The sequence below is a fragment of the Odontesthes bonariensis genome, chromosome 10 (assembly GCF_027942865.1).
Source record: "Odontesthes bonariensis isolate fOdoBon6 chromosome 10, fOdoBon6.hap1, whole genome shotgun sequence".
Taxonomy (NCBI): domain Eukaryota; kingdom Metazoa; phylum Chordata; class Actinopteri; order Atheriniformes; family Atherinopsidae; genus Odontesthes; species Odontesthes bonariensis.
Genome location: NC_134515.1, coordinates 5,098,541 through 5,170,629, shown reverse-complemented (window position 1 = coordinate 5,170,629; position 72,089 = coordinate 5,098,541).

Here is a 72,089-nt window from a genome sequence, read left to right as displayed (position 1 = left end):
GTGCTCCTCAAAGGCAAACATGTCCCAAGAATAGAGACAAGGATAGAAATATTGTGTCATGGCTGTTTAATTAAGGCAGTCAAGTATGAAAAGAACTCGGTTAAAAACAACCTGTAAACCCAGGCTTAATGTATTAGATGTTATCATCCAACAATCTAAATTTCTGACATGTAAATTCCTGACCTCAGTCAGAAATGTAAAGTAAGAAAGCTTATGTAAAAGCAATGTTGAGGTAGCATCCCGCCAGCCTTCACTCAGACATTACAGCCGTGTACCGCTGTGCACACATGCAGGGATTGAACTTTCACACTCTTCTGCATGTATTGTCCAAACAGAGCCCATGGCCTGCGGGTGCCTCCAGCTTTCTAAATCAATATTTCTGCGCGCCGAGGCGTCGCTCAACCTCCATCCACCTGGAGCACTGCCAACATCCAGTTTCAGTACAACCATCAGCCTGCAGTGGATGGCTTCTGCCCACACACACACATCCATAGCAGCAAAACACAGCTACTGTATGCTGCTCTTTCTTTTGTCTTGCCAGGTGGAGCCATGTTAAATACAGCTCTTTAGGTTTGAAAAATTGTTTACACAAGGTTTCTACTAATTTATATTCCTCTAAAATGAAGAACAACACTTGACCTCTGCCTTGTGGAACAGCAGTCAGTTTTTGCCGATGGGGAAGCAAGGTAAATACATGCATTAAAAGTCCAGTAGAGTCCTGAGCCAGTGTGCGATGTGGTAACTTGGTGTATTCAAATCATTATGTTCCTGAGCTGCATTTGCGATCTTTAACCTTCAAAATAGAAAAGAATCCTTCCTCGGGAGACACAACTAACTTAGCTGTCAGCGCTTGCTTGAAAATTTAAAACCAAGTCTATCAAATGATTGAGATATGCAAAAGCAACAGCTAATGCTAACACAAGAGCAACAGCTAATGCTAACACAAAAGCAACAGTTAATGCTAACACAAGAGCAACCACTAATTCTAACACAAAAGCAACAGCTAATGCTAAAACAAAAGCAACAGTTAATGCTAACACAAGAGCAACAGCTAATGCTAACACAAAAGCAACAGTTAATGCTAACACAAGAGCAACAATTAATGCTAAAACAAAAGCAACAGTTAATGCTAACACAAGAGCAACCGCTAATGCTAACACAAGAGCAACAGCTAATGCTAACACAAGCGCAACTGCTAATGCTAACAAAAAAGCAACAGTTAATGCTAAAACAAGAGCAACAGCTAATGCTAACACTTGTAACAAAGAGAACTGAAGAACAAACACACGATTAAATTTTACAGTTCTTAAAATCAAATGTACATCAGATGAATATTTCAAGTGCCAAAACGATGTAGAGAATGATCTAACATCAGAGAAAAATCTATAAAAATCAAATATCACCCTCTTTAATGTACTGAAGTCATCTCCCATGCCACAGATTTGTTCAAATTTTAACAAGGAATTTATTTAACAGGGGTGTTTTTGTATTTCATATATCTTTTAAGAGGAAAATAAACTGTTTTTATCAAAGAATTTGGCATTTTTTTCTTGTAATTTAAGTCCCTTTCTGCTTAAAATGAATCAGTTAACCTTGTTAATGTGTCCACATGAGGCTTTTTATGTGTTACACAAGGTATCATGAGCAAAGGGTTACCCAAGTGTAAGTTAACATAAGCTAGCCTTCACGGTACTAAATTTTGATGGAAGTAAATTCAGTTTATTTGGAGACTTAGCAAAGCAAAACTGATAATAAACAGCTGGGTTTTTCCACTAAACAAGTTCCGAACACGGACCCTGTTCCAACCATTAATCACGGAAACACTGCAGGACTGGTAGGCAGACATGGGGACAGGACCATTTTAACATATTCATACGTCCACGTTCACTCAACGAGGAATAAGTATGAGAAAAATCTAGTGTAAAATGTTACCAGTTCACAATTTCTGCATCACTACATGTTGTTCTTGGACTGAGCATAAAGGCAACAAACACAGCTGTGCAGTTTGGTTACAGATGTGCACTTAAACAACAACCGATGGCTTAAATATTCGAAAAAAAAAGGGCTTATTGGATCCGATTTAAACCATATTGATCGTGTTTTTATCTGCAAATTGAATAAAATTCAGTCAGGATGAGGCTTATCAGCCTTGACCACCCTGTTAAATACCTGACAATGATTTTTCTGGAGAGATTTTACAATTGCACCCAATCACACACCCTCTTGGAAAAGGCTGGCCTCCAGCTTCTGCGCCTGGATTGAAGGAGAGTGGAGCTTTGACCAGTTTAATGACCAGATTTATAACAATTCCATCCACCCAGTGCAGAATAAAGGAGTGACAGCTATTCGACGTAAGACCCAACTGTTCTATTCTAATCTTTTCAGATTAAATCTATAAAATATAGGCCTATGAAGGATTAAAAATGATGATGCAAATGGGTGTCGTGTCCCGTTACTTTTTATTTGAGGACATGAGCTTGTAGATGTAGATGCTGTGGAATACAAAGTGCAGGAAGGCAGAAAGGCACTCCAGGCTCTGCAGCAGTTACACATTTCATCTTAAAAGATCAGTCCTTTGGGAGAAGCCTGGTGAAAGCCTGTTCAAGCCTGTTGCTTCTGCAACAAAAGCCAATAGTTCTTCATAAACACTTGCTCACCTGGGTCTGATCATGTGTGCAGCACATGTTGTGGCTGAGAAACCGTGAACCTTCCAGGTGAACTGATGCGTTTCCTTCTGCCTCGGCTGGATGTGTTGAAAAGGAGGAGCCCTTTGATGGACGGAAACTTGTCCGGTGTGTCCACCTCCTGATCGGTATCAGCTGGGATAGGATGGTACTTTCACTGTGGTTTCCAACACGAGGTTCCCAAAGTTGTGATGGTGTCAAATTTAGATTTGCACATCAAGAATACAACCGAGTTTATAAAAGTCTGTGTGAGGATGAAGCGCTTTCAACTCTGCTGTTACAGACAGAGGCTTACCGGTGGTCACATGAACAAGTCGCTGCAGGACAACGTTACATAAATCTGTGCAAACAGCTGATTGCAAAAGTTTTTTTTATCAAATTGAAACGACGCATTCCTTCTTTACAATGAGACCAAGAACCAAAGGCAGAGTCCTGAATCAACAGAGGTGGGTAGTAACGAGTTACATTTACTTGAGTAAGTTTTTGAAAAAATTATACTTCTAGGAGTAGTTTTAAATCTCTAAACTTTTTTCTTTTACTTGAGTAGATTTGTGCAGCAGAAACTGTCCTCTTACTACATTAGGCTACAATGAGCTGGTTACTTTTCTTCTTACCTCTTTGGTATTCTACGCCTCATTATTTTTATCCCCCGCGTACGCCTCATTTTAATGTTTTATTCTGAAAGAGAAAGAGACTGTGTTCGAAACCGCTTACTACTCCCATTACTCCTACTAACTTTAACTGTATTTAAGTTCCCGGATGCATACTAGATTCGCCGAAATGTTGGGTATGCATCATGAGGTTACTACTCATACTCAAACTACCCAAGATGCAACGTAACGTGACGTCGCCGATCGTCATTTCCTGTCAAAACGGCAGTTTCAAGCTAGCTACAACGAGGGTAGGTTCACTTCCTGTTTTCAAAACAAAAGCACCAATTGTATCGTAAAGGCTTTCCCTATGATAAAAGGCAACGGGTATTTTATTTTGTGAAAATAACAGGAAGTGCGTTAGCTCACTGCGGCTAGCTTTAGTAGCGCCGAATTCGTGGGAACAAAATTGTAAATAGCCGGTATTTTGTCAGGTTTTCAACACGTTGGGGATCTAAACGACTACTTTCTCACCTGAAAATGTTTCAAATGTTGCTAAAGTTTACAGAGTTTAGAGCTTAAGCGAAATCAGCTTCAGGCCGGCTGATTTCGGCTCGAGCGAAATGCATTGTTGGTAAACACTCTGCATACTGTCTGATCGATCAGTATGCAGTATGTAGTAGGCGGCTTCGAACACAGCCAGAGACTTCCGCCAAAGGCTCTACCACCTGACTGTGTTCCACCATTCAAACGTAGCCGTGCAGTCTGGTCACGTGACCATACTCAATCTCAGCGGCGGGACGGGTTAGCTTTAGCATTAGCAGTCGTAGCAAACAAAAAAAGAAACAGATGAAAAATGTCAGAATCAACGGTGGGAAATGAAGACGCAGACGAGGCCTCATACTGAAAGCATGTTTACCTTACAAAGAGTGAGAAACAGCAGCTACATTATGTGTCTTCTGTGTCAACCAAAACAAACGCACATTTCAGCAGAAACTCAACATCTAACTTGAGGAAACATGTAGCGCTAAGTTTCCTAAACTCGTTTTTCCCCCCATGGATAGGTGAATGTTTGTTTATTAGGTTACATATGGGTTACATATGTTTTAAACATTTCCTAAGTCTCTTTTATTTTTTTATTGAAGTACTTGAATTTACCTGGATTATTTTAATTTAAGCTATTTTGTAATTAATTAATTCATTTTAATCTATTTTATCAATTGGATGAACTCTAATTTGCCTAAAGATGATTATTTAGTATTTTTGTCTGTCTGATTGAATGCTTGTGTTAACAAATAAATCAGACGTTACTCAACAGTTACTCAGTACTTGAGTAGTTTTTTTTCACCAAGCACTTTTTTACTCTTACTCAAGTTATAATTTGGATGACTACTTTTTACTTTTACTTGAGTCATATTTTTCTAAAGTAACAGTACTTTTACTTGAGTACAAGTTTTGGCTGCTCTACCCACCTCTGTTACTGTAATCAAAGATTCTACACCTGTGATACGTCACACTAAATGACTGATTAGGGTGAGAGTCAGAGTGCAGTACAGAGTGTAGAGGATGACGTACAAACACACTGAATGTGTAGTGATGGCACTGGTCAGGTTCTGTACATCTCAAATCTGTGTGGACTTGATTTATGGTGAATAAGATATGCATCCTCCATGTGGACTCAAAGAAAGTATGTTCTCTTAAGATGCTCCAGTGGTATCTGCAGACTACTGTGTAGATCTGAAATTGTGAGCATATCAGAAGTTAACCAGCCTGACTGATTGCATTGACAGCGGTGCTGCACTGGAAAAAATGCCCCTCCAAAAATAAGTAAAAAAACAACAAATAAAAGACATTTTTGCTTGAAATAAGCACAAAAAATCTGCCAATGGAACTAGTGAAAATCGGCTTGTCAAGATTTCTTGAAATAAGATGTGATATTTAGGACTTTTGAGATAAAAGTGATCTTGAAATTAGCTTAAAAATCTCTTCAAATGTAAAAAAAAAAAAAACTTGTTTCATATGATATGTGACTCAAAACAATTTGTTTTCAAGACTTTTTCATTTAACAAGATATTCCAGATGTATTGTCTTCAAACAAGTCCCTATATCTGGCTGAAATAGTACTTGTTAGGCAGTTGTGTCTTATATTAAGTGTAATGAGATATTTTGACTAGAAATTAGACAAATATACTTGGTAAGGCTTTGATTTTTTCCAGTTTGCTCCTGTGTTTGTGTGTTTTTTTTTCCGTGCAGTGCTCTGACTTTAAACCGCGGACACACACTCAGACGGAATGAGTCACTGAGTGAATGGCTGCATAATTAAAGCGACAGGAGAGTTCGACAGATAGTCCCCGGGCATCGGCTCTGAAAGCTGGGCCTCTCAGGGCTGCAGCACGGCCCGGGCCCTCTGTGGAGCATTTAAAAGATGGGGACCAGCAGCCTCTGGGACAGAGTGGGAGAAATCGATGAGACTCAATGAGGCAGCCATTATCTGGAGAATGGAGTCACATAGCTGGACTCTGGTCTGGCAGGAAGTGCATGGCACCATCAGAACATCTTCTTGTCGAATAGTCTCAGAGATATCCAACATACTGGAATAAATCCCCCTCCAAAAATAAGTAAAAAAACAACAAATAAAAGACGTTCTTGCTTGAAATAAGCAAAAAAATCTGCCAATGGAACTAGTGAAAATCGTCTTGTCAAGATTTCTTGAAATAAGATGTGATATTTGGGACTTTTGAGATAAAAGTGATCTTGAAATTAGCTTAAAAACCTCTTCAAATGTAAAAAAAAAAGCTTGTTTCATGTGATATGTGACTCAAAACAATTTGTTTTCAAGACTTTTTCATTTAACAAGATATTCCAGATGTATTGTCTTCAAACAAGTCCCTATATCTGGCTGAAATGGTACTTGTTAGGCAGTTGTGTCTTATATTAAGTGTAATGAGATATTTTGACTAGAAATGAGACAAATATACTTGGTAAGACTTTGATTTTTTTCCAGTGCATCCAAAGTGCTATGTTTTCTTTACATTCAGTTAAATAATTGGTATATATCAATTTTTGGTAGTTGTGATTTGCCAAATCATTACGCTTCTCCACATTTACACAACTTTATGCGTCTAGTTCACCATGGAGACTGCAGCCCAGCAGACGGACTGTGTCAGTGTCTAACCCGGACTAAGAGATCTGAACACATCACAGCAGCTTTAAGATCTTTACTCTGTCTTCCAGTCAGTCACAGAATAGATTTTAAAAGCCTGCTGATGGTTTACAATCTGTGATATGTTCAGAGAATATAAAGCCAGCAGAGCTCTTAGATCCAAGGACTCAGGTCAGCTGGTCCAGTCCAGAGTCCAGACTAAACATGGAGAAGCAGCATTTAGCTGTTATGCTGCAAACAAGTGGAACAAACTGCCAGTGGAGATTAAACTTTCACCAAATGGAGACATTTTTAAATCCAGGTTAAAGACATTTCTGTTCTCATGTGTCTATGCATGAAATCTGCACGATATCTTTGAACTTATCCAGACTGTTGCTTGTTTTTAAATTTATTTAAATGATTTCATTTGTTTCTCTTTGTGTTCTTTTATGTATTTTAATGCTTCTTCCACTCCCCGCTGCAATGCTTTTATTTTATGTAAAGCACTTTGAACTGTTTTGTAGATGAAATGTGCTACAAATAAATTTGATTTGATTTGATTTATGTATTCAACTGCTTCAATGTCCCAGATGCAACTTACTGTCAGCATATAGCTCCATGCAACATTTCATAAGACAGAATAAATACACTGATAAAAAGTTACAACCGCAAATCAAAACAATTTTCTGCCCAAAAGTCAGCCTTGAAAGCTCATTTTTTGCAATTATTTGTCTATGAAAATAATCCAGTGATCATAAAGGCTAAACTTCTTGGGCTAAAATGGTCTAAATTCATCCAGAGAGACTAAACGCAAGGTTGAAATCCCTCCGGGAGCATTTAATGTTAGTTTGTTTGTTTCTTTGCATAACATGATCATTCACTTTAAGATCAAAACAGACTTTCAAACAGCAGCTGAATGACAGAGGGACATATCGGGGCCAAATCATTTGAAATAAACGTCTGCCATCAGGTTTGTGTTTATTTAGATGAGTGAGCTGCAGCCATGTCCATGTGAAGCCGTGTTAGACACTACATGTGCAGTAATGGTCTCGTCTCATAAATAAGACAAATTCACCTGCTTAGTGTGAATCACGAGTTATTTCCCTGATTTCCACACGCCGTGTTAAATAAGTCCTCTCAGGATCAGTAACAGGTCATACGCCTCACTGACTAATTGATTCGATAATTCAGAGACGCACATGCAATCAGACTCTCATCACGCAAGCTCCTGCAGATGGTGGTGAGAGGCGAACTCACGGGTCTCAGTCCATTAAGGTAAACTGAGCTTATATTCTAACGTTCTTCCTGCTGTATTTTTCGCTCTGATGATTCATGCTTAAGCGAATGGGATTGAGTTGAAATTGTAGATCTGTGCCCTTGGTCTGCTCGTATGAGCTCCCCTCTCATTATGTACACAATTGCTTTTAAAGCACACAGGATGAGGCTAATTTGAAGATTGCATTGATCTGGCTTTCTGTTTGGCTTCTCCTGGAGAGCAGCAGCCTCGGTCCACCTGCACGGCACTCTGCAACAGTGATTCCTGCGTTGTGATCAACGACAGATGCAATGTGTTAACAGCTCAGCAAATGAGTGGCACGAATGGGAGACTGGCACGATGGGAATCATGGCCTATGAAAAGTTAAAAGTGTGAGATGTAACCACAAAGATTTTTATGAAACTCTAACCCATCCATCCATCCATTTACTATACCCGCTGAATCCGTCAGTCGGGTCGCGGGGGGGCTGGAGCCTATCCCAGCGGTCTTCAGGCGAGAGGCGGGGTACACCCTGGACAGGCCGCCAGTCCATCACAGGAAACTCTAAGCATGTAACCTTAATCAAGTACTTTATATAATATAAGGTATAAAACATAAGAACAATGTAAAAACAATAATAAACAATAACAATATTAAAACAATAAAAACAATCAAAGAATAACAGAAACAGAATCTCATGCTGGATTAAAAACCAGGGAGTAAAAATGGGTTTTAAGACGGGTTTTAAAAATAGGCAGTGAAGGGGCTTGTGGGAGGTTGTTCCACAGTTTAGGACCGGCAGCGGACAAAGTCTCCATCTCCTCTGAGCTTCCGTTTAGCAGCCAAATTAAGATGTCAGAACACATGGAAGGTCGACATGCTGACGAATCTAAACTAAAGCTGCATCTGTGTTGGGAACAGAGAGAGGAAAACTGTGTAGTAATCGTGTCATTTTAAAGTAAAATCCAACGGTCGAGGTTCACTGAGAAGGCGAAGGTCAAGCTGTTATCGAGCAATCTTTCCAGACAAGGGTTTGGTAGGGTTATGGTCCAAGAACACAGCGATGGTAAAAGTTTCAGGAGCAAACAGTGGTGTCAAGGGTGAGGTCATACACAAAGTAGTGGTAACACAACAAAATAATGCGTGTTACCAATACAACCTGGGAAAGGATGACTGAAACCAGAGCAGTACAAGGTGAGTAGTGAAGAAAGTGCATGAAAACCACGACAGGGTCGGTCGTCCTTCTACGGTGTTAATTAGTGGAGACAATCAGTGGGTCTACATGATGAGATTACAGCTATAGTTGGGTTATGCTCCTTATGTGAGCAAGGGTAATTCTCCTTGGATATGTGGCGGTGAATGAATGGGATCAGAGGCACAAAGCGTGTCATACCCCGGTGTGATAGGTGGCGCTGTACCCATTCCAGCTGTTGCTAATAGAGCCACTTCCTGTTGACCTCTTCACCACCAACAACAACAACAACAAACTCAGGCATTGGAGAAAGATGGAGAACGCAGAGCCAGATGAAGCTACGTCCCTCTACATTTGGTCTGTGATGAGCTGCTTGTTGCACAAACTCGATGCCCAACGGAGCATTCTCCATCGCGTTGTTTGTTTCTTTCTGACGGCGACAACAACAGGAATATCGTCTCCTTTGACTTCCGTGTCACGACCCCGGGAAAACATCTGGAGCATGCGCAGAACGCAAAGTCTGATTCACCACGAGCTTCACCGTCTACAAGCAGGTTTAGAGTGACTTTCAACCCAGTTATCTCGGGGTCTGAATCCGATCGCGAGTAACTCGATTTGATCCAATTTCCTGTCAGATTAATGTGTCTACATGAACTTAAAAACTCAGTCTTATTGTAATTTAGCAGAGATGGGACCAAGTCGCACAAGTGCAAGTCTCAAGTCTTAGCTTTCAAGTCTCAAGTAAGTCCCAAGTAATTTTTTCTTGGGCAAGTCAAGTCCAGTCAAAGTCAAACTCACCTTATTATTGCAATTTTACCTGCAGAATCTGATCTTAATATTTGGCAGAAATTTTAACCTACTACCGACAACTATGTTTTCATTCGCATAAAAATCCCGAGCAACAACGAGTTACATCACAAAAATGCTGCGGGTTTGTCCTCTTTCTCCATTCCCTCTTCATGCTGCACAGCCAGGATCTACAGAAGCCTGGGAGGGACAAGCCAAACACCCTTTTGCATTCTTCTCCTACGCTCTAGATTTTCACAGCTTTCTTGATGATCACATGCAAACACCATCTAATCAAACAGCTCTAATGCTACATTTAATGATGAATAACAATTTCTACATTTACTCAAAAGAGCAAACATATCTCTGGATCCTTGATTATTTAAACGTCTAATTTAATATCATTTGCACAATCTAAAAAAAAAAAACCCCGTTGTGCTGATTTTGTTGACACTCGTGCTTTTCATTAAAAAGAGGAATACATATTCCGACGGATCACTGAAATACACGGTGAAATAAATGCGCGACACCATACGAGTGGCTTATTTTGTTTAAATGAGAGTGAATAATTTGCTTCAGAGGGACTGGAAACTGGCGGTTTTTGTGAGTCTCGGTCAAAGTGCTGCAGATGCACACCAACACACTTATAAAGGCCCTTTTTTCTTTGTAGCGTGGAGAATTATTTATGTTTCCTTCTTGTTTGTCGTCCTGTTCTGACGCTTTTTGGGACCACGTCTGTGTGTTGAAGCCTGTCCAGAATACTGTAAAAACTGTTTTCTGCTTGTTGAAGGCACAGGCTGAAACCCGCAGGTTTCTCTGCGTGTAGGCGATGCAGCGTAGTGTCGGTGTTTGAGAGTGTGAGCAAAAAGTAGGCTGAGCCACTCGGCTGTGGTAGGTTGACTGGTTTTAACAGCGGCGGACACGTGTCGGCTCACCCACTCACTGCTGCTCTGAACCCTTTCAACAGACACTCGACAAGTGAATGAGGAAAGTTATGAACAGGAGAATAGTCTCAATACACCCACATAGAGACACTGAGGCTAACTCAAGGGTGTTGGAATCAAATGCTCTCCACACCATCAGGGACACGAGGACACTCGAAGCACACAGTAAAATTTTCTGTTTTAAATGATGCTGTAAGCAAAAAAACCACAACTGAAAAATCAAATCTATTAAAGGGGAAGTTCGTTATTATTTTTTAAACCTGGACCTTATTTCTGTCATAAAATACGTTCATCTACTCACCGATAACAGTTTGGTGAAAGTCGGCGTCCTTCGGAAGATATTTAGATCACTGGAGATCGGCGTATATCCATATAACGGGAGAGAACAGGGCAGAGACAATACAGCCTCTAAGTAAGGCATTATCTGTCTTTATTTCACCAATACTTTAAGACCAATGAATGAATGAACGCGTACTATTGCTCTGTTAGCTCAGAGCTGCCGTGTTGTTGTTTTCGGGGGCTGTTATTGTGTAAGCTTGGCCTCCATTCAGATATCAATGATACCCCAATGATATGTTGGTCAGCACTGCTCACTGATCTCTATAGTATAGGGAATTATTCACTGAGTCTGGTCCATTTTTTTTTTCTCCTTTAGCACAAGTTTCTTGTGTTTACCTTGAATATAGAGATTAATAAAGTATCAAATGGTTAATGAACATACATGTGATACCTTAAGATTTCCCAGCCCTAATGACACTGGGAGGACCTTCCCAAACAGACATAAAATCCCTTTTACAGTGTTTATGTGTTGTGCTCCATCCAGTTTCTTTATCCACGTCAGGGCTCTGTGTGGCCCGGCGCCTATCCCAGCTGCCTTAAGCTTTTAAACTGGATTTATAGTTGATGCGTCGCTCACGGCGCAGCAAGCGCGTGACGTCAAAATGACGTTTCTGGCCTGGAAAAGGCGACGCAGCGCGTTGTCGTGCACCAGTCGAAATTTGTAACTTGGCGCGCGCGGAGACGACAAACCGGGCTGACCAACTGGAAAACAGGCTCGAGCCTGTTTTAAAAGTCCTGTAGTAATATTCTAAGTACTATATCAGACTATAATGGTGAGAACAATTATTGAAATTTCAGCTATTATCAGCTATTATGTAAGGAATCTTTCACTTTCATCGCCTTTTCGCCGGCAGGGTTCCAAGCAGCAGTATCATTGATGACAGTGCTGCGGGGGCATTGTTTTCTTCTCCACTTTCGTGGTTGTAGAGTAGTTAGCGGTAACCTTCACGTAGCAGCAACACCTCTGTGATGGAGAAAAATTGCAACTACTGGCGCATCGACTTGCGCCACCATAAATGGCCGGCACGAAACCGTGACGTCATCAACACCGCTTGCGCGAGCCAACGCAGCAACCATGCTAGAGCCAGTGAGAATCTTTATTAGTAAGTCAGTTTTACTCGTACTGCCATGTAAAAACAGTTCAAATTAAATGAAGAAAAGTTAGGCATTTGGTTACTGGGTACGCAAATATGTTTGGTCTCTTGTTTTATTTGAGAGTTTTCTTTGAAGTAATTATACTTTCTAATTGTCGAAGAAAGAAAGAAATTTTTTGGTTTTGTTTTTTTGAAAAAATAGGAAAGAAACGTTTAAGTCAAGTCTGATGTTGCCCAGTCTTTTCCACTCACCGTTTGTTACTATAATTCCGCGCTGTTTTTTTGTATCGTATCGGTCGATACTAAACCTCAGATGTCGGTATCGGAGGCGAAAAAAGCAGATCGGTGCATCCCTACTTTGTAGTAACCGTACTTTCTAATTGTCAAAGAAAGAAGAAACAAAACTAAAGATGAAGAAGAAATGTCTTCACTCCAGTTCCAGTGCCATATGAATGCCCCTAGCCTTTTACTCATTCATTCATGATCTTGGAAGGTCATCAGGCTAGTTAGTGCTAGCATAGCTGCAGGCTAGTGCGACCGATTTGAACTTGGAAGGTCAGATGGGCTGACTAGCAGACAAGCCACCGGCTAGACACCCAACTCACTGCATATTTCAGTCAGTGTTACTGTTAGAACATCACAGCGTTATCTCTGCTTGTTTTTCTCCCTCGGCTATTCACTGTGAGCTCGAACCGCTTTCCACCTGCAGCAGTACAGGTGTGCTGTATCTGCTTGGAAGAGAGTCCCCACCATCACAGTCTGTTTTTCAGGGGCCAAAATGCAGGGGGGGGAGGAGGGGAACTATCATATTGCACATGATTAATGCAGGACCCCTGTCTGGAAGAAGGAGTGGTGAAGGAGACTGTATGCCTCAAGGCATCAACAGACCGGCTTCCCAACCGGGGACTTGGCCCGTCTCTGCATGCTTGACCGGAGGAGTCGTGGGTGTTTGGAAAATCATGAAAACCTGCCGCAATGGTTCAATACAAACATGAAAGGAGCTGACCTTGAAAAGTTCAAAGACGGAGCTCCCCTCCCTGTCGACCCCCATCTTTTTTTCCTTATCTTTCACTTTATTTCCCCGTTCCTTCTCCGTGCTCCTCTTTTTCGTCACCCATCTTTCCCGCCGCCCCTCGTTGAAAACGTGTTTGGTTTTTCTTCGTTTCTCCGTGCCTTGCTTTTTTTTCCCGCTGCAGGTCGGTTCCAGGTCAACTTAACTTAACAGCATTGAAGGATAAGAATCTCAAACTCCGTCACAAGGCCGGCTCTTTCCTTTACACGCTTCAACTGTGTGGAGAGTTTTTTTTTAATGAAAGGTTGTGTAAGAGAAAACCATGTTGCATGTATCTCCCCCCTGTTGATTCTCTGGGTTTTTGTAAGACGACACAAAGAAGAAAAACGTTTGATTCAAATTTTGTAGAAATGGTATATCTCCACGATATTGAAGCCCTCATTTGAAGTCGGCCTCGGTTTAGTCAGAGAAAAAGAAAGACGCATGTATTTAGTTATAGGTGACTGGGGTAGCTGCAGCACTGTGCAGCCACGCTATAGAAACTCGGCACCTTTACAAAACCTCACGCCCACTCCATGATGTATAGGTCAGCACAGGGGCATGTTCAGCAAGAGATCAATCCCACCACAATGCACCGTCAACCGTCAACAGGAAATATTTCTTGCCTGTGGCCATAGAATTGTACAACTGACTTGTTACAGTGTAGTAATTAATTAATACATTTTACGAGCTGTATCATTATGTACAGCGAGCATTCCTGTGCAGAGTATTTACAGGGTGGCCGCGGGTCCTTAAAAAGTATTAAATCAATTTTCCTGAAAATAAGACCTTAAAAAGTATTAAATTGTCTTAAATTTAGATTGCATGGGTCTTAAATATTTGTGTATTTTTCTTTTTGCTCTAAAGGAACAGTATTTTTTTTTTAAATATATTTACTTGATTTTATAAGCATTTGTTCATGGGACTTAAATGTTCTGAAAATATTGTAATAAATTTAATTTAGGACAGTGATGACACTTTTGTGATCTTTTCGCATGACACACATTTAGCCGATGTTCTTAAACTCAACCGTCATTTGTCATTTTACCATACTGTCAGTGTGTTTACTTGGAAATACTTGGTATTTCCATCGTACGTTTGGTCTTAAATTTCATTTAGAAGTGGTATTAAAAGGTCTTAAAAAGTCTTAAATTTAACCTGTATACACCCTGTTTTATTGGCCAGTTCAAATCTGGCTCAAAATATCTGATTATAGTGTCATTCTGCCCTTTGTGTTCTATAAAAGTCGAGTGAGGGGGTCAACTGAGCTATAACTGATGGGATCATAGAGTAGAGTAGAGTAGCCACTTTATTGTCATCAGATAAACACCCAACACAATCCCTACATGCAAAGTTCAATAACCGTACACAGAAAAACATCAACAAATGCCTGTTGAGCAGAATTAGGCAGATACCCAAGACCTTCGTAGCAGAGCCCTCTAAATGCAGGAGATGAGCCCAAAAAAAAGAGTCCCCTACAGGCGCATTCCCACTGTAGGAACCTTTTGCAGTTCCTATTACCTTTTCAGGAACGGGGACGTTTTTTTTGTGCATTCGCACATACAGGAACTAGGGACCACGGCCCTCAGAACCTGTAACCATTTTAGCTCCTTCTCCGAGGCTGGGTCTTTTCTGGGTATGACATAGGTGACGTTTGGTGGTTGTTAGATACGCCCCTTGTCAGATTTCCGCTTCTTCATGTTCCTGATCTGCTCAATGCAAACAGTAGAATAACGTCTGAAATGTTTACTCATACGACACGGACAACTTCTCTGAAACGAGATTGTTAGACATCGATCCCGATGTGATCGTCCATGCAAAATTTAACAGTTCCCCTGGGGAAGGGCAGTTCATAGAACGGAATTCGAGAAATTCGAGGTGGACCGTGCTTAGAACTTCTCTATCCGAATGCGGCTCATGTTAGCTGGTGCTGAGACCAAGTACCCCCTCTACACCATGACACTCAATGCAGTCTCACAACAACACTGCTTTGCAAACACTATTATAAGTCAAATATAATGCAAAGAAACACTGAAAAGGACAAACTAAAGGCCAAAGTAGATTGAAATGCTATCTTGTGCCGAAACAGAAATTTTGAAATAGCAAAATATCTCATAACTGTCAGAGATGAAAAAAAACAGCAAAGACAATTCCTAACGAAATACAGACTTAGTGACCGAAAACTCATAAATAACTACAAAAATAATCAGAAAAATCAGAAGAAAACAGAATCGGTGGTCACTGTTTGACATTTATACTGCTGTATATCGGGAAAAGTCTTTCTATTTCCGTGTTTTAGTATCCTATTTCAATTATCAGTTATCATTTTAAAATTTCAATATGTGTATTTGTACCATGGGCGCAGACGGTACTGGGGACGGGGGGGACATGACCCCCACAGATTCATACTGACCCTGATCCGCTTCTCCCCATCCCGTCCGTACTTAAAGGGATAGTTCGCCACTTTTGACATGAAGCTGTATGACATCCCATATTGGTGATATCATAAATGAACATTTTCTTACCCCCTGCTGCGTCCTGTGAGCCGAGTTTTGGTGTTGATGAAGGTAGTCCGGTTAGTTGGCTGGGGTTTAAAAAATAAAGCGTTTTGCTTCTCAAAACAACATGCATTCAAAAGAGTAATACATTTGCATCACAAAATCGTTCTCCAGGAAAAAGTCAAACCTCAGAAATGCTTGGCGCTATTTTCTCTCCCTTCATATCACTGCCTGCTGTGTAGACTGTGCAGGCCGAAGCACGCAGTGATACGAAGGGAGAGAAAATAGCGCCAAGCAATTGCTTTATGTCAAAAGAGGCGAGCTATCCCTTTAAGGCGGCAAACATCACCGATAAAACCGGTGATTAATGTCCTGTTACTTTGACTAATTCACGTTGCAGCGTGCATTGAGAACCCGGCGTTTGTGTGCTACAACTAATGATGCGTTCCAGTTGTACACGGATGTGGGAATTTCCTAGATCCAAGTCAGATTTTTAATCTGAACCCCATGTGAAGTCGGATCCGGCTCGGAAAGTCGGATTAATCTCACCAGCCCTACATAGAGTTCATGCTATCTGCTGCTCACGTAAGTGTTTGTAAGGCTGGGATGCGCTGGGAGTGCTCAACTTTGGGGTCACATTGTTCCCAGTTTCATTGTAAATGAACGCACCAAAGGGACGACCATCGCTCCCCAGGGTCCTAAAGAGGAACAGGTTGCTGCACATGTGTCAATGACGGAGCGGATGATTTAAATTCAAGAAAAAAAGAAACAAAGTGAAGAAACAAAAGACAATCAGAGCGTTTTTTATAAAATCAAACAATGTAAATAGTAATGTAAGCAAACTATTGAACCATAGGGGATTACAAAAGAGAGCCAGTTAATGCCCACATTACTCAAGCTTACTCAAGAAGTTGACAGCTTGGTCCCCCTCAGTTCAAAAATCCCATCTGCGCCCCTGATTTGTACCGTTTGTGTTTTTAATAATTAATATCTGAATCTGAAACATGACATCTGTGCAATCAGTTATATGTCGGAGCAGTGACAAAACTGAAAATGTATGCAGCAACCTTCTCAAATGCTCATCTGAGACCATTATCATAAACTAGTTGAAGGCGTCATTTCAAATGTAAATATGAAATAAACAGGGTGGAAACACCAGAGGTCCGTTTCACAAAGCAGGTTTAGTGAAAACTCTGAGTTTATTAACCCTGAAATGAGGGAAACTCTGAGTTTTTTCACAAAGGGAGGTAACTCAAACCCGAGAAAGAGGGGTAACTACATTTAAACTTTCTAAAAACATGTTGAAACTCGCCGTATCAGTGCATTAAGATTTCCAATTCGAGGTAGGTTTAAAACGTAGCCCCTCCTCTTCCCCGTTACCATTGTGACTCGTCGAATCGGGGCTCCAATGATGCTGTTTTTTTAAAGTTGTGGCGCACGCGCAAAACTCAATGTGAAACTACTCCGAGTTGATTAAACTCACTCAAATCAGCGTTTCTGGGACCGAAAAGTCAGAGTTTTCTATCAGAGTAGATCAACTCAGAGGTCAGGAATAGACTCAGAGTTTGTTGAACCTGCTTTGTGAAACGGAGCCCAGATTCACCATTTTTTATGCACGACAGTCACACAAGGATGCAGTTATTCATCGTACCTCCAGTTAGGAAAGAGTGTTAAATTCCTCTGCTCAGAAGAGTCTCTGAGGTACGAACGTTCTCTCCGACTTTACGTGGGTTATAAGCAGAGATGGGGACTCAAGTCACTGTGACTTGGACTCGAGTCGACTCAAGTCGCTGTTTTGAAGACTTGTGACTTGACTTGACAAAAAATAAAAGACTTGAGACTCGACTCGGACTTGGAAGTTAAAGCAATACTATGTAACTTCTCAAAAAGCCCATTATGGAGCTCCCCCTACAGGCTTGGAGGTAATGTACAGTTAAGACACTGTCGTAAAGCTCTTTCTCTTCCTTGCTTCATCAGTCAACGTCTTTTTCTGTTTCTTCAGTGCCTCTGCCATGATGATCGTACTGACAATGTTGCGCTAGCTTAGCCTTATACCTGGGAGCGTGAGAGGGGTCTATTTGTTTTTGCGGTAGGTGTGTCAGAAAGCAAGTCGAAGTACTTCCGCTCAGCTCCCGGCCCGGTCCAGCAAAGTTACATTGCGCAGTTTTTCCAACTCAGGCCCCCAAAGGGCATAGGAGACAGGCCAATCGTAATATTAAAACTCATTCTAGCCGCACAATTTTTTTCAAACTGTTAGTTTAAGGTAGAAATGTTACATAGTATTACTTTAAAGACTCAGCACTTGACTCGGCACATGTCAGCGGGACTGAGAGTCGTTGTCTTCGGCTTTCGTAATTACCATTTTGACGGCAAAAGACGAACAGCACAGTGCAAAACATGCGGCATCAACATCTCAGACAGCCAGGCGACAACTTCCAACTTTGTTCGTCATTTGAAGATCCATTCTGACCAGTAAGTGCTCGTCAAATTAGCTAATATTATCCTGTTAGCCTAGTCGGTAGTTAGCTAACGTTAGCTTGATATGATACTGGGTGGACAGGTTGGACACATTGGCCAATGATGTTCACTGACAGTTACTTACATCTTGTTTTTTCACTTTACTAAGATCAGATTCTGCAAGTAAAATTTTAATAATAAGGTGACTTGACTTTGACTTGACTTAACCTGTTACAGGACTTGACTTGACCCAAGAAAAAATTAATTGGGACTTACTTGAGACTTGAAAGCTAAGACTCGAGACTTACTTGAGACTTGCACATGTGTGACTTGGTCCCATCTCTAGTTATAAGTGGAAGCACATTGCCTTCGTCAAATAAATACAGCTCAAAAGAACCTTTAAAGCTTGAAGTGAACAACAAAATCAAATAAAAACAACACAGCCCCACAGATTTGTTGGACTTTTGCCTTTACTTTTCCCTCAGAATTCTTCAGGTTATTACGAGCCCCCCATGGCATTTACTCATCTGCTCTTGGACCGGATTGATGTGAACCTCGGCACAGTGGCGTGATTAGATGGAGCACTGCAGAATATGGAAAACGCTGGCTGCTCGCTGATGTGTACACTCACCGCTGAGTGCCATTCATTTTCATTTTCTTGAGAAAAAAATAAAAAAAGATTGAGTCAAACATATGGGGTCAGCTAAAAAAAAAAGAGTTTGATTTGATTTCCCACTCATGATTATTCCGGGGTGTCTTTATTTCTTTGCTGGCTCTTCACATCCGACACTCCCTCAGTGCCAAATGTCTGTGGATTAGAATAGATTTCTTTAAGTGAGAAATCTCCTCATTACTCAAAACTTATATGACTTATTTATGAATGCGATACTTTTAACGATTGCACAGCTCTTCTCTATGAGCCAGTAGACACACCGACACAACACTGGCTTTCACATATTTGAGTGAAAGCATAATGAAAATGTGTTCTGCCCAAGCATTGTGTTTGAGCATTGTTCTTGTATGTAGGTTAGACACCCGACACCCCCGACTTATTGACATTAATCTCAGACAAAGGCCATAGGACACACATAGGTGTGACATGTTATAGGCCTTTAGGACACAAAGCTAAGATGTTTTCTGGGGCTTTTGTCCGTATGTCTGCGGTATACGAGCAGTACTCCAAAGCCTTGTTCCAGGACAGTCTTCCCAGAGCTAAATGACAAATGCTTGTAGTCTTCTAATGTGTCTTCTAAGGAAAAACCCAAGAGTGTTGCAGCTGTGTGACATCTGATAATGCATTCAGTGGTTGAGCACACAACCCGGTGCGTTCACACCAAACGCGATGCGAATATTCGCACCGCCTTCATCGCGCGATCGTTGCCGCAGGTGTAAATTAAATTCCATCGCCTCAAACGCCTCTTTCGCGCGTGTAAAAAACGAGTGAATAGCTCAAGGGGCTATCCATGGCTGATCGCGTCCTTGTACCTGCTGTGGCAGTCCGAGATTCGTCTGAAACGCACACGCCGTCGTGTCTGGATCAGTGACATCATCCGGTGGTGCATTCAGCTCGGATAATTTCACCGCCTTCTCCAGGAGTTGCTTCTGGATGACGGCCGCCTCGAGCGGCACCCCAGGCCCACCAGGACCCAGCCCGACGACCCGCTCGGGAGGACCGGCGCCTGCAGCCGGCGTCCCGAGATCACGGCACCGATCCTCCCGAGCAGGCCACCAAACTGGGTCCCGGCGAGCCCGAAACACCGCTGGAAGCGGCCGCCACGGGAGGATCGGTGCCGTGATCTCCCGGCGGGACGCCGGCTGCAGGCGCTCCGCAGCTGGGCCGCGGCTCCGTTTCAGCTGCGGGGCGCCTGTGGCATGGTGTCCTGCCGAGAGATCGCGGCGCCGGTCCTCCATGAGTTCCGTCTGGATGACGGCCGCCTCCAGCGGCACCCCAGGCCCACCAAACGAGCAGTTTAACCAACCTTCTACTTTAAAGTGCCAGTGCTCAGTCTTAACTAGAACATACTGCAGTCTTCAGAGTTACCCCAAAGTTACATGCCCATAAGATCATTTTTGTATGTGTTACAAGACATGTCATGTGCAAAATCAATTAATTTTTTTAGGGTTGGGCAACGATTACATTTTTTTATCTAATTAATCTCATGATTTCCCTGATTAATCACGATTAATCGCATTTGTACGCAAAATCCAAAATGAATCCAAAAGTAGCGTATAGTTTTTAGCATTTAGCTTTATTTTAAATGTGCTGCCATATAAATGAAAGTGCCATAACATTTGTTGTGCAAACACACTTTTAACATCAGCATCTTTCTGTAGTTTTTATGTAGAAGCCTCGCTCCACTGTCTGTTTCCTTGAATGACTTGCTGCTATCAGTTGTGTGTTTTGCCTTTAAGTGATATTTTAGACTGGAACTACTACGCTGAGAAGACAATTCAACTTGGCAGTGTTTACAGATGACTTTGGTTCTGTCGACTCCGCCGTCTGGAAGAACTTTAAAATGAAAATGGCCGAGTAAAAGTTCCGTACCCTTCTCCATGTTTGGTGGATCCGCCGATTACTTTCTTTTCCGGTTCCGCAGCAGACAGCAACAGACTTTTACAAAATAAAAGCCTGTGAGCAACAGACTTTTACAATAATAAAATAAATAATAAAACCTTCAAAAAATGAGCGATTGAATATTTATCGGCGTTAAATAATTAACGAGTTAACTCGCCCAGCCCTATCTTTCACATGTGCTTTCAAGAACCAAAGAAATGAGAACCTAACTCAAGCTACAGGTAGGGTACCAAGGGGCCAGCGGGTGCTTATCCTGGCCAAGTGAGTGGACTCTAACTACGGGCCGCCTACACTGGTCACGACCAAGTTACTGGGGGGTAGCTGCTGGCAACTGGATCCGGGCCTGTGCAACGAACCTAGCGCTGGCTGCCAGAACCTGGGTCCCCCAAGGAGGGGAGGTAGTTGATAGCTGCCAGAAGATGGCTGGGCAGAGGGACCAGGAACTAAACACTGCTGGTGGCCAGATACTTGGTCAGGGCTTGATTAGCATATTCAAGGATCCCAATTCATAGAATGAGGACCAATGTCCAAAGCATTTAAAGGCCAGAAAGTTTTTATTCATGGTAGAAAACTTTGAAATGTGCAATTTCAAGGGCCACAGAAGACTTATTATTAGTTGTTTAATAACAGCTGACTGATTAAAGTTGCAGTGGCAGGCATAAGCCTCATTTTCATGAAAGAAATGGTAGAAATGGGAATGTCTGGGAATCATGACTTTGCCTTGTTCAGAGCAGCATTTGTGGAAAATACATTCTCACAGGCTATAATTAAAAAGAGCTCCAATATTAATGTAAAATTCACCAGAAAAAGGAAAGTCTCTGAATCTAGAAGATGGATAGCTCATCTATAAACAACCATTCGACCAGTGGTGGGTAAACAACACAAAGCCAGTCTGTAGCCAATACCTCTTAGACTTTTTGTGTTTTGTACAGGCAACTATATGAGAAAGAATGACAACTTTGATCTAATGTTCTATTAATGAAAAGGAGAAGAAATAATAAGCATATAAGTAGCTGCTCGGATTTATCTCACACGATATGTGGTTGGTGAAGAGTTTGCTGTTGCTTACTGTAGATTTCGTGAACTGGCATCCTTGATGATGTCCTGGATCTAACAGCTGGATGGTGATATGTGTGGAGTTGTCCTCAGGTTATCCGTACATAACAGCTTGAGTCAATTCATGGCTCTCCAACGACCTAACATCATACTTTTACCTCCATGCAGCCTTCTTCCCACTCATTGCTCTACATGCCACACCTCATCTAACTTCCTCTTAAGTTGCATACAATCTCCCACTCTGTCTTTGATAACAATACAACATCCTCCATCTACACGCCTTCTCCTTTCTGCCTTCACCTCCCCACCCCCAGCAGCCCTTAGCACCTTCTGTGAGAGCCTGATAGACGCTGTCCAATATTCAGTCGGCATAAATCTTTCCCCAAGTTACCCACAAATATCTCAGCTGTGCTGATTTATAGGCGCTAACATTGATGTCTTGTGCCAAAGAGGGGCCACTGTGGTGCTTGTAAGATGCATGTGCATGGGATTGATTCCTTTATAGCATGTCTCTAAAAGTAAAAGGCCCACCTTCACGAGGTGCTAATGAAGAGAAAGAGGTAGAGATTATCAAGCATGTGGCTGAGCAACTCTAATGGAGAGCAAAATGGGCTAACCTGTGAAAGAGGTGTGCGGGGCAGTGGACGGACAAATGAGTAATGAATGGGGGGAGGAGTCTGAGGCTGAGGGCGAGTATGGGTATGTGGATGGTACAATATCAAGAGCAGGGTGTTTACATCTGGCGTTAACATGGGTCCTGAATGAGCCAATCACAAAGGAACATCTTTAAGTACAGGTGTAAACACACTTGGGGTGCCAAATTGCGTCTGGAACACTCAGACCACCTTCAGATGGGGTCTGGGCCACATTCCTTCATTAGGGCTGTGTTCGAAACCGCATACTTCTCCTACTACTCCTACTAACTCAAAAATTGAGTTAGTATGCGAGTTTGAGTAAGTGAGAAGTTCCCGGATGCATACTAGATTCTCTGAAATGTTGGGTATGCATCATGAGGTTACTACTCATACTCAACTACCCAAGATGCAACGTAACGTGATGTCGCCGATCGTCATTTCCTGTCAAAACGGCAGTTTCATGCTAGCTACAACGAGGGTAGGTTCACTTCCTGTTTTCAAAACAAAAGCACCAATTTTATCGTAATGGCTTTCCCTATGATAAAAGGCAACGGGTATTTTATTTTGTGAAAATAACCGGACGTGCGTTGCTCACTACGGCTGGCTTTAGTAGCGCCGAATTCGTGGGAACAAAATTGTAAATAGCCGGTATTTTGTCAGATTTTCAACACGTTGGGGATCTAAACGACTACTTTCTCACCTGAAAATGTTTCAAATGTTGCTAAAGTTTACAGAGTCTAGAGCTTAGATCAGAGCTTAGATAAATCAGCTTCAGGCCGGCTGATTTCACCTCGGGCAGGAGCGAAATGCATTGTGGGTAAACACTCTGCAAACTGTCTGATCGATGAGTATGCAGTATGCAGTATGTAGTATGCGGTTTCGAACACAGCCTAGGTTTCTGTGCACGGTTAAAGGGATAGTTCGCCTCTTTTGACATGAAGCTGTATGACATCCCATATTAGCAATATTATTTATGAACATTGACTTAGTTCCAGCCGAGCCAAGTTCCAGCCTCGTTTTGGTGTTGACGAAGTGAGTTGGCTGGGATTTAAAAAATAAAGCGGTTTGCTTCTCAAAACAATAGGCATTCAAACGAGTACACCGTGAAACAGGCGCGGCAGGCAGGAGCACGCAGTGATATGAAGGGAGAGAAAATAGGGCCAAGTGATTGTGAGGTCTGACTTTTTCCTGGAGAAAGATTTTGTGATGCAAATGTTTTACTCTTTGAACGCATATTGTTTTGAGAAGCAAAACGCTTTATTTTTTAAACCCCAGCCAACTTGCCGGACTACCTTCATCAACATCAAAACGAGGCTGGAACTCTGCTCACAGGACGCAGCAGGGCGTAAGAAGATGTTCATAAATGATGTTGCTGATATGGGATGTCATACAGCTTCATGTCAAAAGAGGTGAACTATCCCTTTAAGTCAAGATATGGCAATGACTGGGCTGTTTATTTAAATAACTATCCTTTTCTTAACACAAGCTCAGGGGGAGAATCACATTATTGACAGAAGTATGTCTGACAGCAGGTGGTGATATGCCCCCTTTCAGCTCGTTTTGAGCTTTTTCCGTCCATTTGTTACCTCACAAACCAAAACAACTGACAAACAATTTTGAGCGTCTAGTTTGCTATTTTTTTTTCTCTACTTCTCTTTGCACCAATCACCGAAACAAATTCATTGCATGTGAAAGTCGACTGTGATTACGATTTTACCGTTTAAAAAAGGCGACTGGATCCCCCATCCCCAACTGCTGATCGGCTTCAGACGATATCAGATCACAAAGTGACCGTTTGAGATGCAAACAGTCTCTGATCCACCAAATTCAACATTTGCTTTTCAAATGACAGACCTTTAGTATATAATATGACCTATTTCAGGCTAAGATGGAAGTAGGATTACAGTTTCAGGAATTTACAGCAAAAATTTGGATGCAAAAATTGAAGAAACACACTTAAATATGCTGACCAAAGGTAAGAGAGGGACTGGTAACTATTTGTATTCTCAAACAGATAAAATCCTATGTCCACAGCCTATCTGTTCAAAACTGACCGCGTCGAGCAGCTTGTTTGATTTGTGTCAAGCTATCAGAGTCCTTCGTGTTAACACTGAAGCGGAGATAAGCATCCCCTTCTCCTTAGCCTGGGCTGCAGCAGATAGTGCTCGGGCTGCTCCGATAAACACTGAAAGAGCTTCTTTTAAGCCTGTTTTATCTGAGGCGCTGCGACGCCCAGCTGGACCTGGGAGAGTCCACGTTAAAGCAGAGGTAGATAGGAGAGGGCGGGACACAGAGAGAGGGGTGGGCAAGCGGAAAGGCAGTTTATTTCATCAATAACGGGGAACCCTAAACTTAGTCTTGGAATATAAAGAGTTACGCGTCTCATTCTTCCCAGAGGAGACCGAAATTTTAAAGACATTCGTTTGTCTGAGAGCACAATGGCCTCATGTTTCAGATCTGCTTCTTGTGACCGCTTCATCTTCGTCCTTTAATTTAAGTTGCATGGCAATAATCCAGCATGAGATGTCCATTTTTTTTAATATCGTTAGAACTCAGTCTGTTCCAGGGGACTTGATGTCCTGATTTATTTTGCCACGATTGCATTCTGATTTCAATGATATACAATGTGTGTATACTTTAAATTTTCTGTGGTCATGGTTTAGCTTTAATACATATAAGATGGATACAAATTAATTATTGAGAAACTGTACTGTGCCTGAAAACACATCCAAAAGGTGTCGTTACGAGTCAGCGGGAGATTTCTTTTAAACAGACGCTTAATAAAAGCCGACATGTGTGTTTGCCTCCTGTGGCCTTCGCACAGGCCTTGAGGTCCAACTGTCTCCTCAGCTTGAGCTTCTCTTGCATACACACACACAAAGGAGAGGCTTTTTCTGAAGATAGAGCTCTAATTACCATCTTCAATTTCAGAAAAGTAATATTAGAAAAAATGTTTTACCAAATGGTTTGTTTAATAAGTCGTAATAAGGGAATAATCCCCATCCATTCGTTGGCTACATTACCTGCTTTATTATCGAACCCTGTTTTCCTCTGTGTACGTGAGAGTGTCTCAGTCACGCTCAGGCAAACAGAAACAATCATCTGCAGCTCGGAGAAGTGACAGCTTTATAACCTGATCACTCATGTGCTGTACAGCATTACTATGGAGCAGTAAAAGGGCCAAATACAAAACTAGTGAGCACTTGGCAGAGGGTATATACATGTAGAGTGAAGCAAAGTCCCTGCTGGTAGCTAGTAATCCGACCAGTGGTAAGCTAACGCTGGTAACTGAGCAGCTCATTTAAACTGGGCGGTAACTAATGCATCTAAAGCTGCTACTGACTGAGTCATCTATTGTCTCTGCTATGCGTTAGCATGGAGAAGCTAGTGACTATCATCTTTAAGTTGGTGACATTTGCTTATCTAGATAGATAAGTTTTATTTGTATTGCAACTTTCAAGATAAATATCAAAGTGCTTCACAATGAAATGGTATAAAATTAGGGCTGGGCGAGTTAACTTGTTATTATCGCGTTAACTTGCAAATTATTTAACGCGATTAATATTTTATTGCGTATTAACGCAGGTTTTATTTATTTATTTAAAAAAATAAATAAAATATTTATTTAAAAAATAAATAAAAAATACTTTTAATTAAAAAAATAATAATTTTAATTAGAAAAAAATGATAATCATTTTAATTTTAAAAAATAATAATTTGGGGTACTTTTTAGACTAAAGTCCAGAGTTCAGGATGGTAGAAACCGTGTTTTGATCGTCAAACAGATGATGGATGCAGTGGCAGAGTAAGGGCCAAGTATTTGTCCAACATCGTTCGAGATCGTTCAAATCTTCTTCTTCTTCTCCTCCTATTTGGCTCATTAGCGCCACTAGTGTTTCGGCATGGAATTGCATCCACCTGTAATCTGATCATCGCTCTCGGACAGATGAGTGACAGGAGAGGGGCACTTCAGGGGGACCAATCAGATTTCAGCTGGGGCCAATGGACATTTCCAAGTATGACATCATCTTATGACACCAAGTATGAAATTTAGAGTAGTCGATATTGGTTCCCCAAAGGATGGAATATAGAAAAGGGTCAGAGTGCTGTGCTCTACTGTTCTGTGCTTGTCCACAACTTGAAAATATTTAGTATTTATCCAAATAAAAGGATGATTTTCACCCCAGATGTTCTCCTCAAATGATGAACTCATGCACTTCTGGCTCCCCCAATCAAGCAAACCTCAATTTGTACAAACTCAATCTGAAACATCTGGTTGAGTTTCAGTCTCCACTGCTCCCATTTCCCCATTCAAAGTTCTCATGACTGGCTCTGTAAGAATAAAACCTAGGGAAGATGTTTAGGTTCAGCTCTTTGAGCGCCTTTCAACACGAGTAATTATAACGAGAAAAAGAAAAATAATCTGAAGAACCTCAGAATGGAAAGGACATCTCATTGTCTAAAGTTGCAATAAAATTGTTTATAGAGGGTTATCCTGTATAAAATCCTTTTGTGATATAACAAAGGTTACAATTGCCTGTAGGTGTACACAGCTGTGACTGTTGTTCTGCCGCTGTGGCTCCTTTTGGCACTGAGGGAAACTGAGATATCAAGCCAACATTGCAGTTAGATTTCTGTTCCAAATCAAGAAATGCTTCTCTCATGGCCAAAGAAAACAAAAAAAAAAAAACAGAAAAACACTGTGTCATCGTGGGTTCGGGTGCAAATTCCAAACAAAGTGCTTTTTGAAATTCAGTCGCTCAAACAAACTGCTGCTGTCACTTTTGATTAAATGGACCAGAAAACAGTTGGTGTTAACCACAAGTTATGCTTTTGTAATCACTTACAAACCTAATTTTAGAAGAATTGTGAATAGGTTGTTTTTTTCTTTTTCTTTCCCCCAAATGAGGACACATCTCGGCGGATTTGGCCTGAGCCACAAAACAAAGCTCGACGGTCTCCTGTGATAAGCTGGATGGGGAAAAAGGGAATAGAAGAAGAGGATTCAAGAACTCCAGGCTGAAAAAAAAACACAGGCTAATTAGATAAAACTGTGCGGCAGAAGGAAGAGAATGTTTTCATATAGTCTAAAGAGGGCACAAAGGGAAATCAGCAATACAAGAATGTGCCATAGACCAGGCTTTCCATATAAGGAAATGTGCGTTACTCAACAGGTGAGTCCCTTCTTTCTGTTCATGCATTTTACATGTTGTAAGGAGAAAGAGGTAAAAAAAAGAAAGAAAATCAAAGTAAACTAGAAAGCTGCAAGCAGCTGTATGCGGGACCGAGATGTGCACACGTTGGGCATGCGCTGGACGTCGTAGTCGCGCAGCTCTGCCCACACCCACGATACCCTCTGCGTACGTATGAGCACATAATAACCCCAATGCGGAGGGGTTTTTGAAAATTTCTAGGGGGCGCCACTGAGCCATTTTGCTCCGCCCACACACGATACCCTTTACATACGTACGAGGTCGACAGGGTGGACGTGTCTGCCAAGTTTTATGACTTTGAGATTACGATAAGGCTTTCAAATCACAAACGCCATCACATGATTTTCACCGTTTGAAGCTTGTAGCATTAAATCTGTAGGACGAGTTCGATCAAATGCGAGGTGTGGAAAAAAAAAGACGTTTACAACCACCAGCAGGTGGCGCTATAGGTGGATGTCACTATGTTACGTATGTGGGAGTTATAAGCGATTTTTTGTGGCGAGTGACTGTGAGTCATCAAACTTTGAGTCATCAAACTTTGAGGCATCGCCACGGCCACGCCCTTTGAGGTTTGAAAAAGTTGCCCAATGATTTTTCCCCCCATGTCTTAAGAGTAACCTGGCCAAGTTTGAAGTCTGCCGGAATCGGGCAAAAATGGCACAAAAACGCACTTTCCATCCAAAATGGCCGCCTTCCTGTGGACATGGCACCATGGCGACATGAGACTTTTTTGAGCGTCTGGGCATGATGAATGAGTGTACAGAATTTTGTCCTTGCAGTTTCACTGCTCGGTCCCTAATAAAAATAAAGCTAGAAACAGCAGCAGTTGTTGAATAAGCATGTTTAACAATCAGCTGACATTGAACCCTCAGGCTTATTTAAATATAAACGGATTACTCTGTTCTGTAACCATCCTGCTCCTGAAACTCTCCAGGTTTACCCTTCAAGTTGTGCATAACTTTTTCACTCGGTATGCACAATGCTAGTTCATTTGTCTACCTAGCAAGCGCAGATGGCGATGCAGCTTTCTAATGCATAGCTATACATGTTGGCTGCGATAAGCACGGTTCTTCAGATCAGCTTTTTAAAAATTTCGGAAGATAAAAATCAATAAAAATCACTAATACCCCAATTAAAAACCAATATGCAGCCTCCTTAAATGTTTTAGCAACTATTGTCTAATGCATGCAGATCTCACAATTTACTTTATTTATATTTTAAGTAAGGCTGGGCAAGTTAACTCGTTATTATCGTGTTAACTTGTTAATTATTTAACGCCGATAAATATTTTATCGCACATTAACGCAGGTTTTATTATTGTAAAAGTCTGTTGAATGCGTCTCATTCACACAGTTGCAGCAAACACCACGAAGCATGGAGTAATAAAATAAAAAACTAGCAGGTAACATCACCGTTACAGGTGCTCCTCGGTCTCTGTATGAAGCTCACGGAGCTAACCGGCGCTACTTCCTGTTTTACTTGTTTCAACATAAAAGCACGTATTTCAAAGTGAATTTTAAAAAAACTCCTGGGCTGTGTTCGAAACCTCCTACTACATACTACATACTTCCATACTGCATACTGATCGATCAGACAGTATGCAGAGCGTTTACCCACAATGCATTTCGCTCAAGGCGAAATATGCCGGCCTGAAGCTGATTTCGCTTAAGCTCTAAACTCTGTAAACTTTAGCAACATTTGAAACATTTTCAGGCGAGAAAGTAGTCGTTTAGATCCCCAACGTGTTGAAAACCTGACAAAATACCGGCTATTTACAATTTTGTTCCCACGAATTCGGCGCTACTAAAGCTAGTGAGTGAGCAACGCACGTCCGGTTATTTTCACAAAATAAAATACCCGTTGCCTTTTATCATAGGGAAAGCCATAACGATACAATTGGTGCTTTTGTTTTGAAAACAGGAAGTGAACCTACCATTGTTGTAGCTAGCTTGAAACTGCCGTTTTGACAGGAAATGACGATCGGCGACGTCAAGTTACGTTGCATCTTGGGTAGTTTGAGTACGAGTAGTGACCTCATGATGCATACCCAACATTTTGGCGAATCTAGGATGCATCCGGGAACTTAAAAAAAGTTAAAGTTAGTAGGAGTAGTGGGAGTAGTAGGAGAAGTATGCGATTTCGAACACAGCCCTGCATTTACAGCCAAGTTGAATTGTCTTCTCAGCGTAGTAGTTCCAGTCTAAAATATCACTTAAAGGCAAAACACACAACTGATAGCAGCAAGTCATTCAAGGAAACAGACAGTGGAGCGAGGCTTCTACATAAAAACTACAGAAAGATGCTGATGTTAAAAGTGTGTTTGCACAACAAATGTTATGGCACTTTCATTCATATGGCAGCACATTTAAAATAAAGCTAAATGCTAAAAGCTATACGCTACTTTTGGATTCATTTTTGGATTTTGTGTACAAATACGATAAATCGTGATTAAATCAGGGAAATCATGTGATTAATTACATTAAACATTTTAATCGTTGCACAGCCCTAACTTAAAAAAAAACATACTGTTTGTACAATGTAGGAAAATTATTATGAGTAGGTCTACTTAAGTCAGAAGAAATGCTTCTTGCACTGCTGGAATATGGTGACAGAATGATGTGAATTCCACCAAGAACAAAGATTGGGGCAGACGCTGGTGGAGCAGCGGGGACGTCGCAGCGGTCCATGAGGGTGCTTTCAGGCTACAAATGATTGCTGCTTTACTGCTCTCTTGCTTCCAGCATCCACCAGCCTGCTCACCACATGCTGCTGCGTTTCAGCCAGTCTGATCTCATGTTGCTAAAGAGAACACGCTGTCGCTAAATATACAGAAAATCATTTGTAACATGACACAATTAGTTTCACTCACAGCTATGATCAGTGCTGTTTGTTGCCCGACCGGATTAATTAGACTTTTACTCGTTGCCTTGTCCCCGTTCAGAGCAACACAAACTGTTCGAAAAGGCTGTGAAGCGTCTACCTTTTCTGTGCTTTGGTTGAGCATTAATAATTCAGAAACCCGTGCCATGCACATCAAAGACAAGCAGCGTCTTGTTATCCTTCTGCTTGTGACTTTCTTGATATGTTAAGATTTGAATTCCAAAGAGTCGTGTACAAATAAAAATCAGACCGTGTGATACAGAGACGTAAACTGAACCATTCTTTGGTTCTCAAATCACATCAAATCAAATTTATTTGTAGCACATTTCATGTACAAAACAATTCAAAGTGCTTCACATAAAATAAAAGCATTGCAGCAGGGAGTGTAAGAAGCATTAAACATACATAAAAGAATATAAAGAGAAACAAATAAAATAATTTAAATGAATTTAAAAACAAGCAACAGTCCAGATAAGTTCAAAGATATCGTGCAGATTTCATGCATTGACACATAAGAAAATAAATGTTTTTAACCTGGATTTAAAAATGTCTCCATTTGGTGAAAGTTTAATCTCAAATGGATCACAGAGATGAAAATGAGCTTTTAGACCAAAATCCACAAGAGTGTGAGTGAGATTTTTGAGCTCATTTTGGATAAAAGTGGCCAAATGGAACACTGAGATGAAGGGGATAAAAAAGCTCCTCTTTCTGTCCTCCTCAGCTCCCTCTGACACATTAAAACAGCTAATTAGCAAGCAGGGCTGTCTAATTGATGTGACTTTGCCCCGACTCCCCTGGGAGGGCAGTTGGCTCTGTCAAGGTTAGGCTCTGCACTCAAAGATCAGAGTTCACGAGGTGAACACAGGAAACCGACTCCAGCGTTTCCACCCTCCGGACGTGGAACCCAGCATGATGGAAACTGATGGAAACGTGACGGCAGCGAACGTCAATAAGAGGTTGACATAGATAGATTGTGGCATAGAATCTGTGCGACATCTATTAGCAGAAACACAATGTAGCATTCAAACTGTTTTCATCAGGTGGGGTTCAGTTGGCTGTAATGTGCCGTTTATGAACGTAGAGGTCACCACTTCCTCCATGGTGAACTTAGCGGTGAAGGTAAAGGCTCTGAATAGTAGGGTACAAGGAAAAGAGGTCTACTGACTTTGGTTTGCAGCATATCGAGAGGATGTCCTGTGATGGCCTGGCGACCCGTCCAGGACATACTTTGCCTGTCTCCTAATGGCAGCTGGATGGGCTCGAGCCCCCCGTGACCCTGAATCAGATAAAGTGGGTATGGAAAATGGATTGATGGATAGATGGAGGACAGGAGGCAGTTATATTGAATAGAAGGATTCTGGATGCTCAACTAAAGATGTTCGATTGATATTAGGTCAGATTTGTTCTCAGTGCTCATGAATACCTGGGTTTGAATGAAAACTACCAAAAGTCTAAGCTTGAAAACGGCAACATATACCATGTATATATATATTTTAATCCTTGAGTATTTCTGCATTTCTTTCAAGACAACATTACACATTAATTTGCAACTCCTGCACTTCTGCATACCTGGCTGTATAAGATAAGATTCAACCAAAAGATTTCAACGAGGGGGGATGTTCACTTCAGTGAGGTGCAAAAATACAAGATTTCAGGATCTGTTTTTGCAGTTTCTGCTCCACAGAAGTGTAGTGAGGGGAGAGTGGGGGGGTGCAGCTGGTAGCAACAACAAACGATGCTCCTGCAGACAGAGGCTTTGCCACAAGAAAGGAACTGGTGACAGCATGTGGCCTTAATCAGTGCCACTGCCACCATATGGACACAGTAATGTGCAAATATCCTGCCTGTTTGTTGCCTAAGAGCCCAGCATAATGACCTCGTGCTTCCGAAATTAGCTGCAACTGAGACCCCCGACACCTTTGAAAGACATCAAACACAATCACATTATCATGTCTGTGTTTTCTTCGTGTAGTTGTGCCTCACATTTCCAGTTTCAAACCTTTCTATCTCAACGTTCTTACCATTTTTACTACAAGTGCATGCATATGCTGACAAGTTTCGGTGCAATCTGTTGGTTTCCTTAGCTGGGAAATTGTTTTTGAATTGGCTCTATATGAATGAACTGGATTATTTTGAAAATAATTATGATTACAATGAATTGAATTCCAATTGGCTTGAATTGGACTATACTATTTAAGTGCCTTCAGATGACATTTGTTGTATTTGGCGCTATATAAATAAAACTGAATTGAATTGAAAATGCTGATTTTTAACTATGAAAATAAAAGATTGACTTTTTCCATTATCATACATTCACGTTCGCAGCTAACAGGGACAGCCTAGCATGCTTAACACAACAGGTAAAGATAGCATTTGACTATCTTTGGAAACTCCAGATCTCAATTCCTGGTTTGCACTGAGGTTTCCACCTGGGAGCCAGCTTTACACAGTGGGGCGGCCTGTGGTGATAAAATAGATGCATCACTTCACTTTTTATTTGCCAGCTGGTTCCGCTGTCAGTTATGAAATCTTCATTGTCAGATGCTTTTGGCTGGCAAACGTACTCTGCGACTGTGCTGACATTCACAGATCCGAGCACAGAGTACACTCAGCAGAAATTAAAGTGTTACCATCCAGGTGGCAGGTTTCCATCATTGTGGATCCAAGCTGGATTCCTACAGCTTTGCCCACCTCAGTATTTTATGGAGGACTAATAAACGCATTGTTATGGTCAATAAAGACCGAGGTAGACCAGAAACGCCTGTATTATGCAAGGTGACATTGATGTCCCTAATTGTTGTATTAAACTTGGCCGTCTGACCTCTAAGTGTTTGTGTTATAATTAACTCAAAGTATCCCTTTATTTTACAGCCTTATTATCATGTTAATCATAGACTGTACTGAAATATTTTTAATTATTATAATTATTTCCACCCTCCTCCCTGTTAAAGGGATAGTTCGCCTCCTTTGACATGAAGCTGTGTGACATCCCATATTAGCAACATCATTTATGAACATCTTCTTACCCCCTGCTGCGTCCTGTGAGCAGAGTTCCAGCCTCGTTTTGGTGTTGATGAAGGTAGTCCGGCTAGTTGGCAGGGGTTTAAAAAATAAAGCGTTTTGCTTCTCAAAACAATATGTGTTCAAAAGAGTAATACATTTGCATCACAAAATCGTTCTTCAGGAAAAAGTCAGACCTCACAATCGCTTGGCCCTATTTTCTCTCCCTTCGTATCACTGCCTGCTGTGTAGACCGCGCAGAACGAGCAGTCCCCTGCTTCTGAGCAGCAAACAGCGTAACAGGTGCGGCTGTTGGCAGGCGGCAGCAGGCAGTGATACGAAGGGAGAGAAAATAGGGCCAAGTGATTGTGAGGTCTGACTTTTTCCTGATCTGTTCAGAGAATATAAAGCCAGCAGAGCTCTTAGATCCAAGGACTCAGGAGGTCAGCTGGTCCAGTCCAGAGTCCAGACTAAACATGGAGAAGCAGCATTTAGCTGTTATGCTGCAAACAAGTGGAACAAACTGCCAGTGGAGATTAAACTTTCACCAAATGGAGACATTTTTAAATCCAGGTTAAAAACATTTCTGTTCTCATGTGTCTATGCATGAAATCTGCACGATATCTTTGAATCTGGACTGTTGCTTGTTTTTAAATTCATTAAATTATTTTTTTTGTTTCTCTTTATATTCTTCTATGTATTTTTAATGCTTCTCACACTCCCTGCTGCAATGCTTTTATTTTATGTAAAGTACTTTGAATTGTTTTGTACATGAAATGTGCTACAAATAAATTTGATTTAGTGTGATTTAGTTTGGCTAAAATCTTGGACAAAAACGTTAAATCTGACAAAGAGGAGATATAGAGACTTAAAAAGAGGGAAGAAATTGACCTTACAGAGAGGAACTGAATCCATCTTCTATACCCGCTTAATCCATATCGAGCTCTCAGGGAAGCTGCAGCTTATCCCAGCTGCCATTGGGCGAGAGGCAGGGTTAGACCTTGGATGGGTTGCCGGTCCATCACGGTGTCATAGAGACCTAAGAAACTGAAACAGCTGCTGTAGAATTAGATAAATAACAGTGATCCATGTTCCAGTCTGGATTATTCGCCCTGGTGCACTACCTCTCCTTTGATTGCTGCATGTTTCCAATAGTTTTTGGACAAAATTAATGAAGTGGTGTGATTCCCTGCTCAATTCAACCCCTTTTATGACCTAAACTAGTTCTGGCACTTTCAGAACATTCAGCTATGTGTTCACTCTGTGGAGTCGTAGTCGGTGGATGTAATAACTTGCCAGGTGGTTAATAAAGATTTGCTTTAATCTTGGAACTTGTTAAAAACCTGTTTTTGTTTTTACTTATAGCAGAGTAGAAATGGACCATTTCTTACAGCATGCACATAGGAACATAATCTGAACGTTCCTATGCAGGGTCCTTTCATACAAGAGACTGCCTTAGTGCTGGCTGACTCATCACAATATGGCAGCAATCACCCAAAATTCAGTGCATCATAAAGTGTAACGAGCTGGCTTTCTTCCAATAACTCTCATTTTCTGTCTGAGATGTAACAAAACAACGAGAAACAGCTTTGCTTTGAAATGAACGCTGTCACCGGGCAGACTTGGTGCTGTCGCAGTCCGTGGATACATTAAAGGGATAGTTTGCCTCTTTTGACATGAAGCTGTATGACATCCCATATTAGCAATATCATTTATTAAATTTGACTTACCCCCTGCTGCGTCCTGTGAGCAGAGTTCCAGCCTCGTTTTGGTGTTGATGAAGGTAGTCCGGCTAGTTGGCTGGGGTTTAAAAAATAAAGCGTTTTGCTTCTCAAAACAATATGCGTTCAAAAGAGTAATACATTTGCATCACAAAATCGTTCTCCAGGAAAAAGTCAGACCTCACAATCACGTGGCCCTATTTTCTCTCCCTTCGTATCACTGCCTGCTGCCGCCTGCCGACAGCCGCGCCTGTTACGGTGTTTGCTGCTCGGTCTGCACTTCGGTCTGCACGGTCTACACAGCAGGCAATTCAATTCAATTAATATTTATTTATATAGCGCCAAATACAACAAATGTCATCTCAAGGCACTTAAATAATAAAGTCCAATTCCAATTCAATTCATTGTAATCGTAATGGGAGAGAAACGCAGTGATACGAAGGGAGAGAAAATAGGGCCAAGAGATTGTGAGGTCTGACTTTTTCCTGGAGAACGATTTTGTGATGCACATGTATTACTCTGTTGAACGCATAATGTTTTGAGAAGCAAAACGCTTTATTTTTTAAACCCCAGCCAACTAGCCGGACTACCTTCATCAACACCAAAACGAGGCTGGAACTCTGCTCACAGGACGCAGCAGGGGGTAAGAAGATGTTCATAAATGATGTTGCTGATATGGGATGTCATACAGCTTCATGTCAAAAGAGGCGAACTATCCCTTTAAGAAGTGTGATTTGAACTTCTGTTCGTCATCAGGATGCATTAAAAGCCAACAGATGTCTCTCTCTCACATCCCTTTCACCCTTTTGCCTTCCATATGTCTCTGTGATGCGTAGGTGGAGGATACCAGCAGAGGCAGACAGAGGGGGAATAAAACAAGACCTGAGAGAAATGCTGCTTCGCACTTTCATGTTTATGTTTCTTGCATTTGGCAGACGCTTTTATCCAAAGCGACGTTTTCTAATTTTAAGATATGTTGTTTGTTTTTGTTGTGTGTCTTCTTTCTCAAGCCCCTACAGCAGCAGAGCCATCCTGTTGTAATTCCTAGCGTAGGCTCTTTAGAGATCTGTGCACAAAGCTTTATTTTATGACACAATGCAGAAATCTGGGCTTTACTACAGTACCACATGACCTCGGCTAAAAGGAGTTGCAAGTGTACGGTCTTCAGAAGACAACACCTGTGTCTGGTGGCTGAGAGACCTCTGTGTTTACTGCACACAGACAACAGGTTGATAATGCTCTGTTTCTTGCAGAGGATGTTAAAGTAAAGACGGCATTTATGAGGAAAAAGGCAGCAGGTAGGCGTTGGGGTGGGCTTACGAAGCACTGGACTCTCACACCAGAGATGTTTGTTGAAACATGACTGCAAAAAGATGGTGGTTTGGGGTAAATTTAAACCTTAAATAGATGCTGCACTGCTGAGCCTGATGGTTTCTGGAAAATATATGTATATATTTCAGTGAACTTTTTAAATTAGAGAATGTGGAACTGTTTTCCAAACTGGGTGAGAACTCTTTGTGTTGCCACAGGTATCGGGTCTGTGTGTACCCGTGACTGACACTGGACCATTTAAACTTCCTTTATTTCTAACTTTTTACGATTGAAACGGGGAGTTTCCCCTCTGTGGCTGATTTTTAATGAATAGAATTAAAACCCCAGCTCTCAGAAATTGGGACAGTGTGTAAAATGTCGGTCAAAGCAGAATGAAATGATCTGCAAATCTCATAAACCAATGTTTAATTTGCAATGAAACAAATCAGATCACATTTTTTTGTTGGTTCATCTTGAGTTTAAAGGCACAATGTGCGATTTTTATGTCATTTTGAAGTGTATTGCATACAAAAACACCTATACATACCATAAGAGTGTGCAGAAATAATCCTACTGGCATGTCCTAACCAAAGTTTATACGCAGCATAGCTGAGTTTTACATCAGTTTAGCATGCGCCGGACCGGCAGTTTTTCTGGCCAGGAGGTGGCGATATAGAGTAAAATCAACCTCCGTTCAACCCCAGGCAGTAGAAGAAGCCACTAGCACCTGCTCTGAGGAGGAGTGAGTGGGGTGGGGGCGGGGTGGGCGGGGTGGGGGCGGGGTGGGCGGGGTGGGCCGGGGCCAGCGCCCATAGACATCATATAGAACACTAGACTGAGCATTGGCTGCTGAGACGCGAGAAAAACGGCCGCCATCTTGGAGTGGTGAACGTCAAGCTCACGATAACGTTTGTCATTGAATTTGCAACTAGAGACTTGTCAAGATGCCTGGCTGGTGTTCAGCATACAACTGCTCAAACGAGCGAACCAAGGAAAACAGAAGTCGTGGGATTACTTTTCACAAGTAAGATTTAACATTACTGTGTTCTATATGATGTCTATGCCAGCGCCAGACCAGCGATTTCTTCTACTGCCTGGGGTTGAACGGAGGTTGATTTTACTCTATATCGCCACCTCCTGGCCAGAAATCGCACATTGTGCCTTTAATGGAACTGGTGAGGTCTTCAGAAGGATAATACACTGGAAAAAATCAATGTCTTACCAAGTATATTTCTCTCATTTCTCGTCAAAATATCTCATTACACTTAATATAAGACACAACTGCCTAACAAGCACCATTTCAGCCAGATATAGGGACTTGTTTGAAGACAATACATCTGGAATATCTTGTTAAATGAAAAAGTCTTGAAAACAAATTGTTTTGAGTCGGATTTCATATGAAACAAGCTTTTTTTTTTTTTACATTTGAAGAGGTTTTTAAGCTAATTTCAAGATCACTTTTATCTCAAAAGTCCTAAATATCACATCTTATTTCAAGAAATCTTGACAAGACGATTTTCATTAGTTCCATTGGCAGATTTTTTTTGCTTATTTCAAGCAAAAACGTCTTATATTTGTTGTTTTTTTACTTATTTTTGGAGGGGCATTTTTTCCAGTGTAGGTGCTCATTTGCTACATGAAAGAGTAAACTGTGCTGAGCACCTTGTGCAGTCACTGTTCTAATGTAGTTTTTCTCCATCCAGTCACAGTGGAGCCACGGTCTCTCTCCTGAACAGGGCTATAAACAAACATAGCTTTCCTCTTCTTCCTAAACTGCCAACATCTGGAGCAGAGCCAGACTATCTGTCCAACTCCCTCACTCTCCTCCCCCGTCTGTTTCCTCTTCTCATCACAGGCTCCTTGCCTCGAGGCTGGAAGGTAGGGAGGTCGTCACTTGTGACAGAGAAGAGCAGAGCAGGAGCTCTGAGCATATCAGGGCAGAATAATGACCCCCTCAGCCAACCCAAAGCCTGAGGGTGTTTTGGCTCACTGATAGCTCGGAGTCCATGACATCCAGACGCAGATATACAGAAATACAGAAATACAGATGCTGCAAAAGTAAGCAAAGAGAGGACGTCTCAGGATGGCCCCCTGCAAACTCCAAGGGGAGCAAAACCTAAAATCTAAGCCGACATGTTGGTGTACATTCTCCGTCATCGAGGTTATGGTGATCCTAAGAGCTCGAATAAGGGCAACTGGACTTCTTCAGTTCTGGCCAAAAGCCAATACTTCATGCACTGCAACAAATGCAAAAAAGCTGCAACGGGTCTCCATATGCACTGGAAAAAATGCCCCTCTAAAAATAAGTTAAAGAAAAACAGCAAATACAAGACGTTTTTGCTTGAAATAAGCAAAAAAATCTGCCAATGGAACTGGTGAAAATCGGCTTGTCAAGATTTCTTCAAATAAGATGTGATATTTAGGACTTTTGAGACAAAAGTGATCTTGAAATTAGCTTAAAAACCTCTTCGAATGAAAAAAAAAAAAGCTTGTTTCATGTGATATGTGACTCAAAACAATTTGTTTTCAAGACTTTTTCATTTAACAAGATATTCCAGATGTATTGTCTTCAAACAAGTCCCTATATCTGGCTGAAATGGTACTTGTTAGGCAGTTGTGTCTTATATTAAGTGTAATGAGATATTTTGACTAGAAATGAAACAAATATACTTGGTAAGACTTTGATTTTTTCCAGTGTGTCTTCATATTAACTGCGAATTCTTCTTATTTATGATAAAATAACTTCTGAAAGGCGTATCCTGCCTTTATTGGATCAGGATGATGTCATCACTTTGCCAGTCGTGTGGCAAGCAAAGTAGGCATTTATCCATCAGCTGCTCCTGCACTTGATATCATCTGTTCATAATTTGTATAAACACAGAAGTTTGTGTCAGAAAAACGATATTTTTCATGGACACTGGCACCGTCCACCTGCATGAGCCAAACAGTCGTGTGAAAAGTGGAAGTGGATCTGATTATCACCCTTGCCTGAGGTGGGATTTAAGCTCGGAATCCTCTGCGCTCGACTGCTGCAGAGCTTGGCAACTTCACATTTTTGTCGGAGAAGAAGAAGAGCTTTTGCCTCAATAAACGGGGGGTTTCTGCTGAGTTTCAGTAGCTTAGCGTGAGAATACAAAGCATAATTCTAGACTTCACATTTCAAAGGAGATGTTATGAGTTTAAGACTCGCAGAGCCGAGGAGACGTGCATCCTACAGCGTCTGCTGCAATAAGTGAGGGTTTGATGTTGAGCCAAATATCCATTAAGGTTTAAATCGGAGACCTTAATTGACCAGTGTTGGCAGTTTGAAAGAGAAAAAGCTTGTGGCTACATTTTTGATGCCTAGAATGTGCTCAGAAAACTATAACTTGTGTATATTTTTTGTTGTCTGGCGTGCAAACCCCCATGTTCTGCACTCTGGTCACATGACAAACAAACCAAACAACTGTAAAATCTTCAGTTTGGAGGTAATAATCTTCCAAATTAAACATTTTTAACAAATGCAGATTTAATTTGTCTTTTTAAACGGCTGCACGTAACCCACAGTAGTCTGGTTTAAATATTGAGTATGTTCAAAGGACAGGCAGTCTTTGTTGAATGGACAGATTTACTGATAAACTCAACCCTAAAAGACATAATCGGTAAGATTTATATCCCCATCTCTTTAATATTTTAGCTTTGGAACAGTGTTCTGGCTGCAGGAATAGCTATGCAAAGAGGAATCTATGTCTATGATGCAACTAATTAAACTGCTGCAAGCTACCTGATGAAAGCAGATTAATGTATTCACTTTCACTGATCAATCAAATTCAAACTTTGCAGTCTGTCTATCAGCACCAAACGACTAAATTTATGGAGCTAAATCAGTTTCGATATTCACAAATGTGCAGGATAAGATTCACAAATGCGTAGGACGATTCACGGAATGATCTGCAACCAATCAGATATCTTCCTTGATCATTCTGTGGTAAAAAAAAAAAAAGACGTTTGTGGGTTGACGCAAGTCAGGGGAGTCTCAAAATCCACACAGAAATGCAACAAAGTCCACAGACCAGAAGCAGTTTGTAAATCAAGTTATATTTGTGTGTGCATCAAATACATTTGTGAATCTTGTCCTGTGCATTTGTGAATCTTATCCTGCGCATTTGTGAATCTTGTTCTGCACATTTGTGAAGCTTGTCCTGCGCATTTGTGAATCTTATCCTGTGCATTTGTGAATCTTGTCCTGTGCATTTGTGAATCTTGTTCTGCACATTTGTGAAGCTTGTCCTGCGCATTTGTGAATCTTGTCCTGTGCATTTGTGAATCTTGTCCTGCGCATTTGTGAATCTTATCCTGCACATTTGTGAATCTTGTTCTGCACATTTGTGAAGCTTGTCCTGCGCATTTGTGAATCTTGTCCTGTGCATTTGTGAATCTTGTCCTGCGCATTTGTGAATCTTATCCTGTGCATTTGTGAATCTTGTCCTGTGCATTTGTGAATCTTGTTCTGCACATTTGTGAAGCTTGTCCTGCGCATTTGTGAATCTTGTCCTGTGCATTTGTGAATCTTGTCCTGCGCATTTGTGAATCTTATCCTGTGCATTTGTGAATCTTGTCCTGCACATTTGTGAATCTTGTTCTGCACATTTGTGAAGCTTATCCTGTGCATTTGTGAATCTTGTCCTGTGCATTTGTGAATCTTGTTCTGCACATTTGTGAAGCTTGTCCTGCGCATTTGTGAATCTTGTCCTGTGCATTTGTGAATCTTGTCCTGCGCATTTGTGAATCTTGTCCTGCACATTTGTGAATCTTGTTCTGCACATTTGTGAAGCTTATCCTGCGCATTTGTGAATCTTATCCTGTGCATTTGTAAATCTTGTCCTGCACATTTGTGAATCTTATCCTGTGCATTTGTGAATATTGAAACTGATTTAGCTCCATATTTTTAGATGGCGTTGGGCCTTGCTCTGCAGGGCTTTGTAACAGAAGAGGCCCAGTCCTGCTATGTCTGACCCACAATCACTGGGACCGCTCTGGAGACACTGGATTTCTCTGCCAGACAGGATGAAAAAAGCTCAAGACTAAATCATTTTCACCACATAAAGATGACATGGAACTGCATAAAGAGGACAAACCACTGTGTGAAATAGAAGTACAAAAAAAAAAACGAAACCGCACGAATGCATCCTGAAATAGAGGTCTTAACAGGAATAGGCATAAGAACCATTTCCACACAAAAGCACCAGTTACAGCCTCTTCTCACTCATCCCCAGAACATTTCAAACACTGCTCGCTCCCTGAGGAAATAACATCTTCTTTCACTTGACAATATGCAGAAAGATGGAGGATTTGTACAGCTGCAGGCTTGTTAGTAAGTAAGTTCCATCTAAATGCCTTAATGATGTTTACAGTTGACTCAAAGTCACGACATTGCTGTTGCTCATTACTGAGCAAAAAATCAGATTTGGTCTTTTTGCTCATCAGCATTAGACTGGCTCCAGACCTCAGAATCATGGCACACATCTTCTGTTTGTTTAATTTCCAGTTTCTGTGTTGAGCTCACCAGCGACTAATTGTACACTTGGACTCTGTGTAGTTTTTTGAACTGTTGAAATTTGAACCCGGTTACATTTATTTTGAAAAGTTAACTGAGGTTACGTTTTTACATGGATTGATAGAAGTGCAACAATGAAAAGCAGACAGAAAAAACATTGTTTTCTGTGCTTGAGAAGATACGCTTGGGTGTAAAAATGTCTCTACCAACCCAAATACTATACATTTAGTTTGTGGCCCCATATATCCAGAGGTGGGTAGTAACGAGTTACATTTACTTGAGTAAGTTTTTGGAAAAATTATACTTCTAGGAGTAGTTTTAAATCACTATACTTTTTACTTTTACTTGAGTAGATGTGTGCAGAAGAAACTGTCCTCTTACTCCGCTACATTAGGCTACAATGAGCTGGTTACTTTTCTTCTTACCTCTTTGGTATTCTACGCCTCATTATTTTTATCCCCCCGCGTACGCCTCATTTTAATGTTTTATTCTGACAGAGAGAGAGACTTCCACCAAAGGCTCTACCACCTGACTGTGTTCCACCAATCAGACGCAGCCGTGCAGTCTGGTCACGTGACCGTACTCGATCTCAGCGCCGGGACGGGTTAGCTTTAGCATTAGCAGTCGTAGCAAACAAACAAAGAAACAGATGAAAAATGTCAGAACCAACGGTGGGAAATGAATACGCAGACGAGGCCTCATACTGAAAGCATGTTTACCTTACAAAGAGTGAGAAACAGCAGCTACATTATGTGTCTTCTGTGTCAACCAAAACAAACGCACATTTCAGCAGAAACTCAACATCTAACTTGAGGAAACATGTAGCGGTAAGTTTCCTAAACTCAGAGGGTTATTAAATCCTACTGATGCCAACAGAGACGGACCCCAAGGAAGAAGGGGCAGAGAGGAGAAGAGTGGGTCACTCATTACATTACATTACGGTCATTTTGCAGACGCTTTTATCCAAAGCGACTTACAATAAGTGTGTAGGAGCTATTTGTAGAGTTAGTTTTTGTTTTTTGGTTCTAGTTGTAAATTTAATTTGCTAATATTCTTTGTTAGTTATTTGTTTAGAATATTTTGATAATTGGGTCACACTGGGCACCTGGAGTACCAGCATGCACCGGGGTGGGCCAATTGTTTCTTATCAGGGAAAAGGAGAGAGCAGCAGGTTTTCTTTGTTCTTTTGTTTGTTTTATTGTTTGGAAATAAATCATCAGAAAACGCCAGAGTTCATTTTTGGACATTCATCTCCTTTTGCCTGCGTTAAACCACATCCCCCCTGGTGCATCAGTGGTCTTTTGATTTTGTTTGGTTTAAGTTTAATTTGTTTTTTTTATGGACAAATGGCCACTACAAAGTGTGTTCCACATCGGTTGGCAAAAGAACTTCAGGTCACAAGAAATCATAAGTGCATTTCCTTCCAAAACCAAACAGCTAAGAGCATAACTAGTGCTCTTAAGAGTAAGTGCGGTAAGTTAGGTACCGAGACGAATGGGAAGACAATTTAGAAAACAAATAAGTGCGTAAGGAGCTGGGACGAAACAGGTGATGTCCTAAGAGGGCGGATCTGGGTAGTGTTTCCTGAAGAGATTTTCAGCCTCCGGCCAAAGATGGGCAGCGACTCAGCTGTCCTGACACAAGAAAAATGTTACTTATTTATTCTAGATGAATCAAGGAGTTCACAGTTCCTCCAAAAGTTAAAACACACACTGAGCTAACACACTACCTGGGCTGACTAAAAAGAACTTGGGTCATGCAGACCCCTCCCACAGATTAAGAGGCAATATTGCCCAAAACTTGGCTGAAACTAGTTTCAATGGGGGCTGTTATCGCACAGTGAAACTAAACCAGCAGCAAGCCTACTTAGCAGTCAAAATATAGCAAAAAAGCAGCCTGGTACACAAGAAAAAATGTTACTTGCTTATTCTGGATGAATCAGGGAGTTCACAGTTCCTCCAAAAGTTAAAACACGCACTCCTTGCCTCGAAATAATCCACAAAAAAACCTGCTTACTTAAGGTCTTTTCTTTCTTTCTTTTTCCGTTTTTTTAAAGACGACTCAATATGTTTCATTGGGGAGAAACAACTCGGCAAAGATTAAAATGATGTAACTCAACAGCTGTTTCCAGCCTGAGCCAGAAAACAAACTCGTGTGACTGACCGGGATCTAATATTCCAGATATTCCCAGAGATGAAAGTAATTCCTGAAGAGGATCTCCTTCCATGTTCCTCCCGTGGATGTTCACCACAGTTGTTGCAGCTTCCTGTTAGGATAACTACGTCTTCTACTGAATTACGACCACCAGCAGTATAACCTATACCCCCCTATCCTCTGGTGACACCGCACAGCTTCGTTTATCGGCTTCAAACCAGTAAATTAAATGCTACTGGAGTTGAAAGATCCTAAATATCATACATTCTCAGCCACAACAGTTTTCAGGGGACTATACTTTTTAGTGAATGCAATCTTCTAATGCCCCCCCCCCCCCCCCCCATGGGCACTAGTGTCCATGGTTGGAGATGTGTTCATACACCATTGAGGACATTGCATCGTATAGCATGTGAGCCACAGATAACAGCTGTTAGTTGACTGTGTGAGAGCAGCAGCCTGAGTACAAACAGTGCAGACAGACCACCGGCCTTTGAAGAAAAGCTGTCCCCTGTGGGCCGGCCAGCTGTGTATCGCTGAATCATAACGGTCTGTCTCGCACACAATCTCATCTTTTCTGTCCCCCTGTCTGTCTGCCCATCACTCCATCTGTTTACATCCTCTTATCTGCTCGTCACTGAGCCCGTCTCTTTTCTGGTGGGGAGTTTGTTTCCTTCGTACTTGTGGAGTTTTAGTTTGCATCAAGATATATCAGCCTGTTCGGCTGCCTTTCACCTGAAGGGAAAAAGTTCCGGGATGTAAAACACGTTAGACTTGTTTGGCGTTTCTTTATTTATTTCTTTATTATTTTTTTTTCTTTATTGATGTTTTTTTCAGACAGATGCAAAAAACTAACTGTTTTTTGCATCTGTCTGACAGAATAGCAGTAAGAATAGCAAACAATGTATTCTTTTTCAGTATCTGCCCAGTCTTTTTTTTTCTTTACAAACAATAACAACAATAAATAAATACAAATAATAATAAATAATATATTATATAAAATATATAAGTGTAAAAATATGAAATAAAATATAATAATAAAAAATTATAAATAAAACATAAAACGAAACTACAGTCCAGCAACAACATACACATCAAGCCAGACTTACAACACAACACCCAGATCAACAAAACAGAAAAACAAAAAACACAACAACCTAGGAAGTCTACATAGCATACATATCATATACCTGAAAAAAAAAAATATATATATATATATATATATATATATCTATATGCAGAGGTAGGTAGTGTCATCCTTACATATCCAGCAGTTGGGCTAGGAATGGGCCACATACTTCATTAAATAGATCTTCCCTCCCAGCCACTCTATAGGTGACACGATCATAGCTTGCCATTGAGCTTAGAACCTCTATCCACTCCTTAAAAGTGGACAAGATGGTTGGCGTTTCTTTTAATTGAATGTTACAGCCGACGATGTCTTGACCGACTGTAAGTGCAGCACGACTATCTTTATGTTCTCACGTCCAACCCTGTTTCCTCACCCCACACTAATCTACTCTTGTCCTTAATCCGTCTCCTCTCACTCTCAATGGAAAATTCAGGTCTGCACATGTCCCCCACCCACGCGCTCTTTCTCACACATGTGAAGCCCACATGCACACAAACACAAACTCCAGGCTATCTGGTTGAACTGTCATGGGAAATTTCTGCGACCAGGCCTCAAACGTTTCCTCTCTCTTGCTCTGTAATTGCTGGAATACAGTATAAACACTCATCCACAACATTAAAACCATACGGCTGTTATGATTTAGCTCTCCAAAACAGCTCTGACCCTTCAGGCATGGACACTGAACTCCTTGGTTTGTCCGATGGCTTTGGCATTGAGGAGTTGTCTGGGAACGCTTGGGTAAATGTGGGTTGAGGGGTGGGGCCTGCATGTATTGTGCTTTTTCTGGTTGCTTTCACTGGGAAACGGAAAGTCCAGGAGCCAGGCCACTGCTCTGGGGCTCCGTCACCTTCTACACCTTTATGTGACGGGGACATTTAAAGGGTTTCTGCTTAAGCATTTCTCACACTTCCCAAAAAACACAGCTAAGGCAAGGCAAGTTTATCTGTACAGCACAATTCAACAACAAGGTGATTCAAAGTGCTTTACAGATACATTAAAACAGTAGAAATAAAAAGCATGATTTAAATTTTAACCAAAAAAGAAAGAAATAAGATCAATAGATAAAATCAGTAGTTAAAATGTGATTAAGTTTTGAAACTCAAGCTGCAGATTTGGAGCTTTATCCAAACGCAGCTGAAAATAGGTGTGTCTTCAGCCTGGACTTAAACACACTGAGTGTTTCAGCTGATCTGAGGCTTTCTGGGAGTTTGTTCCAGACATGTGGAGCATAGAAGCTGAATGCAGCTTCTCCATGTCTGGTTCTGACTCTGGGAACTGATAGAAGACCGGATCCAGATGACCTGAGGGGTCTGGAAGGTTCATACTGGGTCAGGAGGTCACTGATATAAAGATGTAAAAGATGTTAAAGTCTATCCTCTGATGGACAGGCAGCCGGTGTAAAGACCTCAGAGCTGGACTGATGTGGTCCGACGGTCACTTCTTTGGTTTCAGTGAGGACTCGAGCAGCAGAGTTCTGAATGAGCTGCAGTTGTCTAACTGACTTTTTAGGTAGACCTGTAAAGATGCTGTTACAGTCATCAAGCCGACTGAAGATGGATGCATGGATTAGTTTTTCCAGGTCCTGCTGACACATCAGATCTTTTAACCTCGATATATTCTTAAGGTGATAGTATGTGGACTTTGTTACTGCCTTAAAGGTGGGGTAGGGGTTCTTTTTCTGGAATTTTTTTTTACATATTGCTTGAAATACTCTTCACACCCCCATTGCAACCAATTAATTAAAAGTTTTGACACAAATATGAAAAGTTTTAGTGGCCTCTAGAACGTACAATCTAGGAAAAACAGTATCCAATCATTGTGAACGGACCGTTCACAATGATTGGATTCTGATGCCGTCTATCAAACTGCAATCTGCTCCTCCCTCCCCCTCCTTCCCCCCCTGTGCGCGTACCCTGCTCCGTGAACGAATTACGCCGCACGTCCAGAAGCTTGGCAGGAAGCAAAACTAGAGCCAGCTTGGCTAGCACCTAACATTATTAAACGTATAGTTAGTATATACTAAATACTAAATACGGCAACGATCGATGCTTGCTGTCAGAACAGCGCTCGTGCACCTTCGTGCTCGTGCGCGTTCATGTACTCTAGAGGCTTGCCTTCGGGGGGAAAGTGAAGAAAAGGGTTGGGACTTTTTACCTGTGTATTTTCAAAATGCAGCTTCGCTGGACTCAAAATCCAGGATCTCCTACCCTACCTTTAATGTGTTTTTCCAAATTTATGTCTGAGTCTTCGAAATCGCATACTACATACTTCCATACTGCATTTTCATCGATCAGACAGTATTCAGAGCGTTTACCCACAATGCATTTCGCTCCTGCCCGAGCCAAAATCAGCCGGCCTGAAGCCGATTTCGCTTAAGCTCTAAACTCTGTAAACTTTAGCAACATTTGAAAAATTTTCAGGCAAGGAAGTAGTCGTTTGTCGTCGTCGTTTGAGTAGTAACCTCATGATGCATACCCAACATTTCGGAGAATCTAGTATGCATCCGGGAACTTCTCGCTTATTCAAACTCGCATACTAACTCAAAAAGTTAGTATGAGTAGTAGGAGAAGTAGGAGAAGTATGCAGTTTCGAACACAGCCCATCACTACACCCAGATTTCTGGCCTGGTTGGTCATTTTTAGGTGTATAGATTGAAGCTCTGTGGTGACCTGTTATCGTTTCTCTTTAGCTCCAAAGACAATTACCTCAGTTTTGTTTTTGTTTAGCTGGAGAAAGTTGTGGCACATCCAGTCATTAATCTCCTCAATGCATTTACCAAGAGCCTGTACAGGGCCTCGGTCTCCTGGTGACATTGTAATGTATATCTGCGTGTCATCTGCATAGCTATAGTAGTTTATTTTGTTGTTTTTTATAACTAACCTGAAATCGAATTACTTTACAGTCAACAGTAAATGCATCGTGTTTCTTTGTAGTTTTTCTAGTCTAGTTAACCACTCAATCTGCTTTTACACTACAAGCCACATTCCCCCATTCACAAACCCACATATTCATTTGGCGATTAGTCTACTCTGCGCTGTGCTTTTACTCTATCGCACACACTTACAAATCAGCGGACACACCAGAGACCATGTGGGGTTCGGCGTCCTGCCCAAGGACACGTCGACACGTCGCCTGGAGAAGCCAGGCAACCTCTGACCGGCAGGCAGCTGTTTACCCCTCTGAGCAACAGCTGCCCAGCTGTCATTGTTGTCCTTTTATCAGCTTTGCCTCCAGCTGACGGCGGGGAAATGACATCCTGGTGCGCGCGTTGATTATCAATTAGGTGTCGTTGGGGGCAACAAGTGTGAGCACAGCTATTGTTTTTCTGTACACAACAGCAACAACCTGCAGACCAAGAGACAAAAGTGATCAATTTTTACCATCAGCGGGAAAGCTGACGGCTCACTTTCAGTGTCAATATAGATTATTGTACGTATGAGCTTTTGGGTTTGAATGTTGTGTTAACAAATGGTGAAACTATTCCTTTGGCACAACTTAAAGTTATCAGAACAATCTCAAAACAATATGCGTTCAAAAGAGTAATACATTTGCATCACAAAATCGTTCCTCCAGAAAAAGTCAGACCTCACAATCGCTTGGCACTATTTTTGCTCATAAATGATGTTGCTAATATGGGATGTCATACAGCTTCATGTCAAAAGAGGCGAACTATTAAAGTTATCAGATTTTACAAGCTCTTGTGGAGCAACAGGGGCATTGGCCCCAGCTGAAATCTGATTGCTCAACCCTGAAGTGCCCCTGTCCGAGAGCGATGATCAGATTATTGGTGGGTGCAATTCCATGCCAAAACAATAGTGGCGCTAATGAGCCAAATAGGATAAGAAGAAGAAGAAGAAGAAGATTTGAACGATCTCGAACGTCGTTGAACAAATACTTGGCCCTTCTTTGAATATTGTGGCCGCTTGATGCCCCCTTACTCTGCCACTGCACCCTATCCATCATCTGTTTGATGATCAAAACACGGTTTCTGCCATCCTGAACTCTGGACTTAAAGCAAAGCCACTATACACACTGTGTATAGAGTTTCACTCACATCACCTGTTCATTGTTCCCAGCTGCACTCACAATCAATTCACAATCACCCAGTTCTCTATTTAGTCTCCAGGCTCCCCTGTCCTTGTGTCAGATCTTTACCTGATTTTCATCCCTCATGCCACGACCCCACGCGTTAAAGTTAAGTGTTTTTTCCATGCCATGCTTAGTTGTTTGTTTTAATTTTGTCATAGCCATGTTCACGTTTTGATTTCACAGTTTAAGTTTTGTTTTGTGAATAAAACCCAGTTTCTTGTCTTACACCTCTGAGTTCGCATCGAAAGTGCAAAGGCAAAACTGTGGTTAGCAGTCAGAAGATTACAATAAACGTCTTTTAATGGTTCGTGTAGCCACTCTGTCTTTTTTATTTGTTTTTTTTTTTTAGGACGCATCTATGTTTCAGAACTTCAGTTCAGTTAAAAGAGGACTATTTTTTTTTAAACTTTAATGAGACCCCCCCCTTAACTTCATCACTAAAGCCAAGTGCAGGAAAAATATAAAACCACTGCTGAGCGAGGCTGCAGCCCATCGTGTGATGGGGAAACTGAAAGGACAGGAAGGGGAAAAATGTGTTGGATGTAACAGAACCTCAAATAAACTGTCGCTTGGACCGACTGAGCAGAGAAAACTGTCAAAAACCAGCAATTGATTTAGTCACAGATTGTCTTGCATTAAAAACTGAGCCAGCGGGATATTTTGTGATGTGTCACCCTCTTTCTGAGCCAACGTGATTTACCTGCTGAGGAATGCAGGTTATGAGCCAAGTTCATTACAAGCCTAATGGTTTGCAGACAGACGTTAGTTACTCGACTTGCTGAATGAATGGCCGAGCTCTGAGAGTGGCTGTTTTGTTTTGTACCAATCTGGAGCTGAGAAAGAGATTCTTTTGGCCTACCTTCATAACCCTTCTTGTGCCGTGCCTGATTCATTTTTTAAAAATTTATTTATATAGCGCCAAATACAACAAATGTCATCTCAAGGCACATAAATAATAAATTCCAATTCAAGCCAGTTGGAATTCAATTCATTGTAATCATAATTATTTATAAAATAATCCAATTCATTCATTGATGTCATCAGCAAAGGTCGAGATCAGTCTGACCAGTGACAACATTCAAAAATCTTGCCTTCAGCTGGGCTCAGATAGAGTTTTAAAAATCAGGATGCATTACAAACGTAATGAGAAACAGGGGGTCCTACAGTTCACAGCACTGTTCATGTTTATCCAACTTTAAGATTAATACCGATTTGATTGTTAAAGATGTAATTAAATTGGAAAACAGAGCCCTCATCATTTTAAAGGGATAGTTCGCCTCTTTTGACAGGAAGCTGTATGACATCCCATATCAGCAACATCATTTATGAACATCTTCTTACCCCCTGCTGCGTCCTGTGAGCAGAGTTCCAGCCTCGTTTTGGTGTTGATGAAGGTAGTCCGGCTAGTTGGCTGGGGTTTAAAAAATAAAGCGTTTTGCTTCTCAGAACAATATGCATTCAACAGAGTAATACATTTGCATCACAAAACCGTTCTCCAGGAAAAAGTCAGACCTCACAATCGCTTGGCCCTATTTTCTCTCCCTTCGTATCACTGCCTGCTGTGTAGACCGAGCAGCAAACACCGTAACAGGCGCGGCTGTCGGCAGGCGGCTGCACGCATTGATATGAAGGGAGAGAAAATAGCGCCAAGCAGGCACTTCGAAAGGTTTAATAGCCTCTGTGTGACCACGTAGTCGGATTGACGGATAGCGACGGAGTAGCATACCGAGGCCTTTACTCTGAGGCCTTAGATCAGTGGTCTCAAACTGAACCATAAAAGGGCCGGTGTGGCTGCAGGGTTTTGTTCCAACCCTGCAGAAGCACAGCTGACTTGTTTCAGTCAATCAACTGAACTGGTTAAGACCTTCAGTGCAGCATGTTGTCAGAATCAGAATATTGCAAACAACTTCACTGCCGTGCCATAAAGCCTTTACATGAGACGCCTACAAAACGCCTGTACATACAGCTAACAACTTTTGAGAAGCTCTTCCTGACTGGCTGACATTGTTGGAATATGTGCCACCTCTTAAAAAGGAGAACAAAGTGCATTCACTGGTCTCATGGGCAAAAAGGAACAAAAGCAAACTCCAGTCTACTGGAAAAAGGTGTGAAAACGAGCATTCTGGCTGGCTTAGTGGAGAGTTACATGAGCTGCTCTCAGGTTCAGCCCACCTTGGATTACCATGAAAGGCTTCCTCTGAGACATCCGCTTGGAGGAAATCAAAGACCTTCTGCGGTGAAGATCCAACATGAGAGAGATCAAATGGAAATAAAGAACCTTCACCTTCCATCAGTTTTTGAGTGTTTGGCATTAGCAACATGGATGACGATATGTACACTACACTGTTGGAAAAAGAAGGCCTTTTCCTGTGAAAGGGGAAGAGAGACTGGGAGAGTTATTTTTTCCACTACACAGTGCACAGCCCCAGCATTTCTGAGCAGAACCTCATCCTCATCTATGAACCTTCACATTAATGTGCAAATCTCAGCTCACTTTCAGGGCATTTTTTTTTACATAATCAGTTACATTGGACTTTAAAATGATTTTTCAATCCTGTTCAAACATGTGTGAGGGGGGTGTGGGGTGATTTGGGCCAGTGGGGGAAGTAGTACTACCCGTTATCTAGAAAACCACAGAAGAAATCGGTTATGTGTCCACATTCATTTCACTCATCCTGCAAAGAAGGGAGACATGTGGCTTGAAAGATTAAGATTAAGATTAAGATTAAGATCAGAATTATTGTCATGCATACATGCATACACATGAAATTTGTCCTCCGCTTTTAACCCATCCAGGTTGGCACCTGCTGGACAAACACATGCACATGCACAGGGTCACACACTCAGAGACAGATGCCAACCTGGAGCGGTGGGCAGCCATGAAGAGCCCGGGGAGCATGGGGGGTGCGGTGCCTTGCTCAAGGGCACCTCAGCCGTGACAAGGAGGTGGACTGACACCCCTCCAGCTATCAGTTCCACCAATCTTTTTTTTTTTGAGTGGCAAGAGTGGGAATCGAACCGCCAACCTTCCGGTTATTGGATGACCAACTCTAACCACTGAGCACATTTAAGTTAAAAAGAATGATTAATTAAAATCCAAAGTATGATGAAGGTGTTTTGATTGCTGAGTTTGAACAATTATTGACAAGTTTGAACACAGTTCACTTATGATTTAGTGCTTTAGTGAGCTACACTATGAGTCGATACAGTGATGCTATGATGCTAGCTATAAACAGCTGGATGCTATTTTTTTTTCAAAACGGTGGGGTTGGTGATTTTTGCCAAAGGTTCTAGGTTAAAAGGATAGTTTGCCTCTTTTGACATGAAGCTGTATGACATCCCATATCAGCAACATCATTTCTGAACATCTTCTTACCCCCTGCTGCGTCCTGTGAGCAGAGTTCCAGCCTCGTTTTGGTGTTGATGAAGGTAGTCCGGCTAGTTGGCTGGGGTTTAAAAAATAAAGTGTTTTGCTTCTCAAAAGAATATGTGTTCAAAAGAGTAATACATTTGCATCACAAAATCGTTCTTCAGGAAAAAGTCAGACCTCACAATCGCTTGGCCCTATTTTCTTTTCCTTCATATCACTACCTGCTGTGTAGACCGTGCAGACCGAAGTGCAGACCGAGCAGTAAACACCGTAACAGGCGTGGCTGTCGGCAGGCGGCAGCAGGCAGTGATACGAAGCAGTGATGTTTTGAAAAGCAAAACGCTTTATTTTTGTGACCCCAGAAATATATTTCTCAAACAATTTGAGATCCAAAGCGATTGTCCCCTGGGATGCACAACATCCTAAACTATATGTGCATATTTTCCGCTCTCCCCTACAGAATCAAACTCTTGCCATTGAGCTTTCCTGTGACTCAGTTGACCTACTGGTAGTCTGTTTCTCCAGCGTCCCCTGATGTCAACATGAGAGCCATTGCTACCATCCTCAATAATGTCCAAACCTGAAACTCTGAGTGGAGATTAATTGAAATGCAAAACAGGACAAGGCTGTTTTCTCAGTGCTAACAATAATCAGAATGAAAGAAGGCGGTCCAGTGGTGCTGCAGAACCGTTATACTAACACTGAAATATAGAGCAGACGGTTAGCAAAGCCTAGATTAAACTCTTGTTTAAAATCTGCAGAGCATCACTTACAGTCAGAAATGCAAGAAATCCCAGATAACAAAACTCATTTGGCCCACATTTGGCCTCGAGCCACAACAAGTTTTGCCCCTGATCTGTACAACAGATCTGGTCCCATGTGTTCTGGCAGAACAGGGATAGTATGGATCAGTTTTTCCAAATCTGTACCAGAACTAAGCCATCTCTGGGCCAGATGTGGATTCCTTTATGGGTATTTGAAGCAAATCTGAACCAGATCTATAACAGATCTGACTCACACATGGGATGCATTTAACTATGTCTGTCCCTGGGACAGCTCATTTGATAATTTAGATCCAGTATGATTTTTCATTGATTGCCACCGACTTGAGCTTTAGCAGCATACATTAGCATAGGAAATCCAAGCAACTTGTAAAAGTCTTACCCTATGCTACTTTTACTCAAACGTATTAATGTCAGAGGTGTTCGTGTCTAGGAAATGTAGACACGAAGCTCTCAAATATCAAAGTTTCCAATATCAATTCAGCTATGTATAGATCTTGGGAGCTAGCAGGGGCTAATGGCTACTTGGCTTAGCATAGTGGGTAAATCTCAGCACTGTATAGATCTTGGGATTACTGTTCGGCAGTTTGTAGGTTGTTTAAATGGTAAAAACAGAATATGATTACCCAATAGTATTACAGTAAAATAACATTCAAAATCAAACTGTACATTACTGCAAATATTACTGCAGATAAAAGAAAGATAAGAAGATAATATAGGCTATAAAGAAAAGCTAGCGTGGAGCTAGCAGGGGCTAATGGCTACGTGGCTTAGCATAGTGGGTAAATCTCAGCAGCTATGTATAGATCTTGGTATTACTGTTCAGTAGTTTGCAGGTTGTTTAAATGGTAAAAACAGAATATGATTACCCAATAATATTACAGTAAAATAACATTCAAAATAAAACTGAACACTACTGCAAATATTACTGCAGATGAAAGAAAGATAAGAAGATAATACGGGCTATAAAGAGGAGTTAGCGTCGAGCTAGCATGGAGCTAATGGCTACTTGGCTTAGCATAGTGGGTAAATCTTAGCTACTAACTGCCAGGACCCAAGCTTTGCCAAATAAGAGAGGACTCAGTACCTGGCAAGTAAGCGGCTGCTGGCTGTTAGAACTTTGGCCAGGTTGACAACTAATTGTTGGCAACAAGCTAATGTTGGTAGATTAGCATTTTTACAGATCTTCGTTCATTGAATAAAGAAAAAGCCATTTTCCGTCCATGAGAAGTTTTTTTTTTTTAATGCAAAAAACTTTAAATGAACAATTTTGAGAAAGGATTAACAACTGCTGGACTGGGACACATTTTCAGTATAGAATTTGCTTGCTTTGTGTGGAAAAATGCAAGTATAAAAAGTAAATGAAAGTCTTAAATCTTGTTTACTTCCTGATGGTTCGGAAAGTTAAAACTTAAAGTTAAAAGACACAATGTGATCCTCGTAGAGAATATGCGCTTCATGTCACGTACAAAAAAAAGATGCCACGCTGTAAAGACAAACATGTGACGCTGGAGAGCCATAGTGTGAAAAGCTCCTTGTGGGGATTGTGCATGCACTCCTCAGCCAAACAAGAGAAGGACTGAAGCAGCATATGGCAAGAACTTATACGGGAATCCATGCCAGACTTTTTCCACAAGAGCACTGCCATTAGCCTTCCATTTAATCATTTTCCCTTTGCTGATGTGTATGTATGTGTGCATGTTCTCATGCTGCTGCTTAGTCCACAAGAGACAGGAAATGTACCACACACACAGAGACACAGAGCTAACATATAAATGCTCTAATTTTACAAACTGAAACTCATAATTACAGTGTTTTTCTCTGCTCTGTGTTAACATGCCCATTCCAAAGACACACTTGGATATAGATGCTATAATTCGCCATATGTAGACGGACGTGCATGCAGACAACAGAGCCATTAATGTTACCCTGCTGTGCTGAGCCTAAACAGGCGGCCTCTCTTAGGGGGGAGGATACAAATGACATCAGCATCTACAGAACAAACACTCCATCAACTCATGCCAGGGAAGACAAGGCACTAAAGTCGTTGTTGAAGGTGCAGCTACTTGCATCAAGCCCTCAGACACGTGGGCCACCAATGGAAACCCAAACATCTACATCCAAACAAAAAAAGCCACAGATTAAAGATGTCCGATACCAGAGGGCAGCTCGACTGTAAGTGCGCGCGCTGTGGGTAGATGAGAGGAAAGTGTGATGCCGCTCCTCCCAGGATCGCTAGGCTGTTATTAGTCTTGCATATTACAAGCGACTTGCTTCATGAAAACAACATTTACGCAAGCTCTTCAAAACGTCTTCAAAGACTTCTTATGCATGAACAACAAGACAATGAGGCATGCATTGTAGCTGAAAAGACCAACAAAGTAACCCTGTGCATAATTCTAGGCTGTGATTATGTCGCACCTTCCTCTTTGAAATCCCCTCACAGCTTGTGTTGGATTCCTTTTTCTTCACTGCACTGGAACTAAGGGAAAAAGTCTTGAAAACATTTTGAATCATATTTCACATGAAACAAGCTTTTTATTTTCATTTGAAGAGGTTTTTAAGCTAATTTCAAGGTCACTTTTATCTCAAGAGTCCTATTTTCAACACAAAAAAAGTGCCCCTCCAAAAATAACAACAAATAAAAGCAGTTTTTGCTTGAAATAAGCAAAAAAATCTGCCAATGGAACTAGTGAAAATCGGCTTGTCAAAATTTCTTGAAATAAGATGTGATATTTAGGACTTTTGAGATAAAAGTGATCTTGAAATTAGCTTAAAAACCTCTTCAAATGTAAAAAAAAAAAGCCTGTTTCATGTGAAATATGATTCAAAACAATTTGTTTTAAAGACTTTTTCGTTTAACAAGATATTCAAGATGTATTGTCTTCAAACAAGTCCCTATATCTGGCTGAAATTGTACTTGTTAGGCAGTTGCGTCTTATATTAAGTGTAATGAGATATTTTGACGAGAAATGAGACAAATACACTTGGTAAGACTTTGACTTTTTCCAGTGTGACATCTTGATTTTCTTCTCCTAGCAGCAGACATACATGTAGACATCTTATTGGTAAGCTTACTTCCACCTGTCTTGAAATGCAGAGGTCAGGGTTCCTAAACCTTCCCCAAGTTTATTGATGCAGATTATTATTTTCTTGCTTTTTGAGCTGATGGCCTCAGTTGTTATCTACCTCGCACTTGGAATGCGGCCTTGGCTCTGCAGCCCTTTATGGTTTCACAATCACTCCACCTTTAATCTTGTGACAGAAAAGTCAGGCTCGAAAACATCTCACAGGGTGTGAATGAATGCGCAGATGGGTTAGTGACATACATATGATGTAAACAACTCTCCAAAGACATTTTCACACACGTACCGAAGTCCCCAGATGTTCTATGGATGTGCCGGGGTCCTGGAACACAAATTTTTAATCTAATTAATCACGATTAATCTCATTTGTACGCAAAATCCAAAAATGAATCCAAAAGTAGCGTATAGCTTTTAGCATTTCGTTTTATTTTAAATGTGCTGCCATATAAATGAAAGTGCCATAACATTTGTTGTGCAAACACACTTTTAACATCAGCATCTTTCTGTAGTTTTTATGTAGAAGCCTCGCTCCACTGTCTGTTTCCTTGAATGACTTGCTGCTATCAGTTGTGTGTTTTGCCTTTAAGTGATATTTTAGACTGGAACTACTACGCTGAGAAGACAATTCAACTTGGCAGTGTTTACAGATGACTTTGGTTCTGTCGACTCCGCCGTCTGGAAGAACTTTAAAATGAAAATGGCCGAGTAAAAGTTCCGTACCCTTCTCCATGTTTGGTGGATCCGCCGATTACTTTCTTTTCCGGTTCAGCAGCAGACAGCAACAGACTTTTACAAAATAAAAGCCTGTGAGCAACAGACTTTTTTTATAATAAAAAAATAATAATCAAACTTGCGCTAATGCGCGATAAAATATTTGTCGCCGTTAAATAATTAACGAGTTAACGCGATAATACCAAGTTAACTCGCCCATCCCTAAAAATAAGATGAATTAAACAAGAAAACAATATTTCTAACCTGCAGCATACTTTGAAGGAGTGATTTGCTTTGAACTCTTGAACTTTAAACTCTAGTTCTTATAATTTACACCCAGATCTAAACAGCATTTAACTTAAATATCAAAAAAAAAATGCCCTATGAACCTGCTGAGTATGCATGGCTTCCCTGTGGTGCAGGAGCATAAAGCTTCAACATTATCCTTTTGTAGTTTCTGCGCTCGTTGACTTTAATCTGTCTGCAGTACAAACTCGGGTCAGAACCCCTTCCTACGAGACCAGGACTAATTCCTTTCCTGGCAACTGGGATTTGTAGTCAGCAATCCTCCAACATCACCTTGAGAAAAAAAAGGGGCTAACTCCCAGGCCTCCCTGCATTGCAATACATGATAAGGTTAATGAGAAAGGAAAGGGAGTCGGCTGCCTGCAACGCTTCATCCTCTTTACTCAGAGTTCCTCCAGAGACGAGCTGCTCGCTTTGAATGTTTTTGATGTTCCGACAGGATGATATAAGAGCATCAGATCGCTATTCTTTGTCCAAATGTGTTGACAGAGGAGTGGCAAACCTGTCGTAACATGTGTGTGTTTAGGTTGGGGAGGTGGAAGATTTGTTGGTGGCTATGAAGAGTTCCCAGTAGAATTGATTATCACCATTTTAACTTATTAGATGGGAGGGTGGGGGGCAGGCAGGAAGCAGGGTGGTGGTGAGCTGCTGCGGCTGTGAACAGCAGGCTAATTAATTACATATTGGCTTGTGGGAATCTTCTGCCTAAATGCCAGTCAGGTCCCTGTGAGGCAACACACTTAGCAACTGCAGTGCAGCACACAGACACATGGGAACGCACAAAATCCGTCAACGTCCTTTTTATGAAGGGAAATTTATTTATTTGCGAAGTGATATTTATTTATATAGCACTTTTCAGCAAGAAGGCGATCCAAAGTGCTTTACAACACAGTACAGAAATACAGAAATAAAAACATAAAAAAATCAAACACAGAAATACAGATACAGAACATCAATCATTTAATTTTAGCTAACAGTAAGATTGGTATAACTATAACAGAGCAAAAGTAAATTTAGCTAATAGTAGGATTGGTATATCTATAACAGAGCAAAAGTAAATTTAGCTAATAGTTGGATTGGTATAACTATAACAGAGCAAAAGTAAATTTAGCTAACAGTAAGATTGGTATAACTATAACAGAGCAAAAGTAAATTTAGCTAATAGTTGGATTGGTATAACTATAACAGAGCAAAAGTAAATTTAGCTAATAGTAAGATTGGTATAACTATAACAGAGCAAAAGTAAATTTAGCTAATAGTAAGATTGGTATAACTATAACAGAGCAAAAGTAAATTTAGCTAACAGTAAGATTGGTATAACTATAACAGAGCAAAAGTAAATTTAGCTAATAGTAAGATTGGTATAACTATAACAGAGCAAAAGTAAATTTAGCTAATAGTAAGATTGGTATAACTATAACAGAGCAAAAGTAAATTTAGCTAACAGTAAGATTGGTATAACTATAACAGAGCAAAAGTAAATTTAGCTAATAGTAAGATTGGTATAACTATAACAGAGCAAAAGTAAATTTAGCTAATAGTAAGATTGGTATAACTATAACAGAGCAAAAGTAAATTTAGCTAACAGTAAGATTGGTATAACTATAACAGAGCAAAAGTAAATTTAGCTAATAGTGGGATTGGTATAACTATAACAGGTAATTTGAGTAAACTAACAAAAGTTAACAAACATGGATAAACTTCCCTCTAAGAGGAGGCATTTAAAAATATAGCTAATAACAGAACGGTTGATATAATGAATGATGATAATGAACAAATCTTTAAAAGACTTTCATCTGAGAGGAAATATTAAGGTTGATACAGTGGTAATAGGTCTTAATAGACCATTTGAATATGACTAAGTTTCCCTCCTAGTGAAGCATTAATAAGACAAATCTATTTGATAAGGGTAGAATGACAGAAGAAATACCACATTAGGGGAGAGGAGGAGAAAAACCTCAGCACAAAAAAGAAAAAGCAACACATACACCTATTTGTGCATTAATAAGCACGCTTTCTGCCACGTCAAACAGAAATTTTAAAAGAAGAAAACGTGCCTATTTGTGGGCCATTTTCTCTCCAAACCATCTGGAATTCTGTTGCGTTTGTTTTGTCCTCACAAAAAAATGTCTTTTACACTCTTAGTTTTACGATAAATAAAAAGAGCTGTTTTTAATTAACAAGATTAAAACCTAAAACATCCAGGAAACAAAGAACGCACATTACTGGTGTTAATGAAATGGGCCATGGACAGTTGTTACTGATCCTTCTTTTATAACTTTTATACCCCAAACCAGTGTCGAGAACCAGCTGAGCAGTAGGACCCATATGGGGGAAAAAAAGAGTGATTTTTGTCTGTGCTGCAGTGCTTTAACGACCTAGGCCAATACAACATGACTGTTTGGTGTGTTGTAATGTGAACTCGGCCTGTGAGCTCACACCAAGAGAACATGCATCGCCAACTAAGAACTATTTGCTCTCTCGTTGAGTCACAACATGCTTTTAAGGGTTATCGAGTGTATGTTGACTCCAGATTTACGTTTGTGTGGTAGCTGGAAGCTGTTGGGCAGAGCTCAAATAAAACACGCTGTGGAAGACGGGACATAAGTGGAGTCGCATGGCTCACATTACCCCTAAAACCAGCTGCAATTAGAAGAGCTGTAAATTCACGATTTGAGGTGTGGTTCTGTATTTTTATGGTATTTTGACTAAAGCATGTCACAGCCATTTCTTTAAGATCGCAGGAAATAGTCAGCGGGTCTACATGATGAGATGAGGTAATTATCCCGGGTCTGGAATGAGATCCTTCCCCAAGTGGGGGAGTTCGAGTATCTCGGGGTCTTGTTCACGAGTGAGGGACGAAGGGAGCAGGAGATTGACAGACGGATCGGTGCGGCGTCTGCAGTGATGCGGGCTCTGCACCGGCCCGTCGTGGTGAAAAAGGAGCTGAGCCAGAAGGCGAAGCTCTCGATTTACCGGTCAATCTACGTTCCTACCCTCACCTATGGTCACGAGCTGTGGGTAGTGACCGAAAGAACGAGATCGCGAATACAAGCGGCCGAAATGGGTTTCCTCTGCAGGGTGTCTGGGCTCTCCCTTAGAGATAGGGTGAGAAGCTCGGGCTCGGAGTAGAACTGCTGCTCCTCCGCATCGAAAGGAGCTGGATGAGGTGGCTCGGGCATCTGGTTAGGATGCCTCCTGACGCCTCCCCGGTGAGGTGTTCCGGGCCCGTCCCACTGGGAGGAGGCCCCGGGGAAGACCCAGGACACGTTGGAGAGACTATGTTTCTCGGCTGGCCTGGGAACGCCTCGGGGTCCCCCCAGAAGAGCTGGAGGAAGTGGCCGGGGACAGGGACGTCTGGGTTTCTCTGCTCAAGCTGCTGCCCCCGCGACCCGATCCCCGGACAAGCGGAAGATAATGGAAGGATGGATGGGTAATTCTCCTTGGATATATGGCGGTGAATGAATGGGATCAGAGGCACAAAGCGTGTCATACCCCGGTATGATAGGTGGCGCTGTACCCATTCCAACTGTTGCTAATAGAGCCACTTCCTGTTGACCTCTTCACCACCAACAACAACAACAAACTCAGGCATTGGAGAAAGATGGCGAACGCAGAGCAAGATGAAGCTACGTCCCTCTACATTTGGTCTGTGATGAGCTGCTTGTTGCACAAACTCGATGCCCAACGGAGCATTCTCCATCGCGTTGTTTGTTTCTTTCTGACGGCGACAACAACAGGAATATCGTCTCCTTTGACTTCCGGGTCATGACCCCGGGAAAACATCTGGAGCATGCGCAGAACGCAAAGTCTGATTCACCACGAGCTTCAGTGTCTACAAGCAGGTTTAGAGTGACTTTCAACCCAGTTATCTCGGGGTCTGAATCTGACTGCCAGGAACCCGATCCGATCCAATTTTTAGTCAAACTAAGGTGTATACAAGAACTTAACTATTTAGCCATAAATCCGATTCATTCAGTGCCATGTAACCCCACTGAGCGTGGACTTGTTAAAGAGGCATAATATATCTTCTTTAATTAGACCTAGGCTGTGTTCGAAACCGCCTTCTACATACTACATACTGCATTCTACATACTGCAAACTGCATACTCATCGATCAGACAGTATGCAGAGCGTTTACCCACAATGCATTTCGTCCCTGCCCGAGCCGAAATGAGCCGGCCTGAAGCTGATTTCACTTGAGCTCTAAACTCTGTAAACTTTAGCAATATTTGGCGAGAAAGTAGTTGTTTAGATCCCCAACGTGTTGAAAACCTGACAAAATACCGGCTGTTTACAATTTTGTTCCCACGAATTCGGCGCTACTAAAGCTAGCCGCAGTGAGCAACGCACTTCCGGTTATTCTCACAAAATAAAATACCCGTTGCCTTTTATCATAGGGAAAGCCATTACGATAAAATTGGTGCTTTTGTTTTGAAAACAGGAAGTGAACCTACCCTCGTTGTAGCTAGCTTGAAACTGCCGTTTTGACAGGAAATGACGATCGGCGACGTCACGTTACGTTGCATCTTGGGTAGTTTGAGTATGAGTAGTAATCTCATGATGCATACCCAACATTTCGGAGAATCTAGTATGCATCCGGGAACTTCTCGCTTACTCAAACTCGCATACTAACTCAGAAAGTTAGTATGAGTCATGGGAGTAGTAGGAGAAGTGTGCGGTTTCGAACACAGCCCAAAACAACAAAAAAATTTTATTATTTATGGCTGAAAGAACAGAACATACAGTCTGTTTCTCCTGACCTCCAAACTCCTCAGGCCTGAAGTCATCTTTGGGAAAAAAGCCCAATCTACAAAGACCCCACCCCACAACCCACAGAGCCAAAGGATATATCGCTAATGTCCGTGCACCAGACACTGCAGAACACCATCAGAAGTTCTCAGTCCACGCCCTGACTGGTCAAAGCTGTTTTGGCAGCAACAAGCAGGACCTGCTCAATATCAGGCAGATGGTCGTAATGTTATGGCTGATCCATGTTCACAGCACAATGAGACTGAATCAAGAGTGCTGTGACAAAGTCACAAAAGCATTTGGAGTAGCTTTGAAATGCTCACTGAGACTGTCTCAGATATAAAGCAGGTCGAGCTGTTAGTGTCATATTGTAAACGTATCAAAGCAACGTATTCTGTCGTTTATATGTCAGTGTTCATGGGAGTGCCGCCTGCACACTAACAAAAAGAAGCTCTTAAGATCCATCTTGACATTATCATACATAATCTTTTGAAAAGCCAGGATTCGAGAGCAGAAACCTTGTAATAGACTTTAACTCTATATTTAATCTTATTCTATTGTGTTTCTGCTGTTGTGCCCAACACACAGCAGCAGAGTGGCACATGTCTGTGAAGACTGAATGGTGTCCATTACCTTCAGGTAGACCCTCGTTTGAAGAGTTGTAAAAAGGAGCCATAATTCTCATGCACAATGAACCTTACTTTAAAGGGATAGTTTGGCTCTTTTGACATGAAGCTGTATGACATCCCATATTAGCGACATCATTTATGAACATTTTTTTACCCCCTGCTGCGTCCTGTGAGCAGAGTTCCAGCCTCGTTTTGGTGTTGATGAAGGTAGTTCCGGCTAGTTGGCTGGGGTTTAAAAAATAAAGTGTTTCGCTTCTCAAAACAATATGCGTTAAAAAGAGTAATACATTTGCATCACAAAATCGTTCTCCAGGAAAATGTCAGACCTCACAATCGTTTGGTGCGATTTTCTCTCCCTCCATATTACATTACATTACATTACAGTCATTTTGCAGACGCTTTTATCCAAAGCGACTTACAATAAGTGTATTCCACATCGGTAGGCAAAAGAACTTCAGGTCACAAGAAATCACAAGTCCATTTCCTTCCAAAACCATACAGCTAAGAGCATAACTAGTGCTAGAGTAAGTGCAGTAAGTTAGGTACCTAGACAAATGGGAAGACAATTTAGGAAACAAATAAGTGCGTAAGAAGCTGGGACGAAACAGGTGATGTCCTAAGAGGGCAGATCTGATTAGTGTTTCCTGAAGAGATGGGTTTTCAGCCTGCGGCCAAAGATGGGCAGCGACTCAGCTGTCCTGACATCAGGCGGGAGATCGTTCCACCATCGGGGCGCCAGAACAGAGAAAAGCCGTGACCGTGTCGACTGTGCGCAGGGACATATCACTGCACGCTGCCGCATGCCGCGCCTGTTTCACGGGGGGTCCGATTTTTTCCTGGAGAACGATTTTGTGATGCAAATGTATTACTCTTTTGACCGCATATTGTTTTGAGAAGCAAAACGCTTTATTTTTGTGGCCCCAGCCAACTAGCCAAACTATTTTCGTCAACGCCAAAACGAGGCTGGAACTCTGCTCACAGGACGCAGCAGGGGGTAAGAAGATGTTCATAAATGATGTTGCTGATGTGGGATGTCATACAGCTTCATGTCAAAAGAGGTTAACTATCCCTTTAATCTAACACCTCATCCTGACTGAACGCGAGCGAGCAAGTGATAAAAAGTTATCAGAATGCGTACTTTTCAATCAGCCTGTCCTGACATGCCGCGAGCGATGCCGTTCCGTCCAGCAATGACGCCGACCCCTTATAAAATCGCCCGTGCTGTCTCTATTTGGACGACATTTGGCGGCGGCGTCCCATTCTCATTGGTTGAAATGAACACGCTGCTTCCTGTTGACAAGCTAGTTAAAAACAGCTCAGCATCACTCAGGGAATAACGGACGAGGAGAAGCTGATCTTTACCGTGGAACAGCCGATGTTTTATGACCCCAAACACCTGAACCACAAAGATCTGAACCGAAGGGAGCCAGAGAACTCGGTGTTTCAGGTGAGCACTTTCTGAACCGATAGAATCACTCCCGATGAAATCATCACGCTGCATATCAGGACATCCTCGCGAAATTTCGTCATCGTATAGCGTCAGTCTCGCTCGCTTTCAGTCAGGATGAGGTGTAACTTCTATTTACTCTATGGCCAGCAATGATTGGCTTGTATGCTCACATGCTCGAATTTAAGAACGTGATGAAAATAAGACTTTTTTGATGTGACGCTGATGTCGGTGATTATAGAAGAAGAGTGTCCGTACCAGTGATGCGCGGGCTGACCCGAAGCCTGCAGGCATCCGCGGTCACCCACAGTTGCGGGTCATAAAAAAATATTTTTAATGATATTCGGGTTGCAATCGGTCGGGTTGTTTTGTCGTTTAAGATAAACATTAAAAAATAACGTGGTAAACGTTTGTAATTCAAACAGTAGACACAATGTTCTATTAAATAAATACACTTTATTGGCTGAATAACTTCCGCAGAGATGACGTACGTAGTCAGAAGTACAGAAGGTATGGAGACGGCAAGAGAGAAGGTCAAGTTGGGAGAGTGAAAGGTCCGCAAACACACAAGCAGAAAAAGTAAGGTTTGGGACTCATTCGCCAAGATCATCAAAGATGATGAGCAAAATGCAGGCTTTGTCATGTGCACCTCCTGTGAAGCAATGTATGCATTTGATAGCCACAAAACAAAATAGTCACAAGTGTGGCACCGGGAAGCCATCGCAGCCAAAGAGTAAACAGACCATAACACCTTAAAAATGAATGCAGGTAGGCTATATGAGGTCCGTTGTGCGTTGCCAATGACGCTAGGATGTTCATTAAGACCATAGGTTACTTTTTTTTAAAAGCGGGTCGGGAAGCGGGTCGATCAACATTTTTTGATAAATATTTCTTGCGGTCTGAGTTAACGGGCGGGTTAGTGGAAAAAGCGGTCGGTTGCGGGATGTTTTTTCGTCGACCCGCGCATCACTGGTCCGTACAGGTAGATATTTCTGAGGTCACCGGACAGGGAAAGCGTCAAGCATCACGGGCCTTTTTCTTTGCATTACCACAAAATGAACACTGACTTTAGTAGGAGTTTTCTACCATCACCCATTACCTGCTTTTACACAAACTTTCATGTAGACCAAACACTTCAGCGGAGACATAGCAAATATACCTTTCTGCATCCCTGATCTCCATTTCCTGTTGAACTCTGCATTGCCTGGCCTGGCTGGAGGCCTGGACTGAGGCCCCGGTTCCTCTTCGCCTCTGCCCTGCCTCAGTCCAGATGCTGCAGAGACAGAGAAGGCCTCTGTTCCTCCAGCAAAGTCATCCTGGTTTTTTTGGAGCCTTTTCTCGTCTTTTCCACAAAATGAGGCATGTAAAAGTCCACACCTGGATAGCCTAATTACAGCCAGACCCGTGTCTAAAAACCCCCAACTCTGTCTAGTGGTTTCTCCCACTCAACTAAACATAAACAGTGTAGTTTCGGTTACACAGACGCATGACTGTACCAGAAAGAAAAGAGGACCCACAACCCCATTCACTCTATGAGTAGCTCCACTGATATGTGCGATTTAACTCGAATTCTTCTTAATTACCGACCATTTAGAATGATTCATTGGATAACTCTCCGGCAGAAAAGTATTGTCTTCCTGCTGTTTTAAGAGCCGCACATATAGCATATCAAAGGAAATACAGATGGCTTGAGGAGCATGTCGGCCTTCAGTGTCTCACTTAACATTCTCCTTCATTCACTGACCTTGAGTCACTCAATATTAGTAACATGAAATAGTGCAGAGCCTTGAGGTTGAAAACACTCCAAATTACAGTCTTTGAAAAGCGACCCCATGTGAGCACCCACGGGGCACTGGAGGCCTAATGCGTGTGCATGTATGTGCTTGTGTTCTCATACGTTCCCTCCCTCGGCTGACATTACTACAATTTTGAATTCCCATCTAGAGACTTTTTTTAAGTGCAAGACAGCCCCAGCAGGCGAGATGAAAGTAGTGATTTTTTTCCCCCCTCCATAATTCTAGCCTTTTTTGTCCACTATATGTCATTACAGAGAGCTGCATCTAGTTATTTGTGTCCTGTGGCCGGATACATGTGCACAGAGGGAACCAATTTGTGTGGGAGGCGTATCAGGACAAAGAAGGCGGCTGATTTCAGATCAGTGAGTCTGTAGGCGTCTGGAGGAACTTCGCCTGTTGGGAGTGTCACTGAGAGCTAACATTGTTTAACTCAGAGGTGTAACAGGGCAGCTTTCTTCTTTAAGGAAACAAATTGTGTTTTCTAAAAATGGATTTATTCGTGTATTTTAAAACGGTTTAGTAAAACCAAAGAAAAAACATGGTTTCTTCAGCTATTTCCCATAGATTGCATCATTGCAAAGTAGCGCCCCGTCTTTCCAGTATTCTGTCTTAGAAATCCAGTTTGCATGTAAACATTCTGGATCAGTGATGTTAAAATAAACAGCCTTCTTAGCTTTTGATCGACACCCCACTTGAAACTATATGAGCTTTTTATGTTGTGTCCACAGGATGCAATAGCTAACAAGTCTGGTGCAAGAAAGTGTTCTGCAGTGTAAACACTGGCCCAGGTGTAAATGAGCTCGTTAACTAAAGCATCAAATAGCCAATGAAATCCTGAAAACAACAATTTGCTCTTTGCATGTGTGACTTAAAATGTCTGCAGCCAGCCAGTGAGATACGTAGACTTTGTTGTTGTTGTTTTCTTTAGTAAACAAGAGGTAAAATATGGCAAAACAGGCATGAAAAACTTTTTTAAAAATAGAGAGATTCATTAATTATGATCTGTAATTAATTGATCTAATTAATCTCTTTTTTAATCTCACCTAAAAATTGCTGAGAAAAGCCCTCAATTTGAGGTATTTTCATTTAAATTCATTACATCATTGTAGCAGATCAAAAGATTGATAAATAACAAAAAAGTGGCTTCATAAAGTAATTTATTGTTTTTAACAGATTTGAACAGATGCAGTCCTAACCATTTATATCCCGCTTTATTTGAGACTAGTCCAAACTGCTGCCTGCAACCTTAATATAAATTAATACATTAATAAAATAAAACACCAGGTCCATATAACGTGCTGTAAATTAACACGTCAAAAAACCGTAAGAACACTTTTCTGAGCAATACAAGAACTGAACTCTGAATCTGCTGCTTTTCCTCTGCTTCAGATAATATAAAATAAATAAAACATTGGCTGTGTTCGAAACCGCATACTTCTCCTACTACTCATACTAACTTTTTGAGTTTGTATGCGAGTTTGAGTAAGCGAGAAGTTCCCGGATGCATACTAGATTCGCCGAAATGTTGGGTGTGCATCATGAGGTTGCTACTCATACTCAAACTACCCAAGATGCAACATAACGTGACGTCGCCAATCGTCATTACCTGTCAAATCGGCAGTTTCAAGCTAGCTACAACGAGGGTAGGTTCACTTCCTGGTTTCAAAACAAAAGCACCAATTGTATCATAATGGCTGTCCCTATGATAAAAGGCAACAGGTATTTTATTTTCTGAAAATAACCGGAAGTGCGTTGCTCACTGCGGCTAGCTTTAGTAGCGCCGAATTCGTGGGAACAAAATTGTAAACAGCCGGTATTTTGTCAGATTTTCAACACGTTGGGGATCTAAACGACTACTTTCTCGCCTGAAAATGTTTCAAATGTTGCTAAAGCTTACAGAGTTTAGAGCTTAATAGAAATCAGCTTCAGGCCGGCTGATTTAGGCTCGGGCAGGAGTGAAATGCATTGTGGGTAAACGCTCTACATACTGTCTGATCGATGAGTATGCAGTATGTAGTATGTAGTATGCGGTTTCGATCCCAGCCAGAGTTTAGTTTGGGGAAGAGCTTTGCTAACTTTTACGCTAGCTGTGGCTGCACTCGTGACTCGGTGCTTTACGTTGATGTGGTTGGCTAAACTTGAGCCGCTTCGGTGGTAAGCAAACTCCTTCTTACAAAGAATGCAGATCCCTTTACATTTATCAATGGTGCCGTCGGGGCGTTTGTGAAATGTAAATTTTCCATTCATTGGACCGACAACTCTCACAGGTTCCTCCATTTTCAAGTCTCCTCGCTGCTCCCAACTACAATGGGAGGCTATCAGCTTATGGTAAACCATAATAAAAAAATATTAAAAAGTTAATTAATTATTATCGCAATTAATTAATCGCGATTAACGCGATAATTTGACACCCCCAGAAAAACTACACTTTTAGCAGTGGAGACGTGCGCTTGGAGAGCGACATTTCTGTGGTTTGTGTTGAACGTTTTTTAACAGCATCTGGACATAACTTCAGGAAGATCTGTAAAACAATCATTTTTCCTTGTTAAATTATGAAATTTGGAGCTTTGGTGTAGAAATTTGTAAGGCATCAGGCCACGGTCTGATCTTGTTTTCCTACCAATAGCTGAGTCATCTACAGACATCTGTTTGTAACAAACTTTCTTTGCGTTTTTTTTTACCCCCAGCGTGTTCAAACATCTAGATTCAGCAGAAATAATCCTCAGGAGTGGATCTCACTGTCTGGGGGGAAATCTATTGGAGCGTTAGATTTCAAAAGAGACCAAGATCATGAATGCATGCACTCACAAGGCTCTAAAACAAGCTCTCAACTCACGTAGGACAAGGCATGAAGAGGTGCTTTAGAATGATTTCACTGGAAGAGGAAGGAGTTAAAGTGACTTCACTTTAAATGTCATTTTAGGATTTAGTTGCCGTTTCCTTGTGCTTTCAGTTGCTTTTTTCAGTTTCACAGCTATTTTACACATTACAAACTATCTGATTCATGTTAGGAAACATCATGGCTTGTGTTAAATTGGACACCGTAATAACATACGGCATTGCATCAAAATTTCCATTTCCTGGATTATTGGCTGCTGGGTTGTTTCCCCTTTTTATTAAACACAGAACATGCTGGAGAAAACAACCAGACATCCTACTGAAATGCATTACTCTTACACCCTTTTATTCTTGTCAAAAAACCCGTTAACACCTGATACCCTGCTCTTGTGTGCAACGGGCATCAAATGACCCTTTTAATAGGATCCAGCTTGGCTCGGCTTCAATGGGATCACAAGACAAGACCCAGGTGTACAGTACGTGCTAATTTTCATTGAGTTAGCCGACGTTTTCTTCACAGAAACACGAGTCTACCAACCTCTCACATGAAGTAAAATGGAGGCCAAAAGGGACGGATATAAGCCACACTAGCCGACAAGTAGGAGTAACTATCAGCAATGTTAATTTAAAAAAAACATCTGAAAATGTTGAAAGATGGACAAAAGGACAAATAAACCAATAAAAATGATCTACATGCATCAGTGGAATCACACAGATCCTACTGAGTTGTCCAGACCACAGACTACACTGCAGAGGTATTTTTGTGTACAAGAACCATCTTTAATATAATAAAGTTACATCAAAGTATTTTGGCAACCTTGGAAAACTTCCTTCTTCATTAGTAGGAAAATTTAGCCTTAAACTTTCACCGTCTTTTTCCCATTTTAATAATGCTAGATTTACTGGTTAGTCATCAAAGCCCTCGCTGCCCGAACTTATTCGCTCACGGAGGTCCGCCTCCAGCCGTCTGTTTCTCTTGTTCTGGAGAGAATAAAGAACCTTGCAGATCTAAAATTTAACTCTGTGTTTGATCAATAAAGTTTAGGCGACATCTTTCTTTGCGAGCCAGATTTTAAAAGGCAACAGCGTTAAGAACAGCGTTATTTACCCAAGGCTAAGCTTACCCTCTCGCTAAGAATAGAAATTACAGCACACAATGCTGTCCTGCTTGTTTATGTATACGCAGTGTGTGAAATATGTGAGTCATGTCTATGTTGACTACATGTCGGATGAAATAAACTTTCATAAATGTTTAACGTGTTAAACTTGCCCTATGCTGAGATGGCAGACATCTCAGAGTTGCATCGATCCAAAAGCACATCATCTCTATTCCGTGGTGCATGACTATATCTACACTCATATGCAGACGATACACAACTTGTCTCTGTCAGCAGACGACTGTATCAGTGTCTGGAGGAAGTAAACACCTGGATGAGAGAGAATTTTCTACAGTTAAATGAAGAGCAAACTGAGATCATTCTGTTTGGTAGCAAAGAGAAGAGGGTCAGCGTTGGTAAATATCTTGAGACTTGGGACCTTACAATCACTGACCAAGTCGGTAACCTTGGAGTGTTGTTAGACTCAGATCTGACTTTCAGCAGCCACATCAAAGCTGTCACCAAGGCAGCTTTTTACCATCTCAGAAACATCAACAGAATTAAAGGTTTCCTCTCCCAAAGAGACCAGGAGAAACTCCTCCATGCATTCATCTCCAGCAGACTCCATCACTGTAACGCTCTTTTAACTGGACTTCCCAAAAAGAGCATTAAACATCTGCAGCTCATCCAGAACGCTGCTGCTGGAGTTTTAACCCGGACTAAGAGATCTGAACACATCACAGCAGCTTTAAAATCTTTACTCTGGCTTCCAGTCAGTTACAGAATAGATTTTAAAAGCCTGCTTTTATTTTATGCAAAGCACTTTGAATTGTTTGTACATGAAATGTGCTATTTGAATAAATTTGACTTGACATTCAGCTGTGCATTCATTACCCACAGCCCCAGCACATATGTTCACTTACAGCTCATAAGTTTTCAGATCTTTTCCTTGAAAGATACCAGTCGACAGGCCCTGTTCACACCAATGCAGGCATGTCGATAACTGCACATTTTCTATGCATGTCGTTGACATGTAAACCCAGTTTTTGGGCAGTGAAACCGAACATCTTCCAGGATAAAGATCGTCCCCAACTTAGACTGGAACATTTATTGGTGGGACATCAGATTGTGTACCACTACCTCCTGGGTTTAACATCAAAAATATGTACTGCTTTCGCTAAGATAATCTAGTATAACTCACCATCAAACCCTTCCTTTGTATGGACTTTTTTTGTCTTTTGAATCAGGTAATTGCTCCTTATGTGACAGGTGCACAAAATGCCATAAGATTGTATTCCTGTTTGCAATGATTTCAAGTCTGAAAAAGATCAATTAATTAAAAAGAATTGATCATTTGGGGTCACGGGACATGAATGGATTAAGCCTTGTGACCGTTTAACTTTTCCAAATGTTTCCCCGGGTCCTAAGAGCAACTGTGAAAGGAATGAACTGGACACTATTTCTGAACACTGTAAAGAGATGCCCTTAAAGTTTATAGATGCAGTCATTTAAACCTCAGTACAGCAGCAAACAGCAATGTAAAGACGGAGCAGTGTACTTACGGTTTTGCCAAAGCACGCAGCTTCTCCCCCTTTGTTTTCAAAGTCCAGGACTTTGAAAGGGATACGATTTAATTCCGCAAAGGTCAGCTTTTACCCAGATGTAGAACTGTATCAACTGTTTTATGGGCTAAAATATGGGTCATGCCGTTGGGTTTTGGCTCGGTTTGTTTTAGAGTTGGACTCTGCTGCTCCAGAGTGACACCCGGTGGTATTATAAATATAAATCACACCTTTAAATCGTCCTTAAGTCTCTAAACTAACTCACAGCTTTTTCAACCAATAGATCTGTTGCCAAAAAGAGCAAAAATAACTTCTTAAATCAAGCCAGGTTGTTTACAAGGCCCACCCCAACAATAGCAGCATGAAACCATGCTTCTTAACA